Consider the following 70,409-nt stretch of genomic DNA (forward strand, 5'->3'; position numbering starts at 1 on the left):
CACACCAGTTTTAATTATGGTTCTTTTTATTGCTCTCTTTGTAAACTGACATGCACATTTCACTCACTTTACAATAGAAAATTCAACACCTGCATGCAGAATGTGGCTGATTAGGATCATTCAATTACCAATTCTAAATTCTGTTATAAATGTAAACTGCATCATACAAACTATTAACACCCATTGCAATTCGAATTCATTCAAATAATTATGCTACATACTTAGATTTTTTGACCTGAGTAACTATCTGCACACAACACATTTTGTAACTATGTAATGAAATCTGGCTGAAAAAGCATGTCCTCTATCTATCAAGGCTACATTGCAAAAAACAAAATTAGCATATTTCTGTGGTTGGATACACAGAATTGTAATGCTAATAACCATATTCCCATATTTGGACACATTCCCATATTTGGATGTAGTTTAATACTTTCATCCATATCCATGAATAGTGTTGAATGTTAGCATATTCCCATATATGGAGATTTGATATTCCCCAGTGAATAGTAAAAAGAAATTTGCATTAACAAGCACAGACATACATAAAAGAATACACATTAATTAAGAGATATCTATACACAATGCCCTAATTTGGTACATGTTTACACCTTACTTGGTATATATATATGCCCATATTTGGTATATGTAGATGTCTAGATTTGGAACATGTCATATTTGGTAGATGCCCCAAATCAGGACATGTTTATACCCTATTTGGTATATGTCCATATTTGGTAGATGTGTAACATCTGAATACACAGTTTGTTTGCCTATTTTTGACTTGAATTTGTGGGAAAAATACATTTTGAGAAACTACAACCACTCAATTGTTTGGGATTTTTGTTCCATATGTAAGATAGCATTAAATGACATAGGGAAAAGAAATATCAAAGTAGATATAATTTCCTGGTATTAATTAAGCTTAACTTCTCTTTAGGGATTGTACATCCATATTCCTTCCGAAAAAGCTAATACAAATATCAAAGCTCTATTAAGTTTAAAACATAACAAAATCCCCGTTCCCGTAATAAAAAAAATTATATTGTTGTAAACACACAGTGATAACATAAAAACAATGCATAGAGATCATAAAATAATAGACACATTTCAGTTCAGTATTATAATAATTTTAACAGTAAACACAAATAGCACAGTTTTCTTTGAATTATTTTTTACTGTCTTCCCGTGGACACCTTTAGTAAGTTAATTTATTCATCAAAGGAACAGTCACAATTTTCTTCTTTTTTTCTTGGTCTCCATCGTTTTGTTGAAAACATGCCACACTTAATTCTAGACATTTGTGCGGCAAGCAGTATCCTATAAACATATTGTTAATCTGTGTGTACGCACGTAATGCCCACAGTATTAACGTTAGCTGGGTTATATTAACCCCTCGCTAATATGACATACTCAAGATATTTGAATGCGTGCCTGTAGTATTTACTGCAACTGTACCCTCCAAGTGTGCATCAGGTGTACGCAAGATATTGGCACTCATGCTTGTGGTGTTCACTACATCGGTACCTTTCTGAGCATAGTAGGTGAAAGCACCTGGTACCCATGATGCATGGAAATAAGGCATCATGGGGTTCTGTTATCATTACAATCATAATGATTAGCCAAGACAGTGTAAAGTTTGCAAAAAATGCTACTGGTGTTCATGTGATTTCATGGAACAATTGCATTCTCATTTGCATAAAGGATGCAATATTTGTATATTACACCACAGTACTAATACCTTGAGTTTGTGCCCATCAATGCAATCAAACAAACATGTATACAAAATAAAGTGAGGTATCACACTTTATGCCATGGGCTTCACATGCGTATACCCAAATTCACATCAGGTGTAGAGCATGTTATTGACACAACTGCCATCTATATTCTGTAGCTAATACATAGCAATGAATGAATAACAAGTTTGTATATTTATTTACAACTCCACTGAAATATCTTGTTTTCCATTCATTGCCTTGACAAGTCAGATTCTAATTACGATAAAACATCTTCTGAAACGAAGAGAAGTTTTTTCACCTAAAACGATGACAACCTTGAAAAAAGCAAAAAAATTACATACTGTGTCCTCGTCTTTTTCTGATTTTTGAAAAAATATTGATTACTAATGAAATGTACGTTACTTTTCTTAACATACAAGTAAAAATTGAATAATGTTTAACATGCGTATTTCAGAAATACTATGCAAGTTAATCTGTCAGGGAATAATATATCATGTGCCCAAATAATAGTTATCCTAAGTGTTCATACATTTTAATTAAACACACAACTTTCCAGGACTTCACTTGGTTACCTTAACATAACATTTCTCAAACCTGAACTGAGGTATCTCTTAAACAAATCAATATTGACTTGACGACATAGGTGATGAATCAAATTCTAGAAATTTAATTCCAAAGTTTGTTAAATAAATGCCATTTTTACACACTTCCAAACATTTTTAATTTTCTAAGACTTTCTGGTACTTTTTTCAGAACGACTTAAAACGCTGGGACTGTAAGGGACTTTGAAACACATGTGAACCCTGTCTAAACTACAATATGATGACAAGTTGACGGTCTTCATATTTCTCTTCAATAAACACAGAAAAAGTGTTGCCATGTACCTTTTAATATCATTTTGCAAAATACAGTGGAATAAAATCAAGTTTTTTTTATTTATTTTTGGAATAATAATAATAACCAACAGCAAGTGTTAACACTCAAATAAAACCATTTGTAACAAAGTTAAAATTGTTCAAGCACTGAGCGAGTCGATAAAGTCTGCCCTCACAGCAGGAGAGTTGACAACTCTTAATTCCTTTGTTTATTTGGTATGAAACTACATTGTCAATCATCTCCACACGTGCACAAGATTTAAATCAATTTTGACAAATACAAAACTTTATGGCCCTATCTGAGGATGGCAAACGCATTGATACAATGTGGACATGTTCAACTATCAGTTAATCAAACAACTATTTTGACACGAAAATGAAAGACAGTTAGAAACACAATTAAATCATTTTGCCATCACTCACAAATAAGTCAGTGAAGGTAGGTGTGAGCTAATTAAAGAACATAAAAAAGACACAACATTGCACACAGTATTACCTGCTACCTGTCACCACACCCGTCTACTTTTCCAATCACTAGATCTACAAACTTTTCCACTTCACAAAATTTTTCACAACAAACCCCAAATCTACAATAACAATGTTTATATCACTTTTTAATACTATGGTAGAAACCAACAGATACAAAAATGTCGCAACAAGATTGGTGTTTTTCTAAAGTACCTATCCTTACACTGGTGAGAACCTACTTGCTGAAGACAAATATTCAACAAAAGCACAACACACAGTTCTACAGATTGTAATGCCTATCTCAATCCCTTTTAAATCCTGTCTGTCTGTATGTATGTATGTATGTATGTATGTATGTATGTATGTATGTATGTATGTATGTATGTATGTGTGTGTATAATCTCCACCATGACTACACCCCCTCCATCCCCGTTTCTAATCTTAGCTTTCAAAATATCCACATTGCAAACCAATACATGACCCCCGTGATTCTAATTCTTGTAACACAATCAACCTAGTATTTCACTGACATCAATATAAAGATTAGAACCAACTTTTCATTATGCTAGGAGTCAATATTGCAATATTGACAGTGATGTCTTTTATGTTAGAATTCACTCTCAATGGACTACAAGTTATTATATGGGGCATACATAAATTCAATGGATGCGCTTAAAGCTAATCGTTAAGATGGAGTTAAAATTGATTAGCTCCTACATCGTTGATGCTCCTGTTAATCATTCACTCAACATAAATCTTTCAATCTAGGGTTAAATCAACATAGTGAGAGTGGCAGAGAAAAGGGTGGTCTAATCATCTACCTAGGTCACTCCCGCTACCAAAAAAAAATCATGTCAAGTTGGACAATCACTTCACATTTCTGTACCATGGATTTCATAGAAGATACAAGTTCATATAAAAAAAATCAGGGCATTTTGTGTTTTAATTGCTTTTGGTGATTTTCAATTTTATCTAAAGGTAAATTTTATCTTATTCATTTTGTTGATAACTTTGGTAAATGTGTTTCATTAGTACTTTTTAATTCATTGTAGTGGTCCAATCTAATCACACTGTTAAAAATTATTGCAATTTCACGAACTCTTATTTAATAACTTATTCCCTTTGAACACGCACGCACACACAATAAGGTGTAAATATAGGTATACAAAAAAACACAGCACCAGGTTTTATTACTACCAAACTTACCACGAGGAAACACACTGAAAGCCCTGTAGGCAGTGCAAATAAAACTTACAAAGAATCTATCTTTATAACCAAACTAAATTTTTTAATTGAGAGGGCAAGTACCTTGTAAACTCTGATTATGATCAGCAGTGCAGGACTGCCATTTTGGATGATGCATCATGGGAGGTCAAGCAACGGTCATTTTCGAATTGCATCATGGGAGATCAAGTTAGCCATTTTGAATGTTGCACCATGGGAGACCCAACATCAGCCATTTTTGACTGATGCATCATGAGAGGCCTTGCAAACCATTTTGAGTGATTTGCATATCCTGGAATACCTTAGAACATGCAAAGCATAAAATCAACTGGATTATTATAGGGCTTGTGAATCAATGTTACTTTACATCTACAAATCTTCCGGTTGTTGTTTAGAATCAAAAGTGTAACTATGAGACAGATTTTGTACATGTTCGAAGTTTTTCACATGGCATCACCGAAGCTATTGCGAGTATTATGTACAGTGTGACACAGTTACATCAAATATCACTTCACAACTTATACAAACTTTTATATGCATAGCCATTATGAAAACTAATATATGTGCATGGAGTTGTAATTCTTAACTTGAAACTTTCAGTACTGTATACAGTACACTACAGTACTGTGATATACTGTAATATACAGATAAATTCACTCAAACAAATATGGTGAAGAAACGAGAAAATTATGTTGGTTTAAAAATTCCGAGATGAAAATCTCCCTGAAATAAAATTGGCATAGGTAGCTACGAAACTACAAATAAAACTCAGCAGTCAGTTTAGCCATTTGACCATATCACTGGAAGCCTTAAGACCAACACACCATATCAAATACAACAGATTTTAATACGGCAGGTAGTACACAGCTACTATCAGAAAAGAACTGAATACTTGCCATTCCACAATTCGCATCTCTCCGTGTCAGAATCTGACCAACGTATTTACATTGTTATATCAGAACACAAAGTCGAAAGTTTAAAGCTGGTTATTTCAATAATCAGAAATTTTTCAGGTGTTGAAAAAAATTCTATGTTGTGACCAGTGAAATGAAATTTTTAAAAGTCAAAAACACGCAAAAGAAACCTGCAATTTATAGAAATGCTACAGTGACTGCCAACATTCTTTCTATGTAAACATAAAAATGATATTCGTTCAACATGATGGGGGGAATATTTAGCACATTTGTGAAACACTGACTGTACATGCATAATACACACGTGAAACATGTGGTCAGCATGTGACATAGAAGTCACACCATGTGTTTTGCACCTTTCTGTTATTTTCAATGCAGATAATATATTTTTTTTAGTAATCTTACACCATTTATGTCAACTTTCACATATTTTTCACAAGTATGGATTTTTCTGGACAGTCGGGTGTTTCTAACCAATATTTTTCAGTTTTCATAAAAGTATGAGTAACACCATATAATCATCCCATATATTAACTTAAAAATCAGTGTGATTTTGGCAGAGCTTTCAATTGGCAACTTCAAGCGGTGGACAGTCTTTTTCATTAGGGACCTCCTTACAATGACAAGATTGAGTCTCGTCTTTGCTTGAATCTACTTCTGTTATTGTTAGAGACTCGATTTTCTTCGCTTTAGCAGCTGTTTGGAATTTCTCAGCTCCCTCCACCATATCTTTTTCCATTTCTTCTGCTATTTTTTCGATGTCTTTTTGACTACAACAACAAGAAGAAAAATACTAAATTATAGAGGAATTAAAAGTACGAACCAAGTTGAAAAAAAATGGAATATATATTCTGGTCATTCTATGTTACGACAACGTGTGTCTATGTCACAACAACAATTGTCTACATCTCTAGTTCTGCTGTGTTTGAAATATGAGTCAAAACGTTCAAAATTGCCATTACTTTACATAATTTTCTTTGATATTACTAGCACTGGTATAATTATGTTATTCTCCAATATATTTCTCCACTCAGCAGGAAAATACTCCTGACCTAAGGGTTTTGTCACTACGAGTCACAAAGCCCCCTTAGGTCACTCGTATTTTGTAATCTGTAATTTTCTACAAAACATCAACTTTCTTCTGAATTTCAGCAAGTTAAAAATTAGAATAACACAAGTATGTCATGTGACATCAGAATGGCAGGACGCCCTCTGGTGTTGTTACTGAGATATTGACAAAGGTTTGAGGTCTAATTTCCATAACTTTTGACAATATTATGAGTAAATATATTTCAAGTATCATCTTTATTTCATGTGTCCATGGTAATATTTACTATCATCGAGAACCGTACATTTCTAACCCAAATATTGCAAAGAGATTGAACCCCCCTCTTCATCGGTGGGTGTCCAGTTCTGTCAAAGAAATCACGTTCTGTCACATTATAAATACTGTATCCGACAGCAAGGGAATATTTTGGTAACAATATTTGATAACAGAGGATGAGAATAAGAGCACATGATAAATTGCATTTTGTTGGTAACCATGGTTACTTACCTGAGTGAAATAATGAGAATACCGTTGATGATGTTCATCATCTCAATAACTGAGTTCATTGGAGGTGGTGAGATGTTGAATTGCTGAACTGCTGCTTTAGCACCACTCTTGTACAGTTCATTCATCTACGGAAGAAATGGGTTCATACACAGAAATTGTAAATATGGCTCATGGAAACTAGGCATATTTGCAAACATTTTTGAATATTTATTTGCATATCCATCCCTGTTGTTACCTTTGCAATATACACCTGTCCATCATATGACTATTGCTATGGGTGTGGCCTTGTTGCTAAGCATATTTGCATACATTTTCAAAATATTTATTCACTTGCCTACCCACTCCTGTTTTTATCTTTGAAATATGCATACATACATACATACATACATACATACATACATACATACATAGACAGACATACATACATACACACACACACATACATACATACATACAGACAGACATACACACACACATACATACATACACACACATACATACATACACACACATACATACATAAATACATACATACGTACGTACGTACGTACGTACATACATACATACATACATACATACATACATACATACAGACAGACATACATACACACACACACACACACACACACACACACACATACATACATACATACATACATACATATATACATACATACATACATACATACAGATACACAGTTCAGTTGTGCTAATGATATTGCAGGTACCAAGATTTTGCTGAATACCCTAGAAATTTTTAAAGGACTGTTGACTTACAGCTTTTTGCAGGTTGACAGCTTGTTGTGTGAGATGTCTCAGACATTCTAAACTCTGCTTTGTTTTGTCGTGTTCTTCACCAAGGTTATGTTTATAGATATTGTATGTTTCCTTCTCCATCTGTAACGCAGCTCTGAAATCACCCTTACAAGACTGAACTCTGGCCACTAAATGATAGCTTAGTGCTGTTTTCATACTCTTTGGTCCATGGAATTTAATATTGTTGTCTAATGCTTTCTGTAGGAACTTCAACGACAGCTCGTATTCTTCAACTCCTTGAAGCACTAAACCAATATTGCTCTGAAAATATGAAATTCAATTATCTTTTAAGCAAACAGTTATGCAAGTTTAAACTCTCTTACAATTTTTAAAAAATGCGTATACAATTGCACAGCAGATATGACCTTACTGCACTGATGCGACATGTGAAAGTATGGGGTACTCAACGGTGCCTGTATAAAGATGTAGAAAAATTCTACAGTACTGTTATAATCATCGGTAGTAAAAAAAGTATGTAGATGAGTTTGCAATTATGAAATTCAATTAATTATGGTTCTGTTTTCAACGTCATCAAAGTTCATAATCAAAAGGTGTTGGAGTGTGTGTTCCGATGCTAAAATGATGATACACACAGTATAACTGTCACATACTTACATCAATTAGAGCAACTTCAGGATGTTCTTCACCATGTAATAACAAAGCTAGGTATCTAGCTCTGTACATAAGTTTGAGTGCAGTGGCTATTTGCTGACCAGCAGCGCAGTATAAAGCTAAATGAAGCTGTGGAGAAAAATGAAAACGATCAGTTAGATGGTACGAAATGCCAGATATTAAGTCTAATAGAGTGTAGCAACGACCTATTGACCTGTAGGTAAGTACAGTATATTACACTCATGTTGACTGATCACGAGGGCAACATACAGCATACATGTGCACAAAATGTCACCACCTTGCCAGTATACTTCAATAGAGAAAATGAGATTGCTACCCCAGAAGACACGCATACACTGTTTGTTTGTTTGTAGCATCATTCCCCTATATATTTTGCTGTATGTAATTTTAATGGTTAACTCTGGTTAACACAGGTTTGGATAGACAATACTTACATATTCAGTAATAGTGTTGGGATGATCAACTCCAAGACATCTTTCACTCATGATGACAGCTTTCTGTTGCATCTCCATGGCCTGTCAAATACATCATAGAATTAGTTTCCAGACAGGTTGATACGGCTTATATGTGATTCCTTGAGTAATATTGTTACACCAATTACAAATAAAGGTAAATTACACACAAACTACTTTGAACAGTGGAAATTAGTACCTCTTCAACTCAAAACTGCTGAAAAAGAATACTTTGTAAGTGATGAAACATTTTTTCATTCTCATCAAGATTTTCTTATCTACATGCATTGTTTAACACCCCCCCCCCCAAAAAAAAACAACAAAAACCCATTACCTATCATAACAGTAACCATTGAAGCTTCTTAGTCTTACCACATTCAGTGAACTACCTTTACCTTATTCATGAATAGCAATTCACCTTGTTCAATTCTCCCATGATGCAATTCAATAATTCAAATAGTAAATTACCTCATTCAGTTCTCCCATGATATAGTGTAACCTGGCTAATGATCGTAGACAAGCCGAGAACTCAGGGTGCATTGGTCCGTATACATTACTAAACAAATTGAGTGCTTCATTGATCAGTTCAAAACCTTCCTTCACATAACCTACAATAGAATATAAAACAATGTGGTCAAACACACTCTGGATATGAAGTATAAGAAATGCTAAAAACACAACATATAACAAGATGGAAAACCAAAAAATATATGCATGTCAATAAAAGAACCCAGATAGTTTCAGACATTTGTACAGTGAGGGAACTTTGTCTATATTGTAGAAAGTGAATATGGCCACTCTGAAAGTAACTTGAGGTGTCACTAGCTATGGGATTCACATGTTTCACCACCTGGGATCCTATCCAACCCAAACTGCAACCTCATCTTAACCACTGCAGTAATCATTTATCCTGATGTACTTTCGCTTAGACATTATGCATTACTAGCTATGACATTGACAAGCTTCACAACTGAGTGGTCTTTCCTATCCCCAACCACTGCAGTAACCATGTACCTTGCTGCACTTTAACTTGCCCACTCTGGCAATAACTAAATATATCAATACCTATGCAATTACCACTAGCAACCTACCCCATCCCAACCTCATCACTTCCAATCTAATCCCGACCACTGCAGTAATCATTTACCTTGCTGTACTTTAGCCTGTCCACTCTGGAAGTAACTGTATGCATCACTGGCTATTGGACTGACGTGCTTCACAACTGGGAACATATTCAAGATGTCTTCTTCTGTAAACGTAGACTTGTGTTTGTTGTCAAAGTTGTATTCTCGGAGTGCAATCTGAACTCCAACTTTGTGGCAGAACTCACGGAGGAGAGAGATCTTTTGAATATGGTACTTCTCAACTGCACTGTCAACACTTTCACTATTGAGGTAAATAGGGAATTAGAAAATTAGGTATGACATCACAACATATTAGAAGTAGTTTCAAAGATGCCATATTCCGGTCACCAGAAAGATTGCATGAGTTTGGCCACTAGGAGTGCTGTTCAGAAGAAGGGCATTACAGTCTAATGAAATAAAGCAATATGCCATATTCTGGCTACCTGAAAGACAAAAGATTGCACAGTTTGGTAACTAGGAGTGCTGTTCATAAGCAGCTATAGGACAAGAAGGCAGGCCATGATAGTTGGGTATTAAAAATCATAATACTTTATCACAAAAACAGATGACTGCATTCTTTACCAGTTAAAACATTCTACTAACATTCTTTCCAATCACAATTTTTTATATCAAACCAGAGTTGTTTGAACAACATTTTGTATCCTTTCGCAAGTATTGCAACACACTAACAGGAGTTACCATTCAACAGTACAGACTGATGTCATAAAAGTGACTTACCACTCCACGGTAAACATGTAATATTCTTTTGCCTCAGCTTTGATGTTGGTCCACATCTCAGCAGGTGTCATGGTGGTCCACACTGTACTGTCTATAATACAAAGACAACACATTGTAACGTGGTTGTAGAAGCAAGTTGACTTTTCACCAAGTTTCATCTATCATTGATATTATTACTTGCATTACCGTACCTGCCTGCTGTACATACCCATCCAAAGACAATATCTGAGACCCATCCTAGGTTTTTACAAACCCCTAACTGACACCACTTCCTGCTATGACATATTGTTACAAATGTCTACTTGCATAACTGTGTGTGTGTGTGTGTGTGTGTGTGTGTGTGTGTGTGTGTGTGTGTGTGTGTGTGTGTGTGTCTATGCGCACATACTGTTGGTATTTGCACTGCCGTTCAATAACACAAACATTAGTGCACACCTAAATGCAAATGAGCATGTGAGCATTCCATGTACACAAAATCATGTGAAGGTAGTTCTATTTTCATGAAATTTGCTGTTTCGGATATCAAACATATGTAGACAATTCCTGAACTCAACATGAGTTCCAGTCTGGGTACTCAAGGTGTTTGTACTTGTGCTTGCAATGTTTTCTGCTTCACTTTCACTCACTTATATTCACTTGAAGTACAGCCACAATGAAGAATGCAAGCACTCCTACTTGTGCAACTACTCCAAGTACACCATACTGGCACTCACATCATTGGGTTCTGTAGTAGTGTAGTGTCAAACCTTCTACTCACCATGGCCAAGTGCTGATATAGTGTCAAACCTTCTACTCACCATGGCCAAGTGCTGATATAGTGTCAAACCTTCTACTCACCATGGCCAAGTGCAGATATAGTGTCAAACCTTCTACTCACCATGGCCAAGTGCTGATATAGTGTCAAACCTTATACTCACCATGGCCAAGTGCTGATATAGTGTCAAACCTTCTACTCACCATGGCCAAGTGCTGATATAGTGTCAAACCTTATACTCACCATGGCCAAGTGCTGATATAGTGTCAAACATTCTACTCACCATGGCCAAGTGCTGATATAGTGTCAAACCTTCTACTCACCATGGCCAAGTGCTGATATAGTGTCAAACCTTCTACTCACCATGGCCAAGTGCTGATATAGTGTCAAACATTCTACTCACCATGGCCAAGTGCTGATATAGTGTCAAACCTTCTACTCACCATGGCCAAGTGCTGATATAGTGTCAAACATTCTACTCACCATGGCCAAGTGCTGATATAGTGTCAAACCTTCTACTCACCATGGCCAAGTGCTGATATAGTGTCAAACCTTCTACTCACCATGGCCAAGTGCTGATATAGTGTCAAACCTTCTACTCACCATGGCCAAGTGCTGATATAGTGTCAAACCTTCTACTCACCATGGCCAAGTGCTGATATAGTGTCAAACCTTCTACTCACCATGGCCAAGTGCTGATATAGTGTCAAACCTTCTACTCACCATGGCCAAGTGCTGATATAGTGTCAAACCTTCTACTCACCATGGCCAAGTGCTGATATAGTGTCAAACCTTCTACTCACCATGGCCAAGTGCTGATATATATCTTGACTTCTTTCTATTCTTCCTCTTCTTGTTATGTGTGTGGAAAGGCTGCAACATAACATAACATAAACAGAATTATTACAATGTGTGTATGTACCACAGATCAGATCATTTCATTTTGAACAAATTTACATTATTGTGGACACCACCTTGGCTTGTCCCAATCCCATATCTCCTTTTTTGTGATTACTTCTTTCCAGACAAAAACCACACTCAAGAACCCATTTTGAAAGGGAAGCTATCACACCCGAAACAATTTTACAACTGGATATCACTAGAGGTATGTCAAATCAAGTATCGGATCACTCCCCCCCCCACCCACCACCACATCCATGTCAATCCCCAACCCACACACCCTCACCCCTAGGCCATACAAACCACACCCAAAGATTTACTTGGCATATGAAACAAATCTAGAAGAGAAATGCAAATCAAGAAAATATATGTATTTTCATAAACTTTGGGTTCTGGAGCGTCATTTCATGATTTCACATCACTTAGATTTTGAGCGATTACCAAGAAACATCAAATTGAAACTTGAATAAACCTGTCTTGTTCTCACACTAGCCCACCTTTGCTTCACATACATATTTATTAGATGCAAATTCATGACTATTTATCTAAAGGTAATAAGCACTTAATAGTCATGAATATTCAGTGTGCATCTAATAAATATGTATGTCTGTTAAGTCCCATGATGCAATGGTGGACCAGTATGAAAACAATAGGTGAAATAGCCAGAGTTTCAATTTGATGTTTCTATGGCAATTGTGCAATATTTATGTAAATGTGAAATCATAAAATGATTCTCCAGAACCCAAAGTTTATGAAAATATTTTCATTTCCTGGAGTGTTCCTCTTTCATTTTCCATCTGATCTACACACTACATGACAAACGACACCCTAAGTCAATAAACTCACTCACCTTTTCATCTGGTTTCTGTGCCTGTGGTGATGACGAAGAACTGAGATAACAGTTCAGAAAGTGACTGAGAGCTGCTGATAAACTAACTGGACTAACACTTTGTAGGTATGACGTGAAGAGATGTTTGACAGATCGGCTAATGATTTCAGTCACGAGTAGTTTCTATGGCAACGAAACAAAACATAAAAAAGTCAGATTTCATGAAATTAAGTCTTCTTGGCATAAATTGAACTTTTCCAGGAATTTTACAGAAAGTTGAAAGTTTGAAGACTTCCAAGGAGTATATTAATTTACACACAAAAACTGAAAGGCGAATATCTTTAAAACAATATTCAGTGTTTATTTTGTGATTTAATACATTAGGTTTTAGTACTTACATAAAGGTAACTGAGGGTCGGTGCTTTACTGACCAGTTCAGCAACTTTGCCAAGGTAACGAATATTTATACCCCTGTCGAGTATGAAGATAAAATGAACAATAAATTGGGTGTAGATATACGCACGACACTAACATTTGTAATTAAAATTCTATTTAGAACTTTGTTTTTTCAAAAATATTTCAATATACCTTGTAGTTGTTAGAATGTATGCAGCATTTCAGAGGAAAATATACACTTGGAGGGTATGGCACTTTGACCAAAACGTAGAAATGGGATTGATGTGGTGTTTCACTCATGGACATGTTTTTAATATAATGATAGACACATTTCAACTCCACAGTAACAATGACAGAGGGACTACACACATATACCGTGGATGAATGGAACCTGTTACAAACAGGGAAAGTAAACAAATGAATTGGATTAATAACACTTGGCTCAGCATGTTGGAAATACAGAGACAAGTATTACATTCCATTATTTGATAAAGAACAGTTTTATAGCCTCTTCATGTGAAGATGAAATGCCAGGGGAACTGGAAATTTGTTTGTGAACATGAACTATTATACAGTAAAGTGGTCAATGATGAAATATTATATATAAGTCTCTATACTTCCAACATGCTGTGTCAAGTGTTATTAATCCAATTGAGTTGTTTACTTTCCCTGTTTGTAACAGGTTCCATTCCTCCGGGGATCTGATGTCGGCAGTTGTAGCAGGATCCTTTACCCAATCACATTGAAAAGTGATAAGCATTACCCTATCTCCATTGTAATATCATAACATAACCATTTTACATCCACCTACCTTTGATGCATGACTTCAGACAATGAAGACCCATCAATTGGTGCTATAGTATGTTCTAGACAATCTTTGATCTGAAAAGAAACAGAAAATCTGCTATAAAAAAAATATGAAGAAGGAAAATATCTTTCATATTTGCACTGCAGTGCAAATATTGAAAATATTATGCAAATCAGCACACAAGCATATGCCAGTATGTACATATATTCCATGAACACACAATCGTGTTTACAAAATTTGTTGTTTTGGATGAAAATACGTAGTGATGAAATGACCCTGTGATATACAAGTGCCAGAGAGGGTACTCAGGGGTATTACATTCATGATTGCAGTGTTTCCTAAAAGCCTTTCGCTTGCTATATTCATAGAAGTGCAGCCACAGAGAGCATCACAAACACTCGTGCAATACAAGCACCAAGACCATACAACACTCTACTCTGTTATATATAATTAATATACTGGTTGGATTTTGAATCACTGTTCATTAGCTGTGCACACAGACTTAAAATATACAGTATTGCTGGACCAATGACAAAAATAAGTGATTTGTTGCAAGGAAACATATTTCTTACCAATGATGGAATCTGATGTGTAATAAGGAAGTGAGCTGCATCTCTGACGATTTGTTTCTGCTTCTTCAAATATTCGCCCTGCGAAAGCAAATATAGCAACATGTCACTTTTTATTCATCTTTCCCTCATATGCATAATGTGGAATACATGACACTGGTCAAGTACCATATGGGGGGGGGGGGGGACAATAATCATGTGTAGAGTACAAGTATACTTAGCAATTCCCTATATAAACAAAAAATAACACATAACACACATTCAAAAGTAAAGTTTTATAGCATGAAACAGACATGAAATGTTAGGTCCTTCAGGTTTTTGCTGGTAGATATACACCCAGAAGATAGAATTTGCACATAATAATAAATTTTGTTGAATGGTCACCACAGAAGCAGTGCCCCAGTGTTGAAGAAGCAGGAGGAAACCAGAGTACCCAAGGAAAACCTGTGTTGTTCAGCAGGGTCAAACTGAGCATCAGCCTTCTTACATACAGACCTGGTTAAATGTTAATGAAACCCAGCCGACGGTTGGTGGGTTTGAACCAAGACTATAGAGGTAAGAGGTGTTTGAGCTAACTGCTTGGTCACCGACAACCCTAACATATGCCATGAAATAATAACCTAGTGTGAACGAGGTAGAATTTTAAAGAAATCATCACTGCAAATAACATAAAGTTAAGAATTTATTAGAATATAATTTCTACTACTCCAAGTATCTGGATAATTTACCTCTGGTTCAACATGTCGCACACCTTGTGAGAATACATCAGGATTAAATCGAATATCAAATTCTGTTTCACTCAACGATCCAGCTGCAGCCGCCGCTTTATGTACAATCTCCTTATGGTTTTGGTCATCTGAATGTCAAAGATAAACACACAGTTAGTCATCAACAATCACTTGGTTGTCATCACTGACAAACTTTTGTTTAGTTTCTTTCATCAACTCAGAACCACTGAAAAATTATCACTTTTTGGTTCTCAGAAAGACAGCTAGTGAATAAATCCAAGTATATCGTACCTCAAACATTCAAACCAAAAATATTGAATATATACAGTAATATTGGTCATTCTAAATCTCGACAACACACGATATACGTTATTGGTTACTGAGTGCTCAAAATATTATTCAAAATATCCCAAAATATCAATTTTTCATAAATTATACTCCAAGAGGTATATTTATAATTATTGCCGATTTTTCTTCATTTGGAAAATGCTCATATTTTGTAATTACAAGTTGAAACAAGGCCCCTTAGGCTTCTCAAAATTTTCTTTGGCTGAATGAAGAAAAATACAGATCAATATTATCTAAATGTCATATTTCATCTAGCCATTCTCTTTCCCCGAGTTCCCTAAATATTTCTCCCGGGATCCTCATCAAAATTATACACTTGATGAGGATATCAAATGAATTTAATTCCTCTGCAAATATTGCGGAAACAGCTGTGTGACCTGTCACTAAGTCCATGACTACTTACTTGTGTCTTGTTCTATCAGTAGAACACACAAACCAAAGATTCACTGCTTTGGTGAAGCTGAAATTTCAACTCTTTACATTAATACAAAACAGTCTCAAGAGTCAAATACTCATACTGACAACCGCCTTGACTGATGCGTATACGAATACGAATACGAATACGAATACGAATACGAATACGAATACGAATACGAATACAAATACGAAAACAAAGATATGACATATTGCTACAGAATTGGCTCAATATGCTCAAAATGGGACAGTTTGATGTAGATGTGAAAGGGTTTGGCCAATATGTGAGGGCAGTTGATTGAGTGGTCAAAGGTTTGAACTTTGTGATTGAGGGGTCAAAGGTTTGAACTTTGTGATTGAGGGTCAAAGATTTGAACATTGTGATTGAGGGGTCAAAGGTTTGAACTTTGTGATTGAGGGGTCAAAGGTTTGAACTTTGTGATTGAGGGTCAAAGATTTGAACTTTGTGATTGAGGGGTCAAAGGTTTGAACTTTGTGATTGAGGGGTCAAAGGTTTGAACTTTGTGATTGAGGGGTCAAAGGTTTGAACTTTGTGAGTCAGGGGGTGGGTGACCTAGCTAGTTGAAGGTGAACTTTGGGATAGATTTCACAAACAAGTCATGAAACACACGAACTAGAAATTTAACCTGTCAGTCTAGTTCACTGCATGATAGATGGCGCTGTTTACGTTGAATGCAAACTGTCAGTCTTGTTCACTGCATGATATGATGAAATCAAGTCACAAAATATCACTTACATGTATCCATGGAATCTGCTAACACTTTGGCAACTCTTTCTACATCTGGATTCAATTCCGTCTTTTCCTCCTTCTTCTCCTCCCCTTCCATTCCATTCTCAATTATTCCATTTACTTCTCCATTCACTTTCTTTTCTTCTACTTCTCCATCCTTACCCTCCTCGGAGGGCTGTTTAGTCCTTTCTGCCTCATTGACAGTGTTATCAACACTTATGGTTTCTTCAGAATGATTTTCTGTCCTTTTTAAATCAACTGAGTCTGTTTTGTTTGCATTGGTATCAATCTGCTCAACACTGGATTCAGATTCAACTTGCTTCTCAGATTTAGATTCAGATTCAACTATATTCACAGCATTGGATTCAGATTCAACTTGCTTCTCAGATTTAGATTCAGAATCAACTGTATTCTCAGATTTGGATTCAGATTCACATTCAACAGTATTTGAATCCGGTTTCACAGGGATGTCATCATCCTCATCGATGGGAATATCCTGAATCTCAAGTTTTTCTGATTCCTTTTCAGTTTTGGTTTCTTCTTTCTGTTGTTGTTTCCCCATCAGTAAATAGGCAGCATGTCTCACAAATACCATGTACCTTTGTCTGTAAATTTAAAAAAAAATCCCAAAATTTGAATCTAGATATCAAGGATTTTAAATTCATACCTACAAATTTTTCAAACATCAATAGTTTAATTTTACATGATAAATTACACAATTTTACTTTTTGTTTGAAACAAACATGAACAAAGTAATTTCATATTGGGAGTACAATATTTGAAGACTATAGTGACTGTGATCTTCCTCTACATCATATTTGTAGCAGCTGCCAAAATGGATTACAAAGATGCGATACAAACAATTTTGCGATACTTCATTCAATTTATCCACTTTCAAACCAATGTCAAATGAAATGTACAGAGAGACATCCAAGAGAAGAGGAGAAGACGGGGGCTAAAATTACCCTTGGAAGTCAATCACATGTTAGTGCATGAGTCAGACAACAAAATGTTCAAAAAAAATTGAAATTCAGATGCCGTGTTTTTGCTAAGGTCTGGAAACCCACTTAACAGAGGATGGAAATCTGGCAAGATGGCAAAGCTTTCCATACCATGTACCATAATTTTGGTGGGGAACTCTTGTATTGAAAATGCCTGGGGAACTTAAGCAGATTTTACCTGCTTACTTACCACGTCACCCTTAACAAACACACTGGTTGGGAACCATGGTAAAATGACTGGGGAACTCAGGTAGATTTTACCTACTTACCACCCTTAACAAGATTCAAACATGTATAACTAGTGACTGTGCATCTTTGCTGGTATTTCACCTGTCTGTAGGATCATACCTCAAATTCTACATATAAACCTGTTAACTTGACAAACTCAAATGTAAGAATTCAATGTACACTCTGTATAATATGTCGATAACTTACTCAATGAATGCTTCAATGAGTTCTTGTCTCAGTGTACACAGTTTGTGTCTGTGAGTCTTGGGATAGCCCATTGCTTTAGCTTCTTCACTGAGTTCTTCTCCTTCCACTATTTAAAATAGTCAAAGAGTCTTGGTCAAAATCAATACATTTGAAGAGATGCTTAAATATCAATCTCAAATGTGTATGTTACCTTGGTGTGGTGAAAAATAAGTGACGCACAGGGAGGTTTCACATATAATATAGCAAATATGGTTACTGACTGATGTCTATGACACAACATAATTATAATGTAGTCATAATTTATTATGGCGCATGAAAAATTTGGCAGAAAGGCAATCAGGCGCATTTTAATTTAGTGGACAGTGCAAGGGGAAAGCAGACACTACTTGTAATTAACATATCCAGTCAGTCCACTGTATTCATTGCAAATATTGGTGACACCTTTCACAACACCTGAATATAGAAATATGACAACTCATAAAAGTATGTTAATTGGACTGATTTCCAGGGAAAAAGTTTTTGCACATTTTCAGCTAAAAAAACAGCACTAAAAAACACACGATTAGAGTATATATTTTATGAAAAATCTAGAGTAAACCATAAAAAATTTGCATTTCTACATCCAATCAAAACAACCCCTTGCAATCATGTGACTTCCATGTGAGAATCACATGACTATCAATACTTACTTGGAAGGTAATGAAGGTCAGGAGGGAATGTCCGTAGTAAATCAAGTATATAGTGTCTTCCATCATTGCCTCTGATTCCTTTACATTCAATAGATGAGAAGAGTTCAACTTCTTTGTCTTTCTCATTTAGCACCTTGTGTGGAAGCACCTTCAATTGCTGGGCTGACTTGTTTAACTGTGGAAAAAGGTCAAAATGTTATTTACAATTGGGTACATCATACACTTTAACTAATTTTCAGTTGGTGGGCAGAAAATTGAGAATATTTAGATTAATTTTGTGAGTCTCTTCACAAAAACTTACCAGCTCAACAAATTTTTCTTCTGTGGCGACTGTTTTACCAAAATCAATTGATCCATAGATAACAGACTCTTCTTGTTCTCTTTCCAGTATTCCCGGGATGATGGACTGTGCTGTCACTCGGTAACCACGGTAATCAATAACTACGGTGCCAAGAGTATAAAGTCCTTCAACATCAATACTACAGTAGGCTTTCACACCTTGTAAATCACAGCTCTGTGTGACAGAACAAAGAGAAAATAGAGTTGCAGCTAATGTTACAGGTGCACAAAGTGATGATATGAAAATTAATCTACTGGACCAGGTGTTGATTTTTTTTATTGCTACAGGTGCATACAATATGTAAATGTATCTACATGTGTTACTAGGTGTGTATTGATAATATGCAAATTCACTGGTGTTGATTTACTATTGTTACAGGTGCACATTGCAATAATATGCAAATTAATCCACTGGTGTTGATTTACTCTTGTTACAGGTGCACATATCAATAATATGCAAATTAATGTACTGGTGTTGATTTACTATTGTTACAGGTGCTCAAACTGATATTATGCAAATTAATCTACCAATGTACATGGCTGACTGGTTAAAACAACTGATCTTTGCTGAAATTAAAACCAATGCTACATGCAACAGTACATTGCCCAATTGATTTGCTAAGTTTTGAGAGGAGTGAGGGCAGTATATTTTATTGCTCTTGCTGAAAATTTATCATATGTACATTTTGAGAACAGTTGTTGTACTTTCTTTTAGTTTTTGGTGTTTTTCAAAGTTGTAACAGTTTTATTTTAGTGGTTTTTTTTTTTAAAGTTATGGAATTATTTTGACTTACTGGTGCTACATATGCAGCATAATCACCACCATAATTCTTGTAATGATCTCGTACATCAAATCCTAAACTGAAAAATATATTGTTCCATATGTACATCTGCATCCTGCAATGCAAAACAAAGAATGTATGTTAGCAGATGACAACCATGACGACATTAGCAGACATTGAATTAGCAGATGACGACGACCAGTATGACATTAGCAGACGACAACCATCATGACATCAGAATGTCATACAAGACTAGTCACAGTGACATTAGCAGACGACAACCGTCGCGACATCAGAAAGCCATACATGTATGTACAAGACTAGCTAGGGTGACATTAGCAGACAACCAAGACGACATCAGAATGTCATACAAGACATGCATGCATGCACACACACACACATGCATGCATGCATGCACACACACACGCACACGTACATGCACACAGACACACACACACACAGACACACAGACACACACACACACACACACACACACACACACACACACGACACTGACATGGCTAAGGAGACAGCCAGATGCAGATGAACAGAGATGCAAAGAGCTGATACAACTTAAATATACACAAACTGACTGAGGGAAAACAAGTCAACTTACTTAGAATCTTCCCCTGGGTTTATAGCCATAATGTTACCATCAATGACAGCTGTAGCACCTCTTATTGCTGCCTGTACAAAATCACTCTGTACTTTGAAAATGGCTCTTTCTCTCACGATTCTCTCTGGAAGTGTCTTTCTTGGTAAATCATGCGTTGTCTGTAGCTCTTCATTCCAGTCTCTGGTTTGACCAGGTATATGTTCCTCATAGCCAAGTCTTGAGTTGTAGGCTGTGTTGTAAACATACATACATTAGTCATTTGTCATCCTGAAGTGTTTAATTCTGTATGTCTCATGTTTTTTTTTCACATCCATGAAATGCATCAATTTCTGTCAAATTTAGTTTTTCTTTCCATCTATTTTGTCACTAATGATACGTGCAAACTAGGGAAAGGATGAACAGAGGATCAACCAAGCAATAGACACATATTTGTATTCAAGCTAGGGAGTTCAGAGTTTGATATAGGGTAAGGTTCGGAATAGGATTAGGGTGAGACTCCCTAACCCGATTGGTATTGGCAATATGGCATGAATTTAGAACCATGGACCAACTGTATAATAGAAATATGTTAGCTAGAGGTTAGGGTGAAGGTTAGGTCAGGGATGGGATTTGGGTTAGACCGCCCTCTCATAAACCTGATTTGATCTCCGTAAGTGGGTGGACATGGTTCTATATATGTCTTCAAACCACTCTCTCTTACAGCAATAATTTGTTCAACTTACCATCCTCTGCCCTGATAGAGTCTATTGTATGTTCTATCTGTGGTGATATCCATGTGTACACCTGGAAAGGTACGAGGACTCTCTCCAATGGATGCCGCATGGCTCTGAAAATGGAAATAAAATGGCATTGTTTTTCATTCAACTACATGTATACAAATAGCAGACAAAAACTGCATTGTTTCTAATTCAGCTATATATATAGCAGACAAAAACTGAATGTTATAGACCACTGCTATAATTTTATTAATTTTGCATTCAGGAATTGCTACTTTTACGGAAATATGTAAAGTTAAACCACTATGTCTGAATCCAAGGTTCCTGGATTATATCCTATCAGTGGAATCATATTCTTCTTCTGTTCTTTTGCTCAGGACCAACTTTTTCTAAAGCACTGCCAGACAAATCTTTCCCGCCAAAATTTTACCCTTCATTTGACATCAGCGTGACTATTCCATGAAGTTCACAAAATGAACAACAAACAGTGGATGAATACTAGATTTCATTCTGTCGGTATGTTTATCAATATTGCTGGTTGTGTTATTCCTGAACAATCATCCTATGATGTAGACCTGGCTGGATGTTGAAAATATTTCTTTGTTGAACATTATTTGTGTACAATTCGGTTGAACCTACCTCTTCTTCAACATCTGTGCAAAATTTCTCTTGAATGTAGGACTGACTTTCTGTAATAGTTCAACTAATGAGTGGGAAAGGTGCTTGGGTTCAGCAGGTCGGGGGTCAAAACTTTCCTGTGTTGACCTGAGAAGAAAACAAATATGGTAATTGCAATCACCAAATTACCAAATATGGTAGTTACAATCACCAAATTACCAAATATGGTAGTTACAATCACCATATTACCAAATATGGTAGTTACAATCAACAAATTACCAAACATGGTAGTTACAATCAAAATTACCAAATATGGTAGTTACAATCAACAAATTTGGTAGTTTCAATCACCATAGTACCAAATATGGTAGTTACAATCACCTAATTACCAAATATGGTAGTTACAATCACCAAATTACCAAATATGGTAGTTACAACAACCATATTACCAAATATGATTTTCACAATTACTAAAATAACAACAATATTATTCAACCATTTTTGGAGTGGAGACAGATGAAATGTGCCCTCTAAGCCAATTTGACATGCAAATGACACCCATATTTCTTGAACGAGTACTAGTTGATACATTTTAAATCTCCTGGATTTAAAAATCAAGGTTAGAATATGAAATTCTGAATCATAGACATTTGGAGTTGAACTTTTACCATGTAAGTTAGTGACAATAAGCTTACCTGTTGAGATAAAAACCTCTAGTGGAAGCAGTCACATGATAGGGATTGTTTTCAACACTGACAACATACAGGTACATCAGATCACCTGAAATACAAAGTAAACAGGGGTCAAAGGTCAAATAATTACAGTACAACACACGACACTGTTAGTGATAGAATGCAAGTTTGTGGACTCTTGGTCCATGTTAAAGGGCTATGTTTCAATCCCATGTCACTGCAGTAGTGTCATCCAATGCAGCCACACGGATTCAAGTACATAATGATAAATTTCGATGTACTTTGACTGCTGAGCATGACATCGAGAATACACACACAAAAATACGTTTTTGTAACCTAGTAAAATATTACGACTTTTATGGCTGAAAATTTGTACTAACCATGCATTTTTCTGTTTCCAGGAGGTGGGTTCCAACCACTGGTTGTAAAAACTTGCAGACATGCTGGAGACTTCTGTTCTTTGGCTAGTGGATTTAATGGCACTAGAGGGCGCTCTTCACTGTCAGGCATAATGAACTCCGGTGGAGTACAGTCCACAGAGTCCCTGTCTCCAGATTTCTTGTTACGGCCTAGAAAAAAATTATGAACATTTCAAATTTTTAGAATTCTGAAAAGGTATTTAACGATTTACATTTCACAATTTCCACTGTACTTCAATTTTTTCAACAAGAAGTGTCCTTTTTTTGTTAATACCAGAAAAAAGAATTTTATCACAATTAAAGGTGTGTCACAAAATTAACAATAATTTGGTTTCTCAGCCAACACTATGACTTCCGCTTCACACACTCTACACGATAGCAATAGGTATAAATAATAACGATTATTCACCAATATGATAAAATTTAACCTTAAAATAGATACGTATACAGAATACATGGCAAAAGGGATCAAGAAATAGCAAAGCTAGTCAAGCTTATATCCCTTAAATGGCTAACTAACATACTAGTACGTGTAGGTGTATACACACAACATTCAAGAATACCACAGGAACTATCACAAAAAGACAAATCGCAACAAACAGCAATGGAACAGTAAAATTAACACATACAACTTCCACAGTCAATTTACATCAAAGAAAATAAAATAAAACGAAATACTGTAAAGTTGTAAATGAGAACAAGTCAACCTTTTTGTTCTATTTAGACCCTCTAGTATGAGTCTAAATGCTATTACAGGTAACAAAAATGAAGCAATTATTATTATGATTTCTATCTCATTACACCATCATGATTCTATAAATAGTTTGATTTTGTCACGCAATAGTCATACAAAGTAATTGTATAAAATAGGATATTGTAATTATCTAATGCAGTGAACATAACACAATCTTTATTACTGCAGTGTAATTTTACAAATACACATTGTTAAGCTAGGCACTTTAAAGGTTAAAATAACTAGAGAGTTGACCTTATGACCTCTGCAGACTTCCTGGAGTATGCAAGATATGTCTGAATTAAAAACAGAGCTTGTGTATGGATGTCATTCAGCTAAAAATATGGTCACTGAAGAACATATATATATATATTGCATTTCAACTGAAAATATATACACATACACATACATAGAAATCATATATATAATTACATATACATATACACATACACATATATATACACACATATACACATACACATATATATATACATCATATATACACATACACATATATATACATCATATATACACATATACATATACATACATTTTTGTATGTATAAATTATAGATGTTTATAAATGTATGCATATATATGTATATTATGTATATATGTGTGTGTATATATGAATATGTCTATATGTGTGTATATATAATTATATATAGAAACAATATAATTATATACACACATACATAAACATGTAATATATATGATTATATATAATTATATATATACATTATACATATGTATATGTGTATGTATTGTATATATACATTGTAAATATATGTGTGTGTGTATGTGTGTGTGTGTGTGTGTGTGTGTTTGTGTAATATATGTATATGTGTATATATATAATTTCCAAATGAAAATGACGGCTTATAGCTGAACAATGGTAAAAAATGAATGATGAATATTGTAAGGATACAAGCTGATTTGTTCCTAATGATATTCACAGCATGCTATCTGAACATATCCTAATCACTTCAACCTTTTGTTTGCACTATTGGTACTGCTGTGCACTTGAATTAATTTTAATTTTCTATCAATGGTTTGAAAACCCTTTTTATAAAATGAGAAATGAGAGAAAAATTGCAATAATGATAACCTGGTTATGGAAAGTGTTTACCAAATTGATTTCATGGTACAGCTTATGTCAGAGTGCATTTATAATACTTTCATCTCCTCAACGTCTGTACAGCAAATTTTATAATTGAGAATGTAACAACATAAGGAATCCATTTGCAGTAATTAAGGCATGCTGCAGAGATGTCAAAGGTCAACTGTCAAAGGTGAAATAATACTTATTGGGCACTTACCAGTGTTGTCATTGCCTTCCACAATGACGGCACTCAGGAAACTTAGAGACTGTAAATCCATTCCATTGTAAGCATCTACTGGGTCTAATGACTTCAATAAATCACGTACATGCCGTGTATGGATACGGGCTTCTCGTACAGTGTACGGCTCTGAAACGTTATAACATATTACATGTATTATTAAGAATTATCTACATGTAAAAAAAACCAAGTTTCTTGTACTGTGTATAGCTCTCAAAGTGTTATTTTATTATTTTAAAATTCAAACGGTTTCATTATTATGGATAGCCACTTTTGATAGAGTGTACAGTCCTGATACATTGTAATAACATTTAAGAATCAAAGGGCTTACATGTGTACAGCTCTGAACAGTGTAACATTATGAACCAAATGGCGTACATGGATAATATGAGCCTCTCATACAGTGTATAGCTCTGAAACAGAGTAACATTATGAACCAAAAGGCGTACATGGATATGAGCCTCTCATACAGTGTATAGCTCTGAAACAGCGTAACATTATGAACCAAATGGCGTACATGGATATGAGCCTCTCGTACAGTGTACAGCTCTGAAACATTGTAATATATTAAGCAAATATAGATACTAGCTTCTCTTACAGTACACAGCTTTAAACTGTAACAAATTAGAATCAAATGGCGTATAAGGATACAAGGTTCTTGTACGGTGTACAACTCTGGAACAGCATAACACATTAAGAAACAAATGGGATATATCAATACAAGTTTTTCATACTGTGTAAGGCTTGGCAATGTTAATATTTTATCGTTTTAAGAATAAAGTGATATATATGGATAAGAGTTTCTTGTACTGTGTAAGGTTCTAAATCAGTCAAACATATACTAAACTAGTCTAGTGCTATCATCCTTCAGAGACGATTCGATACCACGTTGGCATCCAGACTAAACATATACATCATTGCGTCAGTGCAATAACGTCATTCATATCTGTTATATAATTGTATGAAAGTATATTACACTGACACGACAACATGTAATTAGTATATGTGTATGACTATAGACCTCTCATACTGTATTTACATATATGGTTCTGAAACAAAGTACTAGATATCGAATATGTGTGAACAATCACTTTTTGTACTACATGTACCTGGTACTTATATGTACATTTCTGAAAACAAATTAACAAATAACATATAACATGTTCTGGGTAAAATCTCATGAATAAATACACATTTTAGCTTTCAGAATAACAACAATTGCATGACATACCATACATAAATAAATAAATAAATAAATAAATAAATAAATACAATATATATACCGGCTTTGTTCATAAAACAATTTTGAAGAGTGAAAGACACTTAATGTATTGATTGATAAGATTATGAAACTTGTAAAAGAAAGTTACCATATGTGTGTGTGTGTGTGTGTGTGTGTATGTGTGTGTGTGTGTGTGTGTGTGTGTGTGTCTGTATGTATGTATGTATGTATGTATGTATGTATGTATGTATGTATGTATGTATGTATGTATGTGTGTGTGTAGTGTCTGTCTGTATGTATGTATGTATGTATGTATGTATGTATGTATGTATGTATGTGTGTATGTATGTATGTGTGTGTGTATGTATGTATGTGTGTGTGTGTGTGTGCATGTGTCTGTGTGTCTGTGTGTGTGTCTGTGTGAGTGTGAAAGTGAGTACATGACCTTTACAAATTAACTGCAAATATTTGAAAGGTTTTAATACAAATCAAACACAAAGCACAAATTCAATACATTGCGGTGTACAATGGGAAGAACGTGATGAAATTATTATTATTAAAAATAATTGGATAGTAAAGTGTCAATTTACACATTGTTTCATCACTACGTACACACACGCAATGTTCCATGTCAATCAATTTTAATGTGTAACAACACAAAGGCATTCAAAATAAGATCATTCAGAAGAAAATTTAACATGTACATGAAATGCCACTGATAATTATACAATACACAGTATGAGATGGGATGGAGAGTGGCATACTGGATAATCCAATTTTGCACAGTGCTAGACTTCATGGAATATAGACACTGCCATGTACAATAATTAAAATCTTTCATAGATATATTCCACCGATTTGATATTAGCAGACTGGATAATCAAATTTTTCCATGTAAAGGTATACACATGTACAAGGTTTGTATTCCATGGAAAAAATACTGGCATGCTGAATAATCAAAGTTACCAAAGTCTATAATGTATTCCATGGAATAGATGTACATGTATGCTGTGCTGTGTTTGTAAAGACAATTAATCTTCAAAGTAAATGTACATGTATTTCATGGAATAGATACTGGCAGGTACAGTATTTAAAATCGTTCATGGATATATACCATAGATTAGATAATGGCATGCTGGATAAAACAACTCTGCACTGTAGGTGTATTCCAAGGAATAAATCCTGGTATGTTGGATAGTTAAAATGGTATTCCAATAATGGAATGGATACCGGCATGCTGGATAATTTAAGTCTGCACAGTATGCATATTCCATGGAATAGACAGCATGTTTGGTAATCAAATTTGCATAATAAATCTATGTACATTCCACGGAATAGAACCTGGCATATATTGGATAGTTTAAGTTTGCGCAGTGCATCGATTCCATAGCATGAATAATGACATTTTAAAGGTTTCCCAAGTGCATGTATTCCATGGAATATAATACTTTTTGCACTTGCATACTGGATATGTAAGTTTCCGAACGCATGATGACTGTTAATTTTATGAAATACAAATCGTATTTGCTGCCAGAGATAAGTGAAGGATATGTACATTATTGAGATCGTCATGTTCCTTGTACATTGCCAGTAAAACTTTGTCATAAATATTCACTGACTTTTAATAACAGATAAACCACTTTGTTAGATAGCGCATTCAAAGTACAACCGATTTACAAAATGAACTGACTGCGTGTCCTTTTAATATTTGATTTCTCGTTTGTTCAAATTATCAACAATCTCTATGAGCTTGTAACAGATGTAGGACTGGTCTATTTCATTGGAAAGTGAGATCATCCCTGACGTGGTTTATTTGACAAAAGGATGATAAGTTTTGACATGGCAAACAATGGTAAATCATACACGTGATTATCAATAGTAGCTGAGGTCAAACACATATCTTTGTATTTAATACTTTGTGGAACTGAAATCACAAGACATTACGTCACTAATCTGGTAACACTGGCACCACTGCATGAGTGGATGTATGTATGTATGTATGTATGTATGTATGTATGTATGTATGTATACAATCAAATATTTAACTTGCATACATAAATTTAGAATATAAGCTACGTCGCGTTCTTCGGCCCTTAGCCTAATAGCATAGCACGAATGTCATATCTTAGGGGTGAGATCAATATCTTAATGTAGGATAAAAAACTTAATTCTTGTAGTTGGGCCTCAGATGCCAACCCCCATCCCATCTAACTAAAATTGGCCAAAATTGAAAATGTTTGAGACAGCACAATCAATTTCAAATCAGTATGTAGTAGTACATGTATAGTAGTGCTATGAATACAATATAAAGCTGGTATGTAGTTCTTAAATAAATAGTTCTTTTGTTGACACCTTAATTAATTTTTAGCGCCATGCATTTACTCTAGTGAAAATTCTTCTCTATTTCTCAATTTGACATTTTTTTTTAGAAATATTTGTATTTAGGGGTACATACAGATCCATTAAAAGTAAAATTGTTTTGTAGGATCAGAACTAAAATGGCTTAAAAAACCCCAAAGTAAAACAATTTATTTATTTTTTTATCCTACATTGATCTTGCCTCCTTACAGACGAGCATAAATCTTAATATTATAAAAAATAAAATTGAATAAGAATTTACTATTTCTTAGCCTTGAGACCCTAATATCTTACACGGCATACTTTCTCAGCAGATTCTAGAGGGTGACATTTTCAAAGTCAGATAGCCCAGTCTCTGGGCTGCAACAGCATAACACTAACATAATTGATTGACAACAGGAGTAGAGGTGTGCATGACTTGACATAGATTAGTAGATTAATGGGGATAACTATTAATTGAGAAGCAATATTTGTTATCCATTAATTAAACTAACCAATCCATGACATCATTATTTTTCTTAGATGTATCCCTTATAAATCAGATAATTAGAATTCTATAGACCTATGCCCTATTCTAAATATGTTATAAAACAAGTCTTCGCTGAATACATGTGTACATACTGCCTAACTTTTGGACTCACTCATTCACATTCTGACTTTTTTACAACAAATATGACCATTATTCGGTCCTTATTGTGAAGGTATTAAAATAAAGTGATGTACATAACATAATTGGACTACAGTATCTGACAGTTGTGCCAGATTTGTTTGAAACCGGTCCATGTATGTCAGCCGGTATACATGTCACACTTTGAATGACAGTTGTGTCAGATTTGTTTGAAACCGATCCATACAAGTTAGTGGTATACATGTCACACTTTGAATGACAATTGTGTCAGATTTGTTTGAAACCGGTCGATACAAGTTAGTGGTATACATGTCACACTTTGAATGACAGTTGTGCCAGATTTGTTTGAAACTGGTCCATGCAAGTTAGTGGTATACATGTCACACTTTGAATGACAGTTGTGTCAAATTTGTTTGAAACTGGTCCATACAAGTTAGTGGTATACATGTCACACTTTGAATGACAGTTGTGTCAGATTTGTTTGAAACTGGTCCATATATGTCAGCGGTATACAAGTCACACTTTGAATGACAGTTGTGCCACATTTGTTTGAAACCGGTCCATATATGTCAGCGGTATACAACTTTACAAGTCACACTTTGAATGACAGTTGTGCCAGATTTGTTTGAAACTGGTCCATGCAAGTCAGTGATATTCATGAACACTTTGAATGCTTTGCCACATGCCCATTAGGACCTAAAAATCCACTCTAAGACTTGCAGATTACAATCTACAGTAAGTGATGCTACAGCAGTAAAACGAGCTTTCAGATAAACTAAGAGAGACACTAACTAATGATATTGCTATTCGATGTGATAGATTACACAAACGGGTGACAGCTGAAGTACCTCTGTAGTGCGGAATAATCAAGATAAACACTGGATGTCTCCAAAATGTACACTGCAAGATCATGGATGTCATCAGAAACGCCACCCTCCTGTGACTCAGTGTGAATATAATCAAAGCAATCTCCATTCACTACCTTATATCAACATGTTGCAATATTGTAGTTAGTGTCTGTCTTAGTAAGCCGAAACCTTGATTACTGCTGTCATAAGTTGAAGCATACGCTTTATTTGTTTTCAATTTTAAAAAGTTACCATTACTGTCCATATATAGGGCCATATAAATCTGTATTTCATTACAAACTACTAGCATGCTGCTAAATAACGAGAGTAGTTCAATAAAATTGACAAATTCTACTCAACTTTTGACATTACGTAGCTTTTATTTATTGAGAGACAACTGTCAAATAACTGGACAACTTGACGAATTCATATCACAAAATTAATAGATGCTGATCATTACTGAGATCTGAAACTGATTGCAAGTAAAGGGAATGAGTGACCCAAAGTAATTCTACACACCGACCAAACAACTAAAGTCATACACTATATTTCATGAAAGTTGCAGACTGTAGAGTTTTATGTAAATTTGATCTCTGTTCCATTCCTTTGTACGACCTCAGACATCAATGCCGATATTCTAGAGATCAATTAAAGTATATTTTATGAGTACAGCCACCTAGTGATATCCCTCTAGTGAAACATTCCTTGGACTCCCAGTGTATGTAGCCACGGTCGTAAAAACGCTATCATTACAATTGTAGGGTTTATGTATATTAGTACCAACCAGGGAGTTTTATAGTGATTGTACAAGTCAAAGCACTTTATTTAGGCATGACATTCACTACATGAGTGATTTCTGATGGCCTAGTTCAGCAACCATAGCAAATGATTTGTTCCTTGGGATTATACATATACATGTAACTTAATGTCAAATGAATCGTACATTTAATGGCACCAGGTGTGAATATATTTCATTGCTCCTGATTTATACTTTGAATTCACTGAATGTTTTTTATTTGTTCATGTAGAAGTCTATTAGACACTGTCCTAGTATTGTGATAGTAGACATGCTTCAGAGACTTTTAGTCTGTTTACAAAAATCAAATCAATTGATTGGTCAAACAAACTGTGACTAAACACATCAGATTATTCAAATCACAGGCCTCTCTACGGCACTGTACAAGATACATGTACGTTGCCACAATTTTCAGTTGCCTCAGTGGAAATGCTGTGGTTTGCAAGAATGACTCAAATATGGTCATTATGTAAATGAACGTCAAATCTATACAAAATTTCACCATGGATCATCAAATGAATAAATAAGTGACAAGTCATGATTTTAAATTGACACACATGTGTCTGTGCTTTACTCTAACTAATCCCTGACATCAAAGATATTCAGTTGTCAATAACTTTAAAAATATCAAATGTTGAAAAAAAAATTTTAGTTTGCTTTCTGAAAGCAAATGTGCATTAAACAGACCTAGCCTAGTCCCTATACGGAAGTGTTACAATTTACACCTCCACTCACTTAAAAACCATGTTGGCATCCAGACCATATAACAGACCATGACCTGCATATGTGTACAAGCAATGGTTTCATTACTCTGTGACAATCAGTGGTTTCATAAGACTGTCTGCACAGAATACAAACACAGCTGTTACGTTTCATGTAATTTATCACATCTTTTGACCGGTTTGGTACATATGGCCAAGTTATACAGGTATGTAAGAAAAATGCATCATAATTGCCTTGCTGTTGATAAATCTTTATGTTATAGTTCTGCATGACCACTCAAAAATTACCTCGTTTCTTTCATCAAATATTTACCTTCTACAACTTTGATGACAGATCCATCTGTTAAACCTTCAATATTTCTCAACTCTGTGAAGTTGTCCAGTACGTTTCCTTCCATCTGTAGTGTAAAACATGTCCTGTGGCAAGTCTCCTCCTTATCCATCAGTAACTGATGAAGTTCATGTACCATTTCTTGAGCACCAACCTATCATGAAAACAAGTCATTGAGAATGACATAGTCCATGCTATGATTGGGTTTTAAGGAATATGAAAAATGCGCCAACAAAATGGCTGCCAGGCAGCCATATCGGATTATATCAAGACGAAAATGGATATGCACATGTATGTCATAGAACACTGTCCTAATACCAACTTTGAATGAGATCTGTTCAAGCATATCTGAGTTATGGCTTTGGACATTGAAAAATTGCAAACAAAATGGCTGCCAGGCCCAATCCATAAGTCCCTGTCCGGACTACGTCCGACGGGGACTAATTAGCTAATGTCAGTGATATGAAGAGTTCTGATGTACATGTATCTAATATTACAATTTCAATTTGCTTTCTTGCTCAATTTGATTCATTTCAATAGACCATTCCAGACTGTAAATAGGAAATTGAAAATACAGCGCCCTCGCTCAAATTGGGGGTATCATCACCTCATAGTACTGTTTCTCAAGGGCTTTGTCTCGTGGTATTCTGTAGAAGTGTAAATCTGGGATGTTTTTCATATAGTTCAGAGATCGAGAAAGCAGCAGTGCTCTATGATTAACCAAGTAACCTATACCATCTATACCCCCAAGGTACACACAGACAGGAAGTAGAGCGCCACCATGGCATATTTTAGAAAGCCCTATTGTCCTGTAGATATTGACAGTAATACAAACAAGTTATTGTGTTATCTTAAAATCCATTGCATTATTGAATTTATAAGTGTACTTTTTGTGCAATCTTAAAAATGCTATGACTAAATCATTCTATACTTAACGTATACTGTACATCATATACATACTAACCTGTATTTCGAATGGATCACATCCTGGTGCTATGATCTTGACCGTGTAGAATTTGTCATTTAAAATAATGGGTTCCTGTTTGGCCTTCGATTTCATCGTCTCCTTTTCTTCCTCTTCCTTAGAAGATGATGTGTCCTCTGTCTTATCATCTGTGATCACAAACAGAATGAAAAATTCAACGTTATTCTCTATGCAGTAAGTTGTAACCATACACAGAAAGATAGTTTGGATGCCAACATGGCTTTTAACTAAACCAATGGTAACGATACTGTACATGTATAGGAACTAGACTAACAGAAAGAGAAATTCAACGTTATTCTCTATACAGTAAGTTGTAACCGTACACAGAAAGATAGTTTGGATGCCAACGTGGCTTCTAACTAAACCATGGTAATGATACTGTGCAACTGTACTAACTAACTGAAAGATAAATCAAAATTATTCTCTATGCAGTAAGTTGTAACAGTACACAGAAAGATAGTTTGAATGCCAACATGGCTTTAAACTAAACCAATGGTAACGATACTGTATAGCAACTAGACTAACAGAATGAGAAATCAACGTTATTCTCTAAACAGTAAGTTGAAACGGAACTCAGAAAGAGAAATTCAACGTTCTCTATTCAGTAAAAGGTAATGGTACACAGAAAGAAAGAATCTGACCTTATCATCTCAGTAAAATAAAAACATACAGAAAGAGAAAATCAACTTAATCAGATATACAATGATGATATTACTACAAAAGAAAAACGTGACGAGAAATTCAATTAGCCGTACCAATCTAATTTCTTACTAAAACATTAACAACATCAGCCATTTGTGAAAAAGCACTTTGTGTGTAACCGGCAACTGAGACTTGCTATCTGTCAACTATATATAACATTTGTAGAGATATATATAAAATAGTACAGGTCACAAAGATCGTATCTTGATACTAAAGGCCAGGTAAAGTAATAATGATAATTGTACAGTGATGTATTATCAAGATTTGGTAATCAGATCACAAATGATATTCGATTTTAGTAAATCAATCCTGGAATTAGGAATTATAGTTTCTGTTTTATAAATAACAAATTTGGATAGAATTAGAGGTATCTCAGAATTAGATGCAATAATTCTATAATTGTAGCAGCTTTGTTTTTATTTACAATACTTTTTTATTCTTATTTTGTGTGACTCAACATTTTTCGTTTTATTTTTTATTTTCTTTCAGGGGTTTGCAAAGAAAAAGAAAAGTTCTAGCGGAGGACAGAGAGTGACGGAACGAAACTGCTAGTTACTGCAGTTATCTCAGAATTGTTATTTCTGACAATTTCTGACCAATATGTACCAATGCGATCTGCTGAGGATGCACGATTATTCCACATCATAAATTATAAATACAGAAGTGCAGTTTTTAAAGCACTCTGATCTATGGGAATTTTCTCATTTAGTTCCACTTGAAATAACTTTACAAAATGTACAGGAATGGAACTTTTTTCGGAAATTTTGTCACTGGTACTCAAGTTATAATAGATAGGAACCAAAACGATTTACATTTTACCAGAAATTCCTATCTCTCTGGGTTGTAGCAACTGAGAAAACAAGTTTGTTTCTGAGCTGAAAAGGTTAACGACTTGAGATATGAACTAAGTATAGCGTTACCAAAGTGTTACAAGTATAGTAACAGATAGTACACAGTTTGAACCCAAGACATGTCTGATATGATATAGCCACTGGAATTTACATGTAGTATATGTAGGAACTATGTCATTGCACTATAGTAGCTCCGATGTGCCACTGGTACAATATGTCCACATACCAGTATCAGCTGCAGGGATGGGTCATGACAAGGACATGTGGAGGAGGAGGGAAGGGGAGGGGAGAGGGTGTGCTTATTATCACATTCATACATTTTTTCGATATTATATTTTTCATTATGCAAACTGCAGCCATTAATTAATTATTGTATAAATACTAGTTACCTGAGTTAGTTAGACTTGATTATTTTATCTACGACTATTTTCTGGCGTCTCTCCTACTATTCTGAAATGCATGTACTTTGTCCAAAGCAAATTGGACATACGAGTTGTTGCTGGTATTCATAGTTAAGTGAAGATTCATTCATTCATTTGTTCATTCCTTCCTTTCTTCGTTCATTCCTTATCACTAATACACTAAATATTCTAACTTTGAAGGGAACTTCTGCAAGGTAAGAATCAAAACATTACATGTTCAGATTTAGCTTTTCAGTTAAAAAATCGACTTCTAGGACTTTGAAGTGGACATCTCTAGTACTAGTAGATTTCAATTCAGGAATAGCCTGGGGTATCAATATAACATGACATATTTAGTTAGAAATTACTAGAATATACAATTACAATCTCATATTTCTTCATCTCTTATTTAATAACTTCTAAGACATTTAACCTTTTTTTACAATGTTGATATAAATTAGCATGATCAAACTGTTTTTGAAAATCTTTCGTAACAAAAGTTGAATACAGTGTTTTAGGTTCAGTAACTTTTTCACGGATCAATTGAATTATGTGACAGGCTTTTTTGTTTTGTTAGTATCATATTGTAAATCAAATCAAAGTAGCCTGGTTATCATATTACAATGTTTTCTATACGTCGTAATAAATATATGTTGTCAGCGTCATTGTCGTTATCATCATCATCATCATCATCATCATCATCGTTGTCGTCGTCATTGGCAGCAGCGGCGGCAGCATCGTCATCATCATAATGATTACATAATTTATTATGACAATGTCTTTATTAAATTAACAAGTCAGGACAGAACAATATATATACATGTACATAATCTATCTTGTTTTGTTCATTGTAACAAAATGTTCACTATTGTGATTATGCATGACCATCTGAATATAGAGTCATTAACCCTGTTCCCACATGGAATAGTGAAATCAGTTGTTTACACACTAAAATGATTTTAATACCATCACACTTCTGACAAGTTACAACATACATGTACCTAAATATTGATTTTATTCATCCTTTCAGACATTTAAAACTGTGTTTCATTTTTTTTTGAAAACAAGGAAGAATTGGAAAGGGGTTACAATTTTAACCATGCAAAAATCTCATTGTAGAACTATAATGTTTTAGGAACACACAAGACACAAAGGTCATGTGAGGGTCAAAGGGTCATCAAAGAAAGGTCATACTGACATGATACATGTACTTATGACTGTTCTATTTCCATTACTGGTAATCCCTTCCTATCAAATACAGATTATCAATTTGCTTACACACACTTTTGACAGAATAATTGTTTAACTAAATACCCATATTTCTTGTCTTGGCGTGTTTGGCTGGCATAATGTAAAAAAGTATTACATAACTTCATAAGTGTCTGCATTTGTTAAATTTTTTGAGTCCATTACCGGGAATTAGTTCAGTTGAATACTTTTATTCAATATTCAAATAACTAGAGGAAATCACTGAAAACACTGTGTAAAAGGTAATGGACTTTACAATCCAGGATTACTCACATTAACAAAATATCCACATGAAAAAAATAATGCCACTTAAGCTGTATACTAGACTCTCTCACAGTCCTCGGAACATCTCATTGACTGTTTTGTATGTATGGATATCTACTGCATAATTGTACTAGGGGCCCTCATCAACTACATGTACATAGGGCTATTAGTTGACGTGTTACTGCATGCAAACATGGCGCAAAATTGCAGTAACATGTCGACAAATGATTAGCCCTATGTAGTTGATGAAGGCCCACAGAACAAGGATATTCTAGTCAGTGTGCCCTCTAATGATAGCCAAATTTTGTTGTTGTGAGTCAAAATGATAAAAAAACTGGCATTTCTTGTGAGTCACCACATCATAAGAGATGGGGGAAAACCAAATTTTGGTGCGTCACTAGAAATTTTGTGCATCAGTGGCACATAAAATTGGCTTAGAAGGTACCCTGATTCCAGTACAATAATTATGTGGTCCATACAAAACAGCTAAGTGTAATAGTGATGCTCCCGAGGGCTAGTGAGAGAGTCTAGCTGTATACAAATCATCTTAAGTGTTCATAATTTTAAAGTTATATTTCAATTTCTATGACTTATTGTTATAATATTGACATTTCACTGGACCAAGAAATCCTGTATGTAAAGAGTAATGGACTTAGAGAATACTTCACCATGGTTACTATAGCAACCACACGATTATTTCATTTCGAAACATTCATCAAATAATTAAGTTTATTTACTGATATATTCTTTGCAGAGAAAATCTTTAATTGTACCATGGTTATTGGCCAAAGAAAAGCTTTAATTTGCCACTGATTCTAGACAATTACACCACATTTGAAAGACTTGAATTGTCGAGTCATATGAAAGGTTTTTGATTTGCCATACTTCCACTGTTTCACGATCAATATTATTTTCATAAAATATTTCTTAAACTAAAAAGTTCATTCATGCTAATATATATTAGTTATGTAGAGAAATATATTTTAACATTTCATGACATTGGCTAGTTCCGAAATGAGTATTTTTTATTTTGGAAGTAAATTTTAAAAAAATCAAATTCATTCTTAGCTTTTACCTGGAACAGTTGCAGAAGTTTGTGGGAAGTATTCAACCTTATTACATACATGTACATGTACATGTAGGTATCAGCGATTACTTGCACCCTTGGGCGTGCATACATTTGTACTAGTGGTACATTTTGTCCATGTATTTTCACTATATGGTACAATACCGAAAACATTATTGCATCTCTGCATGCAAATGAGGATGCAATTGTTTACTACACATCACGGTGTGATTTTTATGGAAATTTGCCGTGTCAGATAAACATATGTAATAATGACAGGACGCACGAGTTCCACTGTGGGTACTCAGGGGTATTTGCACTAATGCTGCAGTGTTTTCTTCTGCAGTTGTGCAAATACCCCTAGTACACCACACTTGCACTCACGTGTCATAGGGTTCTGTCATATAAGCAAATTCATATTGAAATTTCTCACTGCTACTGAATTGCTACTTGAGTTTCAGAAATATTTATTTCCTACTCATGCATTGAATTACAAAGGTTACATCATTAGCCCAGAGCGTTACTATTTCAAGAAACTCTCAGTGTCGAGAGTTGGTGTTACTATCTTTAAGAAACTCTCAGTGTAGAGAGCTTCTTGAAATAGCAACACCAAGACAGTCTCTGGGCTAATAATGCATAAGCAGTTCAACGTCCTGGTCAACGACATCATCATCAAATAACTAATACCAAGTTGAGCTGTTTGTGGTTCATAACCTCTGTATAAATATTCATGATTACTTAATATGTAATATTCTAATTGTGTATCTGAGTATAAAATATGAACTCTTCAAAACCTAACCTATTTTTAGAATATAATTATACAGTTACTATAGAAACAAAAATAGTTAAGATGATGTATTCAGAAGTTTTGCTTAGTTGACTGAAGTCTGAAACCTTGTAGAATGACTGACACCTCAGTCAGATCGAGTGGTGTTTTGTAAGATTGGTGATATATTAGCACTTGTACTTTGATAATGTATGCAATGAAGATTACTAGTACCTCCCTCAGTCTGTACCTTTAGTCTAGGTGTATATCTATGCAATCTGACAATCCATCAAATGGCCTCAAGGTAATGTCTACATATTAATGTCACTTACAAATCATGACAAGGTCTTTCCACTGAGGTAGGTTATTCACCTCCAAGAGTGTGTGATACCCACTTTGATAAATACATGTAGTTACATTGTACAGTAGAAGGTACTGGGTATATAATATCAATAATACATTATGTAATATGACAGAACACCATGACACGTGAGTGCAAGTGTGGCGGACTCAGGGTATTATTTGCATGCAGTGCTTTGCAGTGTTCTCTGCAGCAGTACAAAGCAGAGCAGTATAAAACACTGCAATTAAACATACAAATACCCCTGAGTATCCACACTGGAAGTCACATGGTATGGAATCCTATTCTTATTACATATTTAAATGGAACAGCAAATTTCCATAAAAATCATACAACATGATAACATTTTTGTCGGTAGCGAACGACCAAGTTCGTTATACTAAGCGTGTGCACCAGTGCAAGTAATCTCTGGTACATACTAATAATGCTAGTCTTGTAGTAATTAACACCTACATGTAGATCTGCACTCAGAAGCGTGTCAAACAAAAGCCACAGATAACAGCAGCTAGTATGTACCTCTGGTGAGCAGTCTCAGACAACCCCCCAACTATGTGACCTGTGGTTGCTTTTAAAGTTTGTAGAATTGCCTGAGGGTCTCGCACTGCAGCTAGAGTATGTTGCAGGTGCAGTGTTGTCGCAAGAATGAACGTTTTTGGACTCAACGTCAACCTTAAATCTTTCACTACCATTGGCCTCAAGGGACTGTTTGTTTACATAAATTTATCATAATTTGATTACATACACTGCTATTCACATACTATGTTCACAAAACAGAGACCATCCACAAGTCATAAAACTGATAACCAAATTTTTGAGCTACCATAAAATTTGATTTGTTAAATGTGCAGACCATCTTAAACCAAAAATATGAGACACACACACACACACATCACTTCACAATGCAACATTGCAATTTGAACCTTAACCTCTGACCCCATCTGACCTCTGACTGTTTTCTTGCTTGGATGCGTTTAGGACCTCAACAATGGTACTGAGCCCATGGATTTAGTTTATAGTTCTACATACCTGGAATTCACACAGGATTCATATAGTCTAGACTTAGACCGTCATTCCTGTCAGCAATGTGATACCACATTCTCTGCATAGCAATTTACAGTTTGTAGTTGTCTACAACACTATAGGTAACTGTTTCCAAACTGATCACATTCATGGGTGAACAAGATTAGGACTGTCCTGCTAGCAGTGCTACATCTATTCATAAATTACCACATACAATAACTTATGTAACAAATTATTTACAGCAACAAATAAAATGTTGAAATACTGGCCCGACACATGGGACCCTTTAAAAGTGGGTTACCATGGTAACATGACTCACCGCATAGCCTATTTGATTGCAGACATGGTACTGGTTTCCATAGAGACGTTATCAAAACTTTGAGTATGTAATAAGATTTATGCACTCATGCAGTGTCTAATAAAACACATGATTATACGATCTACAATGTAGTAGCTAACTTAGGAGATTTCTATCTGTAAGAATGGGTTTTAAAATAAAGACTGGGGTGACAGTTCTTGTAAATTTGTACTCCAGTTTTAAAACTGATATCAGTTAAAATGTCAATATGTCTGATTTACAATCATTCATCAATTTCATGTATGGTAGTAATTGGTGTAATAATGTATGTTATGTATTAAACCATTATTTACCGAGACACTGTGTGACATGAAATACTTCATAAATGACTGCTACCTAGTCGTCTTTACTCTAGGACTAGTTTGTTTAGTGAGTTCGCTGACTTGTGAAATTTGTCATTTTTGTACTTAACTACCTGTTTGTTATTTTTGACACTAATAAACACATCTAATATCATTATATTCTAATATCAGCCGTAATAAAATCCTGGTAATACATTTGATTTATACTGACTTTCTGTAAGGGATGATCCCACAATGTTGCACAAGCTAATTAAAACAAACGAACGTCGTTCATTTAGGACAAAACTCCCTCCCCCACCTTCAAAACGAACATTCACAAGTGCAACATTGACACCTTTATACATGATGTAAACCATGATGAAAACTGTAGTGGTCAAATCACTACGATCGATGCAATGTTAAAACATGATGGTAAACACATTAAAATACTACCAGAAATCATAGATGTTGGAGAGAAACCGAGCATTGTAGGCCTATATCATTTTAGAAGTAAATTCTAAATCAACTTTAATATCAACATCTGAGTAGTAAATATGGAACTGAAGGCATGACAGTTTTCGAAATTTGGTGCAAAAATGAAGTTTGGCAATTGCATTGACGCCAGACCCTTCCCACCTAAACAATGAAATTCGTTTCTTGAGCTTGTGCGATATTGGGCGATTGTCACTTATCTCTTCTGTAATTGGTTGATATATACTACTGTTTACTGACACTTTGTAATCTCATCTGTAATTGGTTAACATACAGTACTACTTACTGTTTACTGACACTGTTATCTCATCTGTAATTGGTCTGTTTATTGACACGTAATCTCATCTGTAATTGGTCAATATACTACTGTTTATTGACACTTTCTAATCTCATCTGTAATTGGTCAATATACTACAGCCTGTTCACTGATACTTTCTGTAATCTCTTTTGTAATTGGTAATCACCCTAACCAAACTAAACCATCAAATTCTATAAACTACAAGTAGCACCCCTTTATCTGAGGTCAGAGATTCCATCCCTAGTTTGTGATATCTTCACATTATTAGAACCATATGGAGTAAATAGGATCATTTCTTTGATTCTGGTCCAACTTTTTCCAAAGCTCTTCCATACAACTGTTTTTTTCACAAAATTGTAAGAACTGCATGGCCTTTTAAAAATACAAACTAAAGTATTCAGCCACTCCAGTCAACTCAAACACCTGATACAGCATATACTTGTAAATCCAAACAATAGGGAAAATGTCATAGTGTGACACTCATAAGTACCTTAGTGCCTTGGGTCATTCTTTTTACTACAGGTACAGGTACCTGGGAACCGAATATAGTCATTGTACACTTGAATGGCCCTGGTCATTAAGAAATAGTTTCACATTCATATTCATGCTAGGGAGTTAAAGGTAAGGTCAAAATGTATGGTCAGACCCCCTAAGATAGATCTAATTTACAATGTTGAGCTCCTATGTACAGTGTATACGTACCCTGTCTGACATTTGTCCTCTTGGGTCAAAAAAGCAAAACAATGAGAATCAACTTTGGTTTTACCATGACAGCCTATTAATACTTAAAGATTACTATGAAATGCTCAATTACATGGGAGAGGTACTTGAATGAAACAAGTTTAGCTTGGAGACGTTACGAGAGATTTTATCGACTTATCACCATAGTAATGCATATACTATTACTAGCCATCTAGGGTATCAATTGATGAATACCTGATCAGAATTGACACTGAATTTAGTAACTTGAACATACACTATCAATGTTACAATGCTGTAATCAAATACTATTGAAATACTAAAAGTACACTGTAACCTTTCACTACCCCTATACAAATAACATACTATCATATATACACATGTACTCTAACCATTAGTGTAGGCTTGTAACAATATTGTGGGTCCAGCTACAAGAACCCTTGACTTTGATATTCAAATAACACAATTTACTTTTCAAAAGAACAATCATGCAATACTACTTCACCAAAGGCTACTACCATGCTAGTCTTGCTGCTAGACTCCTTGGGCTATTCTGCTCACTATGAAGGCAACCTAAGGTTGCTAGTGAGGGTGATAGCCCGGGCATTCGCCCTCGAGCTCGATTGGACCTTTCAGAAGAAGGCCAGAGGTCTAGCAGTTAGACAACTACCACACAAAATACAAAGTTATTTGCACTAATATCCCTAACTATCCATCCCTATTTATCATCACATATCATATTACTTCATTAGATCTGCCTCAGGTCATTGACATCAAATGACCTTCATAGCAAATAAGTTCAAAGCTGTCCCCAGGTGAATAGTTGTAGTAAAGAGTACTTTGTATGTAATTTGTTTGAACACGGTGCAGTATGTGAACAGACATTATGTGTATATTAATCTGATAACAAACAACTTACTCTAACATTACCATGGTTCCTGTATGTGTATGTGTGTGTGTGTGTGTGTGTGGACGTGTGCGTATGTGCGTGTGTATATATATATATATATATATATATATATATATATATATATATATATATATATATATATATATATATATATATATATATATATATATATATATATACACACATTATACATACAGTTTCATTCTTCTTTCGTCAAGTAGAGTGCTTACATTTGTAATCACCTTGGAGAGCATATCATACATACATACATATACACATACACATACACATACACATACACACACACACACACATATACACACTTAATTCAGGATGTTATGTCGTTACTCAGAAACAGGTCAGGAACATTGAACTGTGAAACTAATTACTACTTTAAACAAAACATACCATGCAGCATTCAATATATCACATATCTGTCTGGAAGTAGATCTCCTGCTGTCTCTAGGATTATATACGGATAACAGATGATAAAGATTTGTTACATTCAGAATACAAACATCATGTAATTGAAACATCAATTTTGTGATAGGAATGTTTTGTACTAAGAATACAATATATCATTAACTATATCTGAACATTTAATGATTAAATCTAAACATACCCAGGGCTTGAAATACTGAAAACAGTTCACTTCCCTCTGCACACGCAGAAAATGAAAAGTATCTGTCCATATTAGAAAGTACTTGTCCACAAAATGGGCATTTTTTTGTAAATTTAATATACATATTGTCCTTTTTTAGATCAAATTTTGTCATCATATTAGTTGCCATAATGTTACTTGCAGTTTGATTTTCAATTTGAGTTTAGGATTTTTTCTCGGCATAAACTGTAAACTCAGGAAATCTAAGCAGACCCGTCGTTCATTTGCTTCTCTTCATAATTATGCTAAAACTTCACTTTGAAATTTTCTGCAAGTACAGAAAAGTTTTACCTATATCATATAGTGAGTTGAGGTTTTAAAAATTGAAAACCATGAGAAATTCTACTAGTCCATTGAGACGAGTACTTTCTCAAATCACTTGTCCTGGACAAGTAAAACACCATTATTTCCTCCAGAGATCACAGAATTAGTCCATGGAATCCACAGGTTCATGATCTAGTACTTCAAATTCACGTAATACGTCTGTCTGGAGTCTTCACTACATATCCGCAACTCAAGGAGTAGAAGAACCAACATAAATGCCTTAGCTGAATTGGGAAAATTTTTGAGATTAACATTCCCATAATCTATGTAAGCTGAAGACAATAAAATTGAATATAACTTAAATTTCACACTACTTGGTGAAAGGGGGTACAGAACTGGTGAACTAAAAATGCCATCTTGACAATTTGGGTCCTAGAATTGTCTTGTTTTCATCCACTTTTCAGGTCATTGCTACACTTGCAAGCTACGGATCATGGAATTCAATAAAGGCATAATTTCACAGAAATTGCTTGGGGGAAACTACAGAACTTGTGACAGCATTAAGTACAACCTTGACAACTTCTAGAAATGCCTCATTTTTCATTTGTTTTCAGGTCGATCCTTGCTACACTTAAAAGACTTCATAGGTGTTAAGACATCGCGATCCCTAGATCATGCAGACAGAGAATGCAATCATGGTAATTTGTAAAGTGTATTAAACCTAGCAACTTCTCATCTGAGACTGATGATGCCTAGCTGGCTACGATATACACTACTGGTTTAACATCTTCTGACACCATATTGGCATTCTCCATAGCACACTGTACGACACAATCATTTCCAATAGTAATTATTAGCAGTCACACTACATAGCGTGCATCATGCTGTGTCTATACTAAGGTACAACAGCAGTGCATGCCTTCTAAGCCAATTTGACGCGCCACTGATGCACACAATTTCTAGTGATGCACCAAAATTTTGGTGTTTTCCTATCTCTTACTACAAAATGTATGTGGTGACTCATAAGAAATCCCATTTTTTTCTCATTTTGAGAATTTGACTGCCAGCAACAAATATTGGCTATCATTAGAGGACACACTGTACAGAAGCTCTGACCTACCATATCAGTATGCTATCCATGGTATTTGAGAACAGTAATGGCTTGAAACCACTATATTATTTATATCCTCAACGAATGCTAAAAAGAAAATCTGCAGTCTTACAAATTATGAAGCCTACCGGTAGTACAAGTAATGAGTTTAAACTCAATTAACCTGATTTCTATACCCTAAATTTTAAGATGATGTGTAGCTACATAAATATGCTATTATTTTGCCATGTATAAAATTTGATATTTTTTAAAGTTTGATTATCCATCAAATTTGATAGATTTTCAGGAACTTTCCTTTATCATTTTACAATTTTCTGTAAACATCGTTTGCAAAAGTTGATTTTTTGTCAGATTTGATTTAAGTTTGCTTGCATTGTATCAAACCTATAGAAAAGAAATGGAATGGTCTCCTCAAAATTCATCCATGGAAGGACTGTCACTAAGAGATGATCGCATAATGTCGCACAGCCTAAAACAAACGAACACTGTTCATTTAAGACAAAACCCGCTCCTGTCTTCCTAAACAAACGCTCACAAGTACGACATCGACACGTCTATATATGCCGTAAACCATGATGAAAATTGTAGCGGTATGATCGATGAAATGTAAACACATGATGGTAAACACATTAAAATACTACTGGAAACCCAGCACTGTATATCACATTGGAAGTAGATTTTAACCAGCTTATCAACATCTCAGTAGTAAATATAGAACCTATTATCACTGAAGGCATGAATTTTTTTGAAATTTGGTTAGAAGTGCGAAAATAAAGTTCAGCAATCACATTGACACTAGACCCCTCTCCCAACCCCCTCCCCCTAAAGGAATGAAGTTCATTTTAATACTAAGCTTGTGTGACATTGTGCGATCATTACTCAAAGTGCTTTTGCAAGTAACTGTGTGTTTCATCAGTTGAAATGTTATCTATTGAAAACACTCCACGTAAATATGTCAACCTATGTCTGTTGAAAATGCATTTTATGGAAAATACTCCCAGTACATACAAATAAACTACCAATTCAGAGCACACTGTTCCTACATGTATCACACCAGGTAATGGCAAAGGAATTTTTTCAGCCAATGTGAAGACTGTCAGTGTCAATCATTGGTTTGGTGTTTGAATTCAAAGTTTATAATCTGTTCTCACACTATTACTTTTGTGGGGGTACCTATCAAAAGAAAAAATATTGCTTTCATCATCATAGCATGAATTTACATTTACAATTTTACATGTACATACCATGATGCTTACATACTCATTTCAAAAAATGTTTTTGTGACCTTCAAACACATAACCCTCTAAGTCAATCTGATGCACCACTGATGCACACAATCTCTAGTGACATGCCACTGACACACACAATTTCTAGTGATGCACCAAAATTTGGCGTTCCCCTATCTCTTACTACATGTATGGGGTGACACACAAGAAATGCCAGTTTTTATCATTTTGACTCACAACAAAATGTGGCTATCATTACAGAGCACACTGCAGCAGACACATATTTGATTTCTTCCCTATATATAGAAAGTTTATTTCAAAGTACAAAACTTTATGACACTGCTATTTTTGTTTTTTACGACATGGCAGACACAAGTTTGTACATGCATGATCAATAATCGGATGGGGGAAAACAACATCTTTTGTACACACACATAACTGTATACATTCATATTAATTAATGTAAATGTCTTTCTGTTGTACTGGTGACAATTAATACAAGAAGAACGTTAGAGATAAGATCACCACCGTACCCAATCAATAGATAATTGTTTGTGCATCCCAGCTGGGTCATATCACTAAAGACCACCATTACAGAAGATGACCATACATAACAAGAGTAACAATAGGACAATATAATGGCATGTCAAAACATGTCCTTGGTTTAATTAAGAGTAGTGTACCATGGCTATGCACAGGTAGTCTAGTTGCTATACATGTACAATTACTATGATCATCTCCCCTAACGTATAGTCAAAGTCACTACCATTACCCTAGCACAGAAATCTGTGTTCCCTCCCCGACAGCGTTCATATAAACATGATGACATTACCGCGTCCCCATGTGATTTAGTTTCAGAGGTAGAGTTCTATAGTAAATATTATTGCAATTAGCAACTGTCTAAGGAAGTAGCCAATTGTAACTGCCTGTCAGTTTGTTATCAATTACTACTGACATATGCTGTTTACTCTTGCATGGACCAGCAGGCGGTTTAGGCAGATTAACAATTTTTGAACTTTGACTATACGTGAGTGGAGGTGATCACAGTAATCGTAACATGTACGTATAGAACTAGACTAATACACAGGTATCTACTAGAAATGCTGAACAATGGCATAGATATAGGCTTTCATCGGGGAAGATTTTTTGGAGGGGAGCGAGCATGTTTAAAAGTACATGTAGAAAGAGTTGAAGATTATACCAGTATAGGATAGTAAAATATAGTTACTTTGGAACAGTAATTTGGAAACGAATTTGATGTTTCAATCCGTCTAATACGAACCTTGATCACGCAATACTAGTATAGTTTCACAAAGCAGGGGGTCCATTTTTGACTTCTTTTTTCTCGAAATGTGACAAAATTTTTCAAATTGTACTCCATTCTAATGCAACGTTCGTATTATAAACTTTTTATTTAAATATACGTTGTTATGGCCATGCAGTGATAAATGTCAAGTATTTGACAAAAGCCACTCCTACACCTTACCCTAGTTTATAGCGCTATTCATTCCGATGTTTTGTCAGATGATCCCACCCTTTGAACGGTAGTATATTTTGTTATTATTTCTCTATTCCAAGGTTTACGCTTACAGACGCTAACAATACAATAAGGAGAATATAATAGCCAGAATGTCACCATGATGCCAGTGCCTATGTCCTCACAACTATCAAGAGTCCCCTTTTCTGGGGTTCTTTTCTTTTCAAAATGTTTGGACAACAACCAGACACCATTGTGAATAAGTTATTGTCAGTAGTCTATGTATTGTAGTATGTTTGCTAGCAGGTAGAATGAAATCACTAGTGCTTGCTATAAAGTTGACCGCCATTTGAACCTGTATTTAATACTTCAGAATAACCTGTTCATCTATATACAAAGTCCTGTACATATTGTGTTAACATTTTTTTTAAATTCGAAGTATATTTGTTTCATACAAATACTAACATAGTAATTGCTGTAGTTAAAAATATGGTACGTCATATTGCTGCATTTTTTAGTTTTAAATATAAAAAGCACAGACAGAAAATTTAACACAACGATAGCCCTTTTATACTAAACAATTCCTCTGCACAGGTATTGACAAGTCATGGGGTTTGGTTATGTATACATAATTTATGTTTACATAAACTGATAACAAAATCTTTTGTCAATTTTCAACTCTCTATATTCCTACATTTCAAAATGTCCTTTCTTTTAAGATGTGTACCTACATGTATACATTGACACGACATATCATATTTCTACTACTAGTTGCAGCATGCATACAATTACATATCATTTATTATCAATTTGTTGGGGTTTTTATCTCTGCATTGGAAAACAATCACATGCAGTCACAACTGACAATTTTCAAATCTACTAAGTAAATCTGTGGACATAATTGGGTTCTGATGGCTGAGCAGTAGAAATAATTACAGAATTTTACATAATCAATATGAAATGTTGAAGAGGCCATTGATAAGGAGTGGGTATTTATTTGTTAACATATCCCAAGTCCTTGTTTGTATCAATAAATTGTGGACTTGGTTAATAAAATATGTAGAATGTTTGTTATTGTACGTAATATAACAAACTTTTTACACATTTTTTAGCTTTTGGCAATGTCAGGATATATTTCAAGAAAACTGAGGGATAATCTACATGTAGAGGGGGTAGATTCATGTTAGTAAGTATAATTTATTTGTAGTCTAATAGTTTCAAAACAAATCTAAATTTACTTAGCCTTTGTCAACAAACTGTTTACCTCATTGACTTGGATTTGACATTCACCTTCCTAGTGGGTCTACAGACATTGGATTAGATTTGGTATTCACCTGCCTACACCTAACCTGTCTACAGACATTGGTTTAGATTTGGTATTCACCTTCCTACACCTAACCTGTCTACAGACATTGACTTAGATTTGGTATTCACCTGCCTACACCTAGCTTGTCTACAGACATTGGTTTAGATTTGGTATTCACCTGCCTACACCTAGCCTGTCTACAGATATTGGTTTAGATTTGGTATTCACCTGCCTACACCTACCCTGCCTACCTCACTAGCCTGTACACAAGCACTGTTTTCAGTTTGGATTCAAACTTAATACAGACCTGGATTAAATACTACTGTGTACACCCAATGAATCCTTGTGAAGTCAAGCTACAGCAGTAAAAGTGATTGACATAATGACTACATGTATACATTACCTGCCATAAGTGCCAATTTCAGGTCTTCTTTTACTATCAGGTAATAGGGACAGGTCAAAACTTTGAGGTCAAGGGTCACACAGTAAGCACTTTACATGTTTACCATGGATAAAGGTCACAGTACACTTGTAGGGTATGGTACACTGCAGTGACACAATTTCACATACTATGTAGAAAGACTCGCTTGCAACAACTAATTTTTGGGGTTTTTTTTTCTCCACTTATGGTATTTTACACCATCCCTCAACAAGTCAAATATCACGGAAAACATAAAACTAAATTTTACCAGATTTTACTGTGTAACTGTCGGTATAGACACACTTGCAGGGTATGGTACACTGCAGTGACACAATTTCACATACTATGTAGAAAGACTCGCTTGCAACAACCATTTTTGGGGTTTTTTTTCTCCACTTATGGTATTTTACGCCATCCCTCAGGGGGTCCCTACAGTCATGACCCAGTGAGAGGCGTGAACACTTTCACCCACATACACAAGTGATATCAAGGGAATAAATGTATCAATGCCATGATTTATATGACTAGTGACATGAAACGAGGTTAACTGGTAAATACTTAATAGAAGGGGAGGGGGGGGGGTTACAAAATGTAATTAGGGCAAGACAGCCAATTAGATTAGAATTATTAGTTATCAATGACAGAATTATATTGTAACCTTTGAACACTGGATAATGTATATTGTTTGGAATATCATATTTCATGTTTGACATTTCTAGTGCACATCCTGACTGGATTTAAAAAAGTACTTTACAAACTACAACCACATACATAGCTGTTACTTTGGTCTCTGCAGTAAGTACAGCTAAAATGATGTTGGCTTGGTGTTTCACTCATGTAACATGACAGTTTAATACACACCCTCAGACAACTTACAGCTAAAATGATGTTGGCTTGGTGTTCCACTCATGTGACATGACATTAATACACCCTCAGACAACTTCTAATGAAAAACGAACAATTAATATGTGCCATGCACACTGTAGAAGTAGTCAAGTTGAAATGTTGATTATCTGTTAGAAAATAAACAATTGAAGCCATTAAAATCATCAAGTCCATGTGTAATGTTTTCTTTCATTAGAAGCCTGTTTTTACTGTACTTGCGAAAGAATAGCAATGCTTATCAGTGTTCAATGTGATTGGGCAAAGGATCCTGCTGTGTTTATTGTGTCTCGGTTATTGTTAGTCTAGAGTTGAAATATGTCTAGCTATGTGTCAAAAACTTATGTGCCCATGAGTGAAACACCAAGCCTACATCATTTTAGCTATAATGTCCCATGAGTGAAACACCAAGCCTACATCATTTTAGCTGTAACAGTTCATCTATCACTAACCAGTCAACTGTTCTCTGTAGAGTGACAGAATCTCATATCATGTTATTAAGTGTCTGCCTGCTATCAATTTACATTTGTCAACATAATTTGTTTTAATTTAGAAGAAATAATATTTTGACACCGGTGGTTAAACGACAAGAAAAACCAAACACAAGACAAAATGATTAATGTTGTTGGAGGTATTAGGTGACAACTAGTAGGGTCCTGGGATAAATGACGTCGCTATAAATTTTGATCGGTGTCTGTAATATGGGGTGACCTAGTAAAGCAGCACATCAATAACTGTTATAGTTCAGAGTATACTATTCAATACTAATACGTATATCAGATAACTGTAGTAGTCCAAATCACTTTATTGGCCAATAAATCTACCTCTTGAGTTCTGAATAGCCTCTATCATGGTCACTCTATGGTTGAAGATGAGCATTATGTGTGGTCATTGAGTGTTTGTATTATTCCAGTGTGTCGTAATAAACCCAATAAAATGTGAGTGTGAGTGCCAGTGTAGCGCACTAAGAGTATTTACCCGAGTGTTTGCAGTGTTCTCTGTGACCACTCGTACTTTCACGAGAAGAGATTATTAAAGTGGGAAATACAGAAGGAATGCATACCCCAAATATGAGTGCAACTATCAATTTATTTCCACTCATGTTGAGAGGTATTTCTTGTGCACTTTCATCTGCTTCATTCATGGAAGTACAGCCACAGAGAAAACTGCAAACATTCTTCCAGAGTACCCACATGCACTGGCACCATACTCATGTTCATGTACATTATTGAGGTGTTGGTGTAGCTGTAGTGATGGACACCAATATCATGGTGGTAGTAGTGGTAGGGAAGAAACAAAAACAATTTTGGGGGCCCTCAAAATCTCATTTTACCGCCATACTACAGATTAAAATACCTAAAATTGATTAATAAAACAGTGTTATGTAGACTTGAATTCTTTATCTACTGGGTTACAAAATAATGTTTGTTTATAGGTTGGCTCTAGCAGAATTGTTCCCTCTACTATAACACATATATACTTTCTAGTATTTGAAAGGTAGAAAAAGCTCAACTGCACTGCTGCTAAATTCATAAATATTGTTTTTTATCAGAAAAAAATTCGTAAAGTTTTAGGATTTTCATTCAGAGAAATACAAAAACTGTTTAACACACTGCAGTAATGGATGACATGGATTTTTTTCTACAATCTACATGAAAATCGATTCAAAACTTTTTAAAATTCTGTACACAATTTTGTTTTGAGGCATACCGTAATTCAGTTACTGACCCATACTTGTCATGGCTAGATAAACTATCTCCCTGCCCTACTACCATCCCTGACCTGTTATGCTACAAACTATCAGTGAACTGTAAATTAAATAGCGTGTTTATAGGTCAAAATTTGTATCTAACTAAGGACAGTAACTATGAAAAAAGTACAGTTCAAATCAATTTATAAAGGAATCACCTATTCAGGTATTTTAATTAGTAAATTAGATCAACAAATACACGTACTTGACATTTCGTCTCGTCAGACTATTCCTGTTGACTTGCTGTGGGGTTAGAAATTATTTCAGAACTTGAACAACACATATTGAATTTTTAGAAATATCAAATATGGAATTACTGTATTTCCATGAACAGTAATCAGAGTTTTTGTTAAGGTTGGGGAACCCAGGTAACAGAAAGGTGGAAAGGGTAATACAATAGTGTTTCTCCATATAATACAGTCTATGGTAATTTTGTTCGGGAATCCAGGTAAAATGACAATGGAAACCCAGTAGATTTTACCTTCTTTGATAATACCCCCTAGCAATAACACTGGTATTTCTTTGCCACAACTTACCAAATGATATTCCAAAGTCATTTAACTGCAGTTCCTGATCAATGGTTTTGTGTAGGCAATAATGTAGGTAAAATCTACCTGCGTTCTCCAGACATCTTTACCTCCTTCCCAAGTATTAAGCAAAATCTACCGACATTCCCAGGTCATTTTACACTGTTTCCTATCAGTGTCTTTATTACATTACAGGTATTTAATTTAGTAAAATCAAAGCAAGTTCTGCAATAATTTCACCATGATCCCCCAAACAAACTTATATACGGTTATCCTGGTATGGCGAATGTAATGTAGACGACAACTACGCGACATATTTTGATCATCTTTCCCCTTTCATGTTGCTAAGCTCTAAAACCTTTTCACAATTACTGATATGGTAATAATACTTTACAACCTATACTAGTGATCTATCACCATCTATGTAAATATTTTTGTTAGGGCGGAGACTTATCAGCTGTAATATGTACAGTTCATGGAGAGCATCTTGCACATACATGCAGTGATAAGGTAACTAGATAATAATAATATGTTTACATATGAATTATATCTACAGGATATCACTTTTGTCCATCATCTCAAGGCTATTATCAAAGCAGTGCTTATTTTCCACTTGTAACAACATTCATGGCCACATTGTGTACTGAACGGAAATGATATGACATACACATTTACATGCATACATGTACATCATGTCACATGTGTGGACATGTAAACTGGGTGTCTGGAGACCATATGGTCTAGAATAGGTATCAGTTTTCATATGTTGTGTTTTGCATGGCAGTTGCTATTTATTGCTTTATCTAGTTCTAGCATGACCATCACATGACAAAGACAGATTCATAACTTGATAGAAATGTGATAAAATTAAAATTTCCTCTGTGGAGTAAACACAATTTGAATATAACTAGCCTACATCATATACATGTAAACTTACAGCTAAAATGATGTAGGCTTGGCGTTTCACGCATGTAACATCACATTTAATACACACCCTCAGACAACTTACAGCTAAAATGATGTAGGCTTGGCATTTCACGCATGTAACATCACATTTAATACACACCCTCAGACAACTTACAGCTAAAATGATGTAGGCTTGGCATTTCATGCATGTAACATGACATTTAATACACACCCTCAGACAACTTACAGCTAAAATGATGTAGGCTTGGCATTTCACTCATGTAACATCACATTTAATACACACCCTCAGACAACTTACAGTTAAAATGATGTAGGCTTGGCATTTCACTCATGTAACATCACATTTAATACATACCCTCAGACAACTTACAGCTAAAATGATGTAGGCTTGGCATTTCACGCATGTAACATGACATTTAATACACACCCTCAGACAACTTCTAATGAAACACAAACAATTACATACATGCCACGTACAATGGGGATGTAAAAGTAGTCAAGTTGAAATGTTGATTATCAGTTAGAAAATAAACAATGGCATCAAGTCCATGTGTAATGTTTTCATTAGAAGCCTGTTTTTACTGCACTGTACATTGTATAAGAATAGCAATATTTATCACTGTTCAATGTGATTGGGTAAAAGATCCTGCTGTTTGTTGTGTGTTATTATTAGTCTAGAGTTGAAATATGTCTAGCTTTGTGTCAAAAACTTATGTGCCCATGAGTGAAACACAAAGCCTACATCATTTAGCTGTACATCAAACATAATCACAATGTTACACATACACACCAGTGTGTGACAGTATTCTCAAATATGCTTCTTCATTCAGCCAAGGAAACTACAAGTTGACCTAAGGGGCCTTGTCACTACAGGTTTCTAGACTCATACTACAAGTTGACCTAAGGGGCCTTGTCACTACAGGTTGCTAGACTCATACTACAAGTGACCTAAGGGGCCTTGTCACTACAGGTTGCTAGACTCATACTACAAGTGACCTAAGGAGCCTTGTCACTACAGGTTGCTAGATTCATACTACAAGTGACCTAGGGGGCCTTGTCACTACAGGTTGCTAGACTCATACTACAAGTGACCTAAGGGACCTTGTCACTACAGGTTGCTAGACTCATACTACAAGTGACCTAAGGGACCTTGTCACTACAGGTTGCTATACTACAAATCCCTATATCAAAAGTATTTTCTGACTCAAAAAGGAAATTATTGGAGAATAACATAATTACAACTTCTCAAGCAATTTTATGAAAACTTGGGAAAAATATTGGCAATTTGGAACATTGTGACTCACATTTCAAGCACTGTATAACCTATGACGTACAATACAAGATGTGACATAGAGCGACCTGGGTATAAAACCCATTTATTTGCTCAAACATGTTCAACCTGGTTTGTGTGTGCCATATTAATAACTGTTATGTACATTTGTCATTTATATCATACTTGCTGTCTGCTGGACAGTTCTTTAACGAGTGCTTTACCTACACCTGGAAGGGGGAGGATATCCAAATTATACATTTGAAAAAACACATACATCATTGATTGAAAGTCTACCTATGATAATACCACATATTAAACCTTGTACATGTACCATCTGATCAGAGATGTTGCCACTAGTTATTAAACTAGCAGTGACACTCCTGACTATTCTTAACTGAAAATTGCAACTACTACTGACTAGAAATTGCATTAAAAATTCTTTTTGTTTCCATGGCAATCATAATCCACAATCTCATCAACTCAAGTGGAGGTATGATTTTTTAAACAAACTGTCGTAACATTATATCTTAGGTTTACAAGAACCAATGTGATGATATTAATGATATTAATAGCTGCAATTCACATAATCTTTTTTCAAACATGAATTCACATACTAATTAATGCTAATCACACCCTTCCTTTTCCTGGTACTGTCCAACCAGCTCAATACATCCAGTACTACAAAAATTCTGCAAGTCATACTAGTAACTTGTATACTGGTACTACCCATACATTTACCGTTCTATTTCCAGCCATTTCTCAGGCAGTTTGTTAATCTCTAAAAACATACTGGCAAATTCTTGTAAATAAATCACAGCCATTAAAACTACCTCTTTATATCTTGCCTAAAATCAGTCAAGTCGTACAATCTATCACTAATCCATTTTCAAATTCCATTGCTGACTTTGAATAGTCTGTGTCTTCATTATTAATGTGTTTTGGAACTACATTAGTTTAGCTCTATCCTTCCTAGAATCTTTCAGATCTCTCTTTTTAGAGACCATGTTGGCATCCAGACTAGAAATTTACATAAATTTACATACTCATTACCATAATTTTGGTTGGGAGTAAAATACCTGATGAACTACAGTTACTGTAGTTATTTTGCATAATTACTGCACTGAACAAAGAACATTGGTAGTGTGGCGCACGTGTCCTCCTGTCTCTCTCTGGATGACCTGCAAGGTCATGGAATGAATTACTGAACATGGCAAGTCTAGGCTAGGCTACACTGAGATTTTCAACAGATTTATCTCTGAATAATTTTATTAATGCAATTTCTCTCACCTGGCAAAATTGATTTTTATATATTTACTTCTTAACGTGTTTGATGTGCATTTTGTTAGTTATGTTCATTTGACATGTTAGTGTAGATATATATTTGTTCAAAGACATTCAACCTCAGTGGCTTCTGTGAGTTATATTACTCTCAGAATGATAATTGAACCTTTGGTTTTCTAAGAGAGACACAAACTAAAACTATTGCCACAACATGTTGATAAAACAGTGATAAGCTATTGAATAGATAGTTCCATGGACTAGTAGTGTACTGTTTTGGGACTTCCAATGTTTACGCTATGTTAATCACAGGGTGATTAGAATCACACAACAGAGGAACCGCAATCACCCACCTTGTGTAAATCTACCACATTGAAGAACAATAGATTTAGTTTGTGTCTATCTAAGTAAACTGAAGGCTCCATTAACAGTCTTGTAATTGACTGTATCAACCCTAATTTCAACGTTCCATTATGTTAAGAATGTCTACTTAGGAAGGCTGACGTGTTTCATGTCTCCCATCACTACATCCACCAGTACAATGTCAATGTACTGCAGTTGTCAAAGATGGGATTGAAAGCTACATAAACAGTCTGATTCAAAGTTGTGTAGAAGCTATCCATGGCTTCAATATTCTCATTCATTCATTCATTCATTCTCTCTCTCTCTCTCTCTCTCTCTCTCTCTCTCTCTCTCTCTCTCTCTCTCTCTCTCTCTCTCTCTCTCTCTCTCTCTCTCTCTCTCTCTCTCTCTCTCTCTCTCTCTCTCTCTCTCTCTCTCTCTCTCTCTCTCTCTCTCTCTCTCTCTCTCTCTCTCTCTCTCTCTCTCTCTCTCTCTCTCTCTCTCTCTCTTTTTTTTTTTCATTTTTGGGAGCCTGTAAATTAGACTTGCTCCCTGTTTGCCCGACCATTAAATAAATAAATGCAGTCAATGAAATTTACTTGTTTTGACATTTAACCAACATTCCAGGAATAGATTCCTCACCAAATGAAGTTCCATTGTTGTAACAGGAAGTGTACTCCTCAAGTCTTGTAAAAACATGTCAATGAGGTGATCACTTCAAGTTAACTTTCCAAATTTCATTAAAACTCTCAGTGAGAAAAATAGTTGCCTGGCAGAGCTTAAGAATTGGTTGATCTAGATTAAAGATAATGCTATTTAATCTGGAGAGTTTCATGAAGCACTACTGGAATGGTAGCACTGATGTGAGAACCTGAGACTGAAACATGGGCCTTTAAATACTTGTTATTTTTTTTGGAGTATGGTACTTTTTCTAGGAAGATATTTCCAAGTGAATGAACCCTGTGTGAAATACACAAGTGGAATGACATGGTGATTTTAATTAGTGATATAGTAAGGTTCATAGTATAAAGTTTATTGATTATTCCGATAACTACTATATAGTCTACATTATGGTATTTAGTTTGTCAGACAGACTGGAAAAAAGTCTCAAAATTGTGGTGAGTTTTTGAGACACAAATATTAGCATAATTCTGTCAAATCCTCAAGGCTAAATGTGACAGGAGTTGTAGAGAGAACTTTGATCCTTCTATCACATGGTCTGTTGTTGTAAACGTGCTCACTGCGTTAAGTATAATGGCTGCATGGTTTTTATTAGGATGGCTTTCTCTCCTATTGTATCCATGGTGCATGGCCAATAGTGAGCAGACCTTCATTGATATTCATGTCTCATTTAAGTACACTTTATGGGTGAAACAAATGATTCCCCGGGTGCCACTCTCAATCTCTTTCATGGACAAAAATTCACTTTCACCATCTCAGCCATGTGCTGTGTTACCTATAATATCAATCTCAGACTCCCATGTGGGAGGTCATGATAACCTTGTCGGATGACCTACAGTGAACTTAAAATCATTGTACAACACAGCTAATAAACCAATCTCTTGACATTCTTATAATTTAATAAGGAACATTTCTAGGTTTGTGTTTAAACATTAGTATTGAAAAATAACGAGCACGGGGTAGAGGGTATATTACAGGAATCTCCTGGTGCCATGTCACTTTGGAGCTAAGTGAGGTGAGAAATACAGTTTACTATATATCACATGTGACAGTCAGATTTTAATTTACAGTCATGTGGGTTTATTTTTTAGTAATATTACTAATCTTCAGGATTTGCAATATGAATGAATCAAAATAGATGGTGTATATACATCAGCGTACAAACTGACTGACTACAGAAAGTGATATATCAATGTATACTGTACATAAGTAATACGTGAAAATCACTGAGTACTACTGCCATGGGATTATGATTTTTAAGCTTATCATTTTCAGCCAGTGACGTCATACTCCACACTGTATCAATGATCTACTATATAATACTAAGAAAATTAAGCTGTTCATTGATTCACTAGCATATTACTATAAGGACAACATAAATGGACGTAAACTCCAGGGTACAGGTGCTAGGTGTCCTGGGGGTAATGTACCGTATGATGCAAGAAGTCAAAACTCCTCGTTTGGGTTTCATGTATGTAGCTGTATATGTATGTATGTTCCTCGTGGTCGTACATGATCGACACATTGTAAGCACACGTAATTAACAATATTTGAGGGTTACTGACAATGCTAATATTTGTACTTTGGTATGATGTCCCTGTAGTGTGTCGGCATTTCCCTGACCTACTACTGATGACCTCGAGTTGCACCTTTATAAGTAGTCACCCATGCGATTCTTTAGTCTGTCGGTATAGGTCATTTGCTTGCAGGAGGCGATCAGATATGCACTCACAAAACCGTTGAAACACGATATAGTCGTGTGGCAAGATATGCATCGTTGGTAAAACTGCCTTGAAATAATCGCTACTTATACAACTTCATCTAATCGCTAACTCAATTCCTACCAGTTACACAACATTACAATGTGAAATAAATTATTTAACATAGTTAAATCCGACCGGCAAATTATTGGCACGGTACCAATTTTCTCCTCACTGGCCTCGGAAATATAGAGTATAATTCACAAAATTCTCACAGAGACTGTGATGGCATCTAACATCGAAGCAAAATTACTTGTGATTTGCACCCCTACATATCGTATATTGCTATATCTTTTCAAATTTCGTCGAAGGTACATGTCCGGCTATGAACTTAGACTGTTACGATATATCGGTCAGCTGCCGCGTTGCGCAGTCAACTACATTTATACGCTGGTTACATATCGTCTGTGAAGGTTTTCCAGACTTACCGTCTGAGTTTGAACTTCCTGCTTGTTCAGTGAGCTCTGGGGGTGTTCCCGGTTCGTCCGATTTACTCTCACTTTGAGACCGTTCTTCCGATTTCGAGTTTTCCATCTCAAAATTACCGGCCATCCCTGTCGCTGTTTCGTCACTAGCTCGACTACACAACACGTGTACAGGCTTTCGGCGATACGCAAGTGGCCTCTGGAGCCATATAAGGAAAACGCAATTTGCATTCGACCAAATTTGGAAATTCGATTACTAAATTTGGTAGTGTCGTCTCTCACACCTCCATTCACTGATAATTTGATTTACATTATAATATGTACATTTTCCAGTGGGTCACCCTCAGAAATTTTATTTATGTACCCTATATTACAGTATTAAGAAAAGAATCCGAACTACTTTATAGTGTTATGTCATAAACAGCTGAAAACAAAGGAGAAAAAAACACGACAAAATCAATCATTGGGATATCTCAAATATTTCAATTATGTGTAAAGGGTCATAAGAGATGGCGTTTTGCATGGAATAGATGTATGCCAGATATAATATGATATATCTCATTGGAACGGATAAGCCTCTAAACGTGATGCAAAACACCCGTAAGTTGTCATCACTTCATGCAGTTGTTTACTCAGGGTTCTATTTCACCTAGTATGGTATATCTGAGGTTTAACAGTATAGGTGAGTATACAATGTGATGACACCACTGTTACTGTTTGCATCATCACAATGAATGTAGACGATGCATGGGATCTGATTTCAAGGTAATGTAGTGAGCTGGATATGTTGGTTGGTGGCAAATAAACATATTTGCCAAGTTAAGCATAACACAAGAAAACACATTATGAGACAATCTACTGATACACCGACTTCGTGGCCGTCATGCAAGTGTTTAGATTTCAACTGTGTTTTACAGTAATATTGCATATATCTACAACACTGGGTCGCGGATCGCAATAACTTGCTGTCCACATCTTTGATTTTGTCGGACAGTGGAGGACAAATCACATACAAACAATGTACTAGCATCCTCGATGTAGACTGGCTAGCGACTCAAAGAAAGAAAGAAAGAAAGAAAGAAAGAAAGAAAGAAAGAAAGAAAGAAAGAAAGAAAGAAAGAAAGAAAGAAAGAAAGAAAGAAAGAAAGAAAGAAAGAAAGAAAGAAAGAAAATATTACAATTTGGGAAAATAACGATCAAATGGAAGTATTTCTTCAAAAAGAGAAGGAAAGGCATGCGAGTACATAAAGTCACATGAGTAGACAAACTGAGGTAGACATATAGATAGTTTGCTAAATCATAGACCCTTTCGTGTAAGGTCTATGGCCAAATATTAAAGAAGGAGAAAGTACTGAAGTGTTTCAAACACAGACAAGGAAGAAATTTCTTTCTGTGCTTCAAAGCAGAGAGCTTTGTACGGTACAGTCCTCGTCTGTGGTTTATGAGGACATCATGGTGTATAGTCCTGAGTGTGTATAACACTGCTCACAGACAAAGTCTGTGTACTACTAAGCTGATCTATAGGCTTATACACAAACACTGTAAGTCAAATCTTTAGCGATCAACAGATTGCTATTGATTAGAAAGATACCAATGTCAATCATTTGCTTTGCGTCCTTCACAATTTCAACTCATATCACATGACATTATACACGTGGTGCGGTGATTTTTCTCAAGTTAGGCGCATCAGGTCAAAAGAGATCAACTAACAAAAAGATTAAATTTGTTCGATTTGTATTTATCTTTTGTGTGAAATCCACAAATTTTGTACGAAATTTGAATTTATGGTTACACAGTCATGGTAATAACGTTAACCATGGTCGTCTTGCATTGTCTTTGTTGCACCGTACGCAGAAAGAGACTATAGCCTAGGGGAACTCCCTGGTCAGAGTTTAGCATGGTGATACTAAAATCTGATAAAGGTCAAATCAGGGTATGTAGGTCAAAGGATGACAGACGGTGGTGAATCTCACCTTTCACACCCTAGCTATAGACTTTGACCTGATGAGAGACTTCAACGGATACCACTGGGAGGTCAGGGTAAAAAAAATATGGAAAACACCATTATATCATGACACTGTAACTATGGTAACAAAATTACGATCTTGCCTGTGAATGAGTACTGTACAGAGTTCGACGTTGACATATTCATTCATTTGTAATTTTGATTGCAATATTCAAATTTATCATTTTTTTTTCTTATTCGATCGATCTACAACAATAACCTTAAACCCCCCTTCTGGGCTAACAGCGTTGAACTAACTAAAGATTAACTGTTTACAAAGTCAATAATTAAGTTAAGACCACTTCCTGAGATGGATTTATAATTTCAGCAAACTTTTTTTTATAAGTATAATAGTATAATTATGTACGTACCACTGAATCACAGACAGGGAATGCACTTCTTCCTAGCTTGTCTGTGACTAAACAAAGAAAATAATTAATTAAAATGCCTCGTTCCCCTAGATCACCAAACTTGAAAATCGGGCAAAGTTTTGAGGGTGCTGAAGAGATCCTACTTTATCTTTCCAGGTCGATTGTGTATGTTAACAAAGATACAACTGCCGACATTAGACTGTAGACGAACAGAATCTGTTGCTAACAGAGAAAGTAAATAACTAAATTTGATTAATAACACTTGGCATTGAATGTCGGAAATACAGAGACTTGTATTACATTCCATCATTTGATAAGAACAGTTTTATGCGATGGCCACTTGACATAATAGTTCACATTCACAAACAAATTTCCTGTTCCCCTGGTATTTCATATACGTACACATAAAGAGGTCATAAAACTGTTCTTATTAAACCATGAAAAGTAATACATCTGTTGTTCTAACATGCTGTGCCAATTCATTTGTTTACTTTCCCTGTTTGTAACTGGTTCCGTTTGTCCACGGTCTAATGTCAGCAGTTGTATGTTTCTATTTTTTCGGGAAAAGTTGGAAAATATTATTCCACAAATGAAATAGTGTAGAATTCGTATCTAAAGAAGAGTTCTTGATATTTAATTCCGATTCAAACGTCTTCATCGCAGTACTATAGAATCAAAGAAATTTTGATAATTTGCATGGTGCTGCGTGCTGCTGTACCATGCATCAATCCATGCACTATGCAAGTTTTTTTCTTTGATTTGATAGCATTGGTGAAGATTTTCTGAGATGTATATATGCGTACATTCAGTTACTTGTTTTTGTTCATTACGAAGTTTATCATATTTGCAGAGTAATTATAAGCGATTATACATACATACATACATACATACATACATACATACATACATACATACATACATACATACATACATACACACACACACACACACATACATACACACACACACACACATACATACATACATACATACATACATACATACATACATACATACATACATACATACATACATACATACATACATACATACATACATACATACATACATACATACATACCGTTTACTTTGTCAATGTCTTTCCATTATTTATATCAATTAAGGTGATCAATGTTTGTTGATGGGTTAATTGGTTGTAAGAATAATAAATAATGAAATATTTCAAATGACAAGAACCCCCGATACAGGCGGCAAGATTTCATGGAATTTGAAGTATCACTCCATAAGACATTTGCTGACACATTCCTTACGAGGTCAACGTTAAGTACAACAAACATGGTCTATGCAATTTTAGACTCGCCGACTACGTCATCTCCACTATATTATGGCTGGTAGGCAATCAATCAAGTTAAAGAGCCTTCGAATTAGTACATTGCCGTTTGTTGCTTGCTTGTTTGCCTGTTGGTTGGTTGGTTGGTTGGTTGGTTGGTTGGTTGGTTGGTTGGTCGGTTGGTTGGTTGGTCGGTCGGTCGGTCGGTCGGTCGGTCGGTTGGTCGGTCGGTCGGTCGTTCGGTTGAATTGGTTGTTGGTTGATTGTTGTTGTTGTTGTTGTTGTTGTTGTTGTTTTCAACTCAAAGTTATGCTTTTGTTGAATTAGTTTCACGGATCTGTCATTTTCTTCGGCAAATAGAGGGGGGTCGGGGTCGCTGGATTGAAATATTATTTGAAAAAGTTTCTGATATACTAGTGTCGTGTATGTAAACTCCGTTTTTGAAATAAGGAGTGGGTTACCCTGTTTTAAACACTTTAAATGAGAGGGGTGTCATTGTGTTCTTAAATTCTATCGAAGACCAATTCATTGCTACAATGTTATCATATGATCGTGTCTGAACCGTAGTATTTGTCTTGTCACCAAGTCTTACCCGAGTGTCTTCTATATTTCGCCTATATAAACGCTGCTTAACTACATATACATATAGAAATGATATACTAGTTACATCATATGTCATGTAAATACACGGTTACATGTAGAATTTACCTTAAATTTATCTTTTCGAAGCTGTGAAATTATTACCTACAAGGCAATGGAAAACTTAAAGTACCTGAACAAGAATTACAACCCAAAAAACAACACCCAGAGCTCTTATAATTAGTGGGAAGACCCCCCCCCCCCGACCCCCTCCCAGCCCCAGAAGGCAGATGAGTGTGAGGCATAATATTTTAGAAATAAGTGATGGGGGGGGGAGGGGGTCAACCAGTTTTGGGTTTTACTGAGGGTGGGGTGAGATCTTTATCGTCCGATGGAGAAAACCTTCGATCCATCGAAAGCCCGGCGGAGAATATGACCAGTCCCTAGGCCCTTGTTCTGGCTTGAGTCTTCATAGAAATAGTGCCTGTATTGAATTTAAGTTGTTAATCAAAGTGTAACGTAATAACGATATAATGTGATGCATGTACAAATAAACGTACTACGTAATTTTGTTGTTTGTTGTTTTCAACTACTAGTATGTATTTACGTAAATACCCACGAGTCGTTTTCTGAAGAGCGCCACCAACGACAATATTTTACAGAAATGCTCTTTTGTTTACATTGTACAGTATCAAAAAATACAAAACAACCAACTGTTAAGTTTTCATGGACATTTGACTGAAAACTATACTTTGGCAAATTTCTTAATTACAGAGTACATGATACTATGCCTTTTTTTGGAGAATCTAACAGAAAAATGAAAACAATATTTTATAAAAAGAAAGACATTTGAAAGACCTACTACGAGAAAGACAGCATTAAGACCATGAAATTGAAAATCCCAAATTACTTTTACAAGGTTTATTAATAATAATTAACTCACAAGTGACTGGTCGTTGGTAAAGACCAATATCATAGTCCTGTCATAGTGTTTGAAACTCTGTGCAAACTACACAGAAATGACAAATAATTTGGTTCACAGTTTGTCATGAATGGCTAATGAACATATAAATGTAACAGCTAACACAAGCTGAGTTGATATGTTTCTGGGATGTAATTTTGTCTGCAAATTAAAAGGTACTCACAGTATTCTATTTACTGATATAATTTTACTGTACCTATGACTTGAAATTGACTATACCCAAACCTGGTATTACGATCTGATGATGTCTGATGATGTAATTTATTACATATATCAAAAAATACCGCCAATGGCGTTGTAGCACAACTGTACAGTTTTTAAAGATGTTTATCCATATGCTAGTCCATGCTAACAATAGGTGTTCATTTGCTGAATAACTATCCAGTTGCCTATCCAACCATGTCGCTATCTTTACGATAAATGCTATCATTTGGCTGTTGCTATGGGTGTGGTCATGTTGTTAGATATATTTGCATACATTTATGTAAGTTTTTGTTCACTTATGTATGAATTCCTGATATTGTCTTTGCAATACACATGATCATTTGGCTGTTGCTATGGGCGTGGTCTTGTTGCTAGGGTATTTGCATACATTTTTTGAATGTTTATTCAATTGTCTATTAAACCTCATTGTTATCTTTGTGAAATACACCACCGTTTGGCTGTTGCTATGGGCGTGGTCATGGTTACTAGGGTATTTGCATACATTTTTTGAATGTTTATTCATTTGTCTTTCTATTCTTGTTATCTTTGCAATACATGTGATTATTTGGCTGTTGCTATGGGTGTGGTCTTGTTGCTATGCAAATTTACATACATTTTTTGAATATTTATTCAATTGTCTATTAAACCCTGTTGTTATCTTTGTGAAAAACACCACCGTTTGGCTGTTGCTATGGGCGTGGTCATGGTTGCTAGGGTATTTGCATACATTTTTTGAATGTTTACTCACTTGCCTACCAGATGATGTTATTTGACCAAAGTATACTACCATTTGGTTGTTTCTAAGGGTGTGGTCATGGTTGCTAGGGTCAATTTTGTCAAAAAAATTTGAAGAAAATCTGCAGAATACCACTTCCGGAACCATCTCACCAAGTTTCAGACTCATTGACCATGTACTTTTTGAGATATAAGTTTTTGACCAAAAATGAACATTCTTACACCTAATTTGCATATCACTCATGGAATTATTGTATGCTTAATATATCTTCATCCATACATCCCTAGATGCATCCCCATCAAATTTCAGCCCAATCTGCTCAGTAGTTTTGGAATTATAGATTTTTAACCAAAAAGACACATTTTTAGCCCTAATTTGCATATCACTGATGGAATCATCATGTCATGAACAAATCTTACTTTACACTTCCTAAAGAATCTTCCCACCAAATTTCGCACCAATCTGCCCAGTAGTTTCTGAGTTTAAGTTTTTTGACCAAAAATCACATTTTTTGACCCAAATCACACACCTGTGATGCGATCATTTTGATTTGAACAATTTCCCAACTAGACACCCAAGGTAATGGACCCACCAAATATCATGGCAATCGGTTCAGCAGTTTTTGACTTTAAGTTGTTTACACACACACACAGACAGACAGACGCCGGGCGATCCCTATAGCACTACTGAACCTCAGTTCAGTTGTGCTAAAAATGTACAAGAACTCCCTACTATGCAATCGACAGTTCTAACAGTGCCAGAAGACAAATTGTGATGTCATAGAAGGTATGCATTGACATTATACTGGAATACATTTAGTTTTATCAAATGAGTTGGTAAGCATTTTGACACAAGTGAAAAGCTTATCAATTCAGGTTGGGCTACTTTAATGTGAGGGGAGGCATGCAAATCCTGGGGGTGGGTTGGGGTGGGGGTGGGGTACTTGTCCACTGGTTTAGTGGGGTGTGCCATCCTGGTGTTAAATATACCTATGCTGGTTTTTGACTAGTAGTCACACACATGCACAGACACAGACACAGACACAGACACAGACACAGACACAGACACAGACACAGACACACAATCACTATTGAAGTACGGTTCAGTTCTAAAGCACACATATCAAAAGACATAATGATATTTGAAAGCAATTTATACTTTAATGTCTTAATAAAGCAAACTTAAAGTATAACATTACATAGAATTGAGTAAATAATAACAAATTTATTCTATACATATACATTGCTTTGCACTGTCAGCGAAATTACCACAAAATATCCCAAACGAAAAAAAAAAATTCATTGTATGGTAAAACCTATTATGGGGCAGTGTGCCCTCTAAGCCAATTTGAATTGTGACTGATGCACAAAATTTTGGGCTATGAAAACAATGTAAAGATAAACTACATCACTGTATATATCCTACCAATCAGTCCCTCATGTGACAAAGGGACTATTACGTTACTAAGTGATATTCAGTGTAGAATATTTATCCCATAACCTCCGTAAATGACAAAATAACAGGAAACGTAAATGTTTTCAAAAAAAAAATGTGATAAAGAAACTAAGTGTGTTTTGTTAATTCAAATTTCAAATTATATATCATTGTATATTAACATGGGTTTCGTTTTTAGGTACAGGTCACTAAGAATCTATTTGTTTTTTGTACGTAAAGACAGAAAACATATTAGTGTGTACGGTTGGAGTGAGGGAACATTCATTTTGATTGTCAACCCATCCATGCATCAAAAAGTACTGGCCTCTTGAATACTGCAATTCAGTACGATTCCTGGGTTTTTATACTCTTAATTTAGACTAATCTAGATCTGATGGAAGGCATCTATCTGTGAGAAGTGTGCAGGCCAGAAAAAATATGGTTTAATTAAAACTTGTCTGAGGGTGATTAAAGACCACAGTCACTTGTGGGCTGGGATTGCAATAGTATATAGACATGTAACCTTCGAAAAGCTTGCTAGGGTGCAAAGCTAGTCAAAGATATATGTTGCTTTTGTGATACACTTACAACTGATATATCCAAAATTTAAGTTATTATAACTTTACATATCACTATGTACTAAGTATACTGAAGTCAGCCGACCATGAGTTAGAGAAATATACATAAATGCAATGATGAATGTTCAATTTTGGATGCACAAGTTTTTTAAGTTCAAGGACAAGTGAGTGAGTCTACGATGATTTTTTAAAAGAAAAATAACTCCCTGCATCTGAATGTACAACTGTCTCAGCTTGAGATTACTGATGTCTCATTACTTGCAATCAATCAATCCATCCATACTTATCTACCACATCAGTGTTTAACATTTGTCCATATCGTAGAAGCAGAGGAGAGGGTCTACTTGTAAGAAAGGCAGCTACAAAGAACACTTGTTGATACATTTATCAACTTTACACTTTATAATGAAAGTTTTTTTTTAGAAAAGGTTAATTTTGAGTTTATAGCTTAATGCACTTTTACAACAACAATTGGTTTCCTCGTGAAATAGAAAATGGTTTTAATTCACCATCAAAGGCCTACTTCCTGAGGTATGTGTAGGAAGTTGTTATAATGATAATGTTGTAAGTTGTGATAGACTGTTTATGTCACTGCATAAATTCATCATTGATTGGTTAATAACCAGGTGTGACTGTTTATGTCACTGCATAAATTCATCATTGATTGGTTTATAACCAGGTGTTGACTACCATGACCAACCAATACTGATGAGGTTGTCAAATACAAGCCAGTCACTGATTGGTTTGTAAACAAATAATGACTCCATTATTAACCAATCAATACCTCTCACATTGTTGGACTGGTTGTCAGTCACTGATTTACTAATAAGCAGGTGTTAATGTCCTCAACTAATCAATATAGATCATGTGGTTGGACTGATATAGCCAGTCACTGATTGGTTAATACACAGGTGTTGACATCATTAACCTATCAATACACATCACATTGTTGAAGTGCTAATCAGTCACTGATTGGATAACAAACAGGTGTTAACTTCATTAACCAATCAGCAGAGATTGATTCGTAGAATACCATACCTGTCATTGGCTGGCATTTTGAGGATTATGCTTATACAAACAAATTATTCTTTCTCAACCACACAAATTACAGTGGTTGTCATGACAACAAAGCGATCAAAGAAAGCTATCAAAATTCCACATACATAGACTTTTTTGTGATAATAACCCAACTTTTATCTATTTACAATATGTAAAGATCCCCTATGTACAAAATTACCGTTCAAATAAAAGACAAAGATCTGGCATGTAGTACATTAATCATATGGAATAAACTGAGGCTATATACCTGTATCCCTGGATTGTTAAGATAACCATATCGTATTGTGTACAGTGTAGTCATGTTTGACTGTTGTCATAAATACAATGGCCTATTTTTACAGCATCATCTGAAATGTATTGTCAATTAATTTCAGTTGTACCAGCAGAAAAATATGCTCTGGCTATAAACGAGAATGTGTATCGGATGCTTGCACTGTTTTCATATATTTATGAAATTGGGATCTCAATAAAAGTGTGCTATATCATTGATCCATAGTGGTCTGGAATCCATACTTCAACTCAGGACAGTTTACAGCCCATTTCAAGTTACTGTTCAACTGTTTGGAGCAACACTGTATAGAAATCAACAAGAAACTGTCACACTTAAAGATAGCAAGATTGAATGAATACAGTTTCTTTTTGACATTTTGTCTTAACTGAAATGAACTAATGTGCCACCATACATGCAGACATCAAAACATTGGTGTCTGTGTGTCTGCATCTAGTTGTAGTACATTTTAAATTGTTTACTTCATTCCGAATAAATGTAGCATGAAATTGTGAGTTTGCTGTCTTAGTGTACAATATGCAGTTTCTTATTGGTTTCTGTGTGGTTGTATCGAACAGAGTCGGTGAATGGGAACTTGAAAAAGGCTGTAGTAGCACAAGCAGGCGTTATAATGTTTTTTACTCCGGTGAAAAGACCACATATTGGAGCACTGATATAAACGTGGTGATGTTATCGTGTTCTCACAGACTTCAGGTTGAGTTTGGAGTATTAAAACTGAATGAAGTAATAACCAATTACAACCATTCGTCAATGCGTGATGAATTACTATTAGTACTAATGACATGCGCTGTTCACCCTTTCCCCAGCAGAAGATTTAGCTAGATTTTTTTTGGTAGAATTTGACTATACGTTAGATAGAGATTGTAGACAATGCACCTCCACATACAGTTTCTAGACTAGCAGACTACAACTTGAGGTAATTTGCAACTAGCAGCTTGTTACCTCAAAATGATATTTAAACTCAGCTTGTGCCCCTTTAATACACTGTACAACAGGATATCATGGATTCCAGGTTTTTGAATAATAGGTAAATTGATCTCAGTATTACAAACCCATGTACTTGAATGTATACCTAATATACATTGTTAAAATTGGAATAAATTTTTATCAGAATTAATGAACTTTAAAATAATGGCACTTGTAGTTCAGTTAAATTAACTTATCAATAACTATCTTCAGTTACTTTAATTTCCATGATTTGACAGTTGAAGGCGTCATTCTTTATATTGTAAGTTAACAAAGTTGTGTCCTCAACCGTGACTGTGAATACCATCTCCCACCTATTTACACACAATAGTCTACTATCAGGTGATTCCATTAGGTCACCTGACCAAACAGTATAGCATCATTATGCTGATGACGTCAGAGGGATTCAGATGAAAGCTTATAGTTGCTTCAAAAACTAGATTCCAATAAAGGAGACTTCACTACTATATAAAATGGAGTCAAGTATCAATTTCTATTCTGCAAAGTTGTGTCTGGTTTTCTGACATTTCGTTATAATTCTGTGTACCCAGGAAATAGTTCCTCTATCTTGATCTAGTCTTT

At 35.2% G+C, this 70,409-nt stretch overlaps 1 protein-coding gene across 1 annotated transcript; it reads right to left on the reverse strand.

The window, feature by feature from the left end:
* Window positions 1–5,002: 5,002 nt before the first annotated feature.
* On the reverse strand, window positions 5,003–59,470 carry LOC144449075 (clustered mitochondria protein homolog). The gene is made up of 29 exons (XM_078139495.1): window positions 59,337–59,470; window positions 33,285–33,433; window positions 32,303–32,474; window positions 25,395–25,544; window positions 23,304–23,492; window positions 22,927–23,011; window positions 22,253–22,378; window positions 21,620–21,723; window positions 20,898–21,126; window positions 20,294–20,396; window positions 19,462–19,674; window positions 19,161–19,335; window positions 18,472–18,577; window positions 17,478–17,640; window positions 17,042–17,327; window positions 15,523–15,650; window positions 14,798–14,875; window positions 14,229–14,299; window positions 13,420–13,492; window positions 13,043–13,204; window positions 12,096–12,165; window positions 10,539–10,629; window positions 9,824–10,062; window positions 9,145–9,284; window positions 8,659–8,739; window positions 8,207–8,332; window positions 7,553–7,852; window positions 6,776–6,900; window positions 5,003–5,990 (listed from the first exon to the last, which is right to left on the reverse strand). Exons 1-29 carry the CDS (start codon window positions 59,458–59,460, stop codon window positions 5,786–5,788), a joined length of 4,263 nt encoding a protein of 1,420 aa, XP_077995621.1. The 5' UTR covers window positions 59,461–59,470; the 3' UTR covers window positions 5,003–5,785.
* Between the last annotated feature and the right edge of the window lie 10,939 nt (window positions 59,471–70,409).

Source organism: Glandiceps talaboti, chromosome 18 (assembly GCF_964340395.1).
Source record: "Glandiceps talaboti chromosome 18, keGlaTala1.1, whole genome shotgun sequence".
Classification (NCBI taxonomy): domain Eukaryota; kingdom Metazoa; phylum Hemichordata; class Enteropneusta; family Spengelidae; genus Glandiceps; species Glandiceps talaboti.

Excerpts from the sequence above, each read along its gene's own strand:
- LOC144449075 (XM_078139495.1), bottom strand. The coding sequence starts at position 59,460 with ATGGCCGGTAATTTTGAGATGGAAAACTCGAAATCGGAAGAACGGTCT. Across the intron at positions 13,493-14,228 it reads TCTGAAGTCATGCATCAAAG|GGGTATAAATATTCGTTACC; the intron begins GTAGGTGGATGT and ends CATACTCGACAG. Across the intron at positions 10,630-12,095 it reads TATATCAGCACTTGGCCATG|ACAGTACAGTGTGGACCACC; the intron begins GTGAGTAGAAGG and ends TTTGTATTATAG.